The 72089-nt window shown below is 41.4% G+C and overlaps 2 protein-coding genes across 6 annotated transcripts in view; one reads left to right on the forward strand and one right to left on the reverse strand.

The window, feature by feature from the left end:
* The first annotated feature begins 12059 nt into the window (after positions 1–12059).
* Positions 12060–19435, forward strand: FASLG (Fas ligand). The gene is made up of 4 exons (XM_042462157.1): positions 12060–12395; positions 12600–12645; positions 16865–16918; positions 18893–19435. Exons 1-4 carry the CDS (start codon positions 12087–12089, stop codon positions 19285–19287), a joined length of 804 nt encoding a protein of 267 aa, XP_042318091.1. The 5' UTR covers positions 12060–12086; the 3' UTR covers positions 19288–19435.
* Positions 19436–68277: 48842 nt separating this feature from the next.
* The window catches only part of LOC121927996, a 28691-nt gene continuing 24879 nt past the window's right edge, over positions 68278–72089 (reverse strand). For all 5 annotated transcript variants that reach the window (XM_042462151.1, XM_042462154.1, XM_042462152.1 and 2 more), the window contains one exon: positions 68278–69008. In XM_042462151.1, the coding sequence (XP_042318085.1) occupies positions 68623–69008 (386 nt within the window). In that variant the 3' untranslated portion in view covers positions 68278–68622. The remainder of the gene's footprint in view (positions 69009–72089) is intronic.

The raw sequence follows: 72089 nt of genomic DNA on the forward strand, positions 1-72089 counted from the left end.
CATCTTCTGAGGCAATTTATTCCACTGTCAAACAGCTCTTACAGTAAAGAAGTTCTTCCTAATGTTTAGGTAGAATCTCTTGTAATTTGAATTCATTGGTTTGTGTACTAGTCTCTGGAGCAGTAGAAAATACCTTTGCTCCACCTTGAGCATGATATCCATTAAGATATTTAAAGATGGCTATTATATCACATCTCAGTCTTTCCTTCAAGCTAAACCTTCTGAGCTGCCTAAGTTAATCTTGATAAAGCTTGGTTTCAAGTGCTTTGATCATCTTGGTTGCCTTTCTCTGGAAACGTTCTAGTGTGTCAATATCTTTCTCGAAATGTGGTGCCCAGAGGTGGACACAGCATTCCAGGTGAACTCTCACCAAAGCAGAATATAGTGCCTCTAATATTTTCCTTGATTGGAACACTATACTCTTGTTGATGCAGCCTAGAACTGTATTAGCTTTTTTGGCCATTGTATCACACTAATCTCCCTTTTCACGTGTACTAGGAAAGTATCCTATATATCCTATATTTTATGCATTTTATGTATTGCCTTAACATCTATTGATGTTACTATTTATTTTGGTTCTTTCATGCAGCTCTCCAATCTATTAAAGGCATTTTAGATTTTGCCCCTCTAAGGTATTAGCTGCCCCTCCTAATGCCCTCCAGTTGAGTGATTGGAGGCTCTAAATGTAAATAGCAACTCTTCATCTTACAATAATCATTACTGGTGGGACTATGCTTATTATGGGAATGAAGCTTGATGCCACTATTACCTAACCCATAGGTATACAGCCTAGGTGTCAGGAACACACTTTGGCAATTGCCTCCACTGAGCATGCTGTTCAGCACATGAAACATACCTTACAGAAGAGACTTTTGATGATGTAACAAGAAACTATTCAGGCAGCCTGTTAAAGCAGTTTAACCTTCAGCCATTACTATTTCCAATCAGACAGTGGTCCCTGTTGCAACTTGGCTGCTGCAGCCTTCAATCTGATACCTCAACCTCCAACTCTGGGATGGATTTGGATTTGGACTCAGTCATCCTCCCAACAAGAAAGTCCCTTACAATTTCACTCAAAGATTTGGACCCTGCCTGTCCAATGGACAAAGTTAAAGCCTGCATTGACCTAATGATGCAAATGGCAAAGTCACTATATTTCTCCATCACTCAGCCACAGTCATAAATCAACGACCCGACCGGTATTCTGTTGTGTCCAGACTCACCATGCTAGTTGTGTTGCCTGTGTTACCATCCCTTGTTCAGGTAATTTGCAAATCCTAGTCAAGTCTCTCTCCAAATAAGATCAAAGCACTCTACAGGATGCAGGATTCTGATATGACTTTGCTTTGTCAAATTCAAAGTTGAATTTGATCATCATGGATGCAGCTCAGTCCTGAGCATCTCAAAGACTTCGTTCCACACTGGCTGACAAGGAGGGTAAAAGATTGGATTCAGTGGTTAGAAGGTTCTACTGTTCTGACACTCTCAGCTGCAAGATCTCGAATTACCTTGCGTGCATGGGCATCTACAACCAGCTGTTGTGGGAAAAGCTAACTGCCTTTCTCAACAAGTTGGGAGACGAAGATTGAAGGCCATCTTTGTTGCTCCAGTACAAGGCCCATAAATTAGCTGGGCAGTTCATGATCATGACCTCTTGCCACATCACAAACTGTGATGACAAAGCAATGGTGGGTGCTGTGGCCCTCCAAAGATATGCCTAGCTTTGGTCTTTAGGGCTTTCTCTGAGCAGGCACAATCAGTGGCTAAAGATTTGCAATTAAATAATGAAGGTCTCTTCAACATAGAAACAGTAACAAAATTAAAACATATGCAAAAGATGCAGTCCACCATTAGGACATACATGTTCAATCTGTTAATCTAGCCTAGCATGAAGTCCAGCCCTTTACTGGTTATGACATGGCCTTGAAGAGATTGTACAGGCCATCTCAGGCTCAACATCAACATGTCTTTCCACTGGCTTTCTCTGCTAGGTAAAAGCTGACCTGGATCCAAATTTAAGTCTGGAGACTAAGAATCATCAAGTAGAGACTTCTAAACATCTCCTTTGACTCCCTCCCAGACGTCAGCTCTGCTACCACCTTAATACCAAACACCACTGTACCTCCAATGCTTACTCCTCCATTTCACAACTGTCTTGAGAAATTCTGCCCTACTTGACATTATCAAAAGAAGCTATGCCATCAGTTCCAGAAGTATCCTCTCACAGGCATCGTTCGATTCACTCCTCCCTCCATCCCACTATTCTAGGAGGTGGGTCCCCTCTTGCAAAAAGGGACCATTGAACTCATCTCTCCTCCACAACACATTGAAACCAAGAAGGTCAAGGTTCTGCATCCTATGCTGGACCTCAAAGATGTCAATCACTACATCCATTCACCATGCTTCAGGATGGTGACTCTCTATTCTGCCCCTGCCCAAGAGAGTGATTGGTTTGCCACACTGGACTTGAATGATGTCTACTTCCATATTTCAATTTGGGTATCCCACCAGAGGTTTCTGTGCTTTATAGTAGGGGAAAGGCATAACAATTTTTTTTTTAAAGAAAAGGAGCAAAGGCACAACAATTTTAGGTTTTGCCCTACGGTCTCATTTGGTCTTCTATGTTGACAGGACTGCAGCTTTTTAGGCCTCAAAGATTCCATCTGCTGCTCATCAACAAAGAAGTGACTGCTTGTTTCCCATTGCGCATCGATCCAGCATGCAGACTGCCTTGAAAGGACCCTCCAACTGGAATTTGAGCCCATTTCATGCAGGCTGTTGCTGAATTTTCAGACTTCCTGGCTGGCGTGCCACTTGAGGACATTTGTCATGCAGCTATGGTTGCAGTCTATGACTTTCATAACTCACTACAGAGTAGACTCAAGGTCCTGGGCTGACACTACTTTTGGGAGAGCTGTACTTCATTCCATTTTATTTTGATTTTATCTTTGAAATTTGACTTCTGTACTGTATTTGATATTTCAGAGCACTTCCATTTCTTGAAACTGCTTCTATACCATTATTGCTTTATATGAGTGGAAGGCATTATGCTCAGTTTTCACACTGATGTCTTGGATTTTACTTAATGTTTGTAAATGTTTGGCTTTTTTGCAATGGCACTCTCACCTCTTTCTTGTATAGCTAGCTAATCTCTCACTTGTGTGAGACACAGAAATCACATAGATGGAGTACAGGTTGCACACATGTAACTAGTTTTTCAAGTGGTCATTCTCCTCTCATCATGTCCTGCTGGTCCTATGGATGGCTATATGTCAAGGAAAAAGCCACATGGGTTATACAGTAAGAGAAATAAAACTTGTATGTGAGAGTCAGAGTGACTCAGCAGAAGCCAATTGAGAACCACACAGGTGTGAATGGTAAAGCAATTAACAGGTCCTGAATGCCAAGGACAAGAAGTGCATAGTGAATAATTGGACACACCTGACAATTGTTAAGTGGTCAAGGCTGAGATGATGAAATCATTAATTGTGGGATGAACAAAGAGAACCAATGGGAATGATGTACACGCCTACTGGGTGGAAACAGACCACAGTAGGTGGTACCATGATATGGCTATAATAAGGACTATACATCCCAATGTATGTTGTAGTTGTGGATAGTAGAGTGGATTGGAGAGTGAGGAGTTGAGTATTTGGAGCTGTATATAGTAGAATAAAGTAGATCTTTTATATAAGACTACTGAGTTGTCTGGTGTCTTGGGTGAAGCTACAAGAACCAGCAGGACCCTGGTGAAGAAGGGTGAAGACTTCTGTGGAAGCAAGAGTGAGAAGGCTAGGAGAGTTTGTCGGGGTCTTCAGCCAGTTCTCTGCAACTCTTGCAAAGATACAACAACTGGCCAAAACTGGTCAGCGTGGTGCACAACCAGGTGGTGAGTTCCAGGCCAGGTGAAGAGCCACAACTCCCATCATCCCTGACACTATATTGGTGTACATTGAACTGGCAGTTTTGGCAGGAATGCCACTATACTGCTGGAGGCTGGTGGGGCTACTGCCAAAACACTTATGTAACACTCTAGAAGGTTCAGAAAGATTCATTGCATCTTTCACAATCCATTTGTGTAAGATAATCCATTTGTGTGGTTTCACAGATGTCCAATCAAAGAACTACAGTTACTGGTATGCAGTCTATGCCTCCCAGTAAATAGGATTTAATAGTACAAATCTATTTTTCATGTTATATTTAACTGCTGGTGCGATATTCTTCAGATCATATTTCAGCATGATAGTTAGTTTAGTGGTCTTCTTTAGCTTTATTCTAATTTTTGATATTAGTAGTTCATAGTCTGTGCTGCAGTCTGCACCTGGTCTCATTTTTGCCACAAGAATCAAGCTTCTCCATCTTCTGTTACCGGTTATGTAGTCTATCTGGTTTTTGTGTTGACTATCTGGTGATATGCATGTGTACTAGTCTTCTTTCAAGTGGTATGAAAAATAATTTGTAATGAATAGATTGTTGACCATGTAAAACTCTTGTCAATCACTCTCCTGCTTCATTTCTTGATCCTAATCCAAATTTTCCTACAATCTTTGACTCTCCTCTGCTTCCTATTTTTGCATTCTAATCACCTATGGTTAACAAGAAATCTTGTTTTGATGTGTTATCACGTCACATCACATCTTCCTGTACATCACAGAATCTCTCAATTTCTTCTTCCTCTTCCTCTGTGGTTGGTACATAAACTTGGATCATGGTAATATTGATGGATTTTATCTGATGTCTTATTGACATGATTCAATCTGATTTTGCTTTATATCTTTTGACTGATCTTGCTACATCTCTCCTCACTATTAATTCCACTCTATTTCCTCTTGTACTTTCATATAATGAGTATGGCACTGTGTAATTTCCAAATCAAAATGTCCCACTGTTGTCCGTTTTCTTGTCCCACTCCAAGTATTGCTGTGTTTATATGTCCCATTTCTTATTTTACTATGTCTTGCTTCTCTTAACTCATGCTTCTCGCATGCCATGTTTCTATTTTTTAGAATATATAAATTATACATTGTATAATATGTATAGTACAGCTTTGAATATTCTTTTCATTTTTGAGCACCTCTACTAGTAAAACAAAATAGTAAAACAAGAAATGGAACATACAAACATAGCAATACTTGGAGCATATCCCAAGGAGGGTGACCAAAATGGTGAAGGGTCTAGAAACCATGCCCTATGAGGAGAGACTTAGGCCGGTTACACACCGGCACTTTAGTGCGTGACGAGCACGCACTAGGATTACAAAAGGGCGGTGCTTCTGCACCGCCCTAACCCTAGTGCGTGCCCGTCACGCACTAAACAGCGGCGGCCCTTCCATATGGCCACCGCCGTGAGGACGTCACGGCTGCACCGCCTCTAGATGGGGCAGCGCGGACGTGATGTCCTTGCTCTGCCCCAGGGCGCTTAGTGCGCCCTAAACACGGAGCAGGAAGGAGCTCCATTTCAGAGCTCCTTCCTGGTTTAGTCCGCTGGGCGCAGCCTTCAGATGGCTGTGCCCAGCGGATTAAAAGAGAAAGGGGCCAAGCCCCAGGGACACCCCCAGGGACACCCCGGAGCCCGAAAAGCGGCGGATCGGGGCCTCAGCGGCTGCTGGTGTAGCCACTGAAGCCCCAATACTCCGGGAAAAGGGGCGGGTCCAGACTTCCCCAAATGGGCGGTCTATAACCCGCCCTAGGGAGCTGGGTATGTTTAGCCTGGAAAAGAGAAGATTAAGATGTGATATGATAGCCTTGTTTAAATATGTGAAGGGATGTCATATTGATGATGGATCAAACTTGTTTTCTGCTGCTCTAGAGAACAGGACCCAGAACAATGGATGCAAGCTATAGGAAAAGAGATTCCACCTCAACATTAAGTGGAACTTCCGACAGTGAGAGCTGTTTGACAGTGGAACACACTCCCTTGGAGAGTGGTGAAGTCTCCTTCCTTGGAGGTCTTTAAGCACAGTCTGGATGGCCATCTCTTGGGGGTGCTTTGATTGTAATTTCCTGAATGCAGGGGTTGGACTGGATGGCCTTTGTGGTCTCTTCCAACTTTATGATTCTATGATACAGCTTGACATCCATTTTAGTTCAGTCGTGTTGTGCCCTTAGGCCCATCTCTTTTTGTAATTGCCCTCTGTTCTGCCTTTTTATCACTTTGTTAATGTTCTGCTGGAACATTAATGTCATTTCCTTCACCAGAGAAATGGAAGGATGTAAGATTGAGGTAGCATGGAACAGGAACAGATATGCAGCTGTGAAGAGGACAGAAGGAGAGAAGGGAGAAACAAGGAGAAACATCAGAGGGGAAATGATGATTGAGGAAGAGATCAGGAATAGGGCTGTGCGCCCTGATTGCTGTTTACTAGCCCAAATGTTTCCTGAATGGCTTTTTGTTCTGATAAGAGAGGGAACGTTTTTCCAGTTTCAGTTATGCAGTGCAAATAAATTTTTGCAGTAAACAGAAGGCACAAAGCAAAATGCTATGGAATAATTTAATCAGTATGAATGCTCCAACTGTTCCACTCCTTTTGGAACTCTTGAAGCAGAGCAGAGCGGACCACAAATTGTTGTGGGCAGAAGAAGCTCACTGTTTCCAGATCAAGGGGCACCAGCCTGGTGTTGATGGCATGTTCACTGGTGGGCGTAGTTTTGTCTTTTGAAGAAGATATACTCTTGACTCATTAGGTTTGACAGACATTGTTTCTATCAGTGACAAGAGTGGTTTGAACGAGTAACTGCTTCTTGTCCTGCTTCTGCTTCAACAACAACAGTGTCTTTAAAAGCAAATGCTCATACCATTTCAAAACTCTTCTTGTTCAAAGGTGATAGATGAAAAAATTGGATGTATATCAAGAGAAATGTTTTTCTTTCCCTCTAACCACTTTAAACCCTTAAAGCTATTTGTCTGCTCATCTGTAGTTTTTGTGAATTATAAAATGGGAAAAGGGTAGGGGTGATCATATAGCAAACACACATTGCAATCTTGCACTCTCATTTATTCCAACTAGAAGGAGATAGGATACCAACCAGGTTCCCTGCACTAGCAAATCCTTGAGGAGAGGATTTACAATGACACTACAGCATGCTCCACTGTTATCCTGGCATAACCTAACACAATGGTTCAGTAGCCAAAAAATAAGCAGCACAGGTGGTGTATGGGGGCAGGGAGAGGGACTTCACTGGAACTGTACAGTCATTTTGCCCCTAAAAGAAGGATAACATTAAAAGGCCTAAAGGTGGGAGCCCTTAAAACTCAATAGGTTTAAACTACCACCACCCCATTTCAAGAGCCACCATGGCTTGAGTGTTGGCTGGCACTATGAGGGATTAAAGGTTCAAATCTTTTCTTAGTAATAATTAAAGGGGAGAGAAATGAAAGGGATGACATTATGGAGGTTTATTATGGACCTCCAAGCCAGACTGAGCACTTGGATGATTTCTTCCTGGAATGGAAAAACACACATTCAGAAAGGAAAGATGTAGTTGTAATGGGGAATTTCAACTGTCCTGATATTTGTTAGAAGTCAAATTCTGCCAACAATGTAAAGTCCAACAAACTCCTCACTTGCTTTGCAGACCATTTCATTGTCCGGAAGGTAGAAGAGGCAACGAGGGGATCTGCTTTTTTTTTAGATCTGATCCTAATCAACAGGGATCACCTGGTTAATGGGGTGGAAATGGTGGGATCCTTAGGTGGCAGTGATCATGTTCTCCTGGAATTTGTTATGCAGTGGAAAAGAGAAGCCAAATATACTCAGATTTCAGTAACTTAGGGAAATATTGAGTGATCTCATGGTCAGGAATAGTATATGAGAATCAGGTTCATGATAGAGGTTTCTTTAAAGCAAAATATTGAAGGCATAATTTCAAACAATTCCAGTGAGAGGATGAATGGGAGGTGTTTCAAGAAACCAGGAAGGATGTCTATGGAATTTTCAACTGAGCCAAGATTTAAAAGGGAAATATACAAGAAATGGAAAGGGGAAGGGGGCTCACTAAAGAGGATTTCAAACAAATAGACATAATGTGTAAGGGGAAAGACAGAAAGCTAAAGTGCAATATTTCAGTCTCAGGTCTATCAAGGTTAAAAACAACAGAAAGGGCTTTTTAGGTGCATAACAAAGGAAAGAACAAGAAAATGGTAGAGCAATTGTGGAGCGGATAGAGAAATGTTAACAGGGAACAGAAAAAAGGCAGAACTATTCAACATCTCCTTTGCCTCAAGTCTTCTCCCAAAAGGAAAACAGTGCTTGACATGGGGCAAATGGAGCAAATGATGCAAATTCATTGACCAGCCAAATCAAAAGAATGCTCACCAATGATTTTTTTTTCATCCTGGAGAGATGTGACTAGCGAGGTGCCACAAGGTTCTGTCCTGGGTTCAGTGTTATTCAACATATTTATCAATGACTTGGATGAAGGAATAGAAGGCATGCTTATCAAATTTGCAGGTGACACCACATTAGGAAGGGAACTTATACCTCAGAAGACAGGATCAGATTTGAAAATGACCTTAACAGATTAGAGACACAATGAATTTCAACAGGGAGATAATCTTAGAAAAATGAAATGCACATGGATGGGTGACACTTAGCTTGACAACAGTCCATGTGAAAGGGTTCTAGGACTCCTACTGGATCACAAGCTGAGCATGAGTCAATAGTGTGATGGAGAAGCTAGAAAAGCCATTGCAATCCTAGGATGAATCAATAAGAGTTCAGTGTTTAGATCAAGGGAAGTAATAGTGCCATTCTGTTCTGCTTTAGTCAGATCTCAACAGGAATCCAGTGTACAGTTCTTCAGAATTCAAGAGAGAGATTGGCAAGCTGGAAGCTCTCCAGAGAAGGACCAAAATGGTGAAAGGTCTGGAAACCATGCCCTATGAGGAATGATTTAGGGAGCTAGGTACTTTTAGCCTGGGAAAGAATCATAGAATCATAGAGTTGGAAGAGATCACAAGGGCAATCCAGTCCGACCCCTGCCATGCAGGAAATCTAAATCAAAGCATCCCTGACAGATGACGATCCAGCCTCTGTTTAAAGACCTCTAAGGAACGAGACTCAACTACACTCTGAGGGAATGTGTTCCACTGTCAAACAGCCCTTACTGTCAGGAAGTTCCTCCTAATGTTGAAGTGGAATCTCTTTTCCTGTAGCTTGCATCCATTGTTCCGGGTCCTAGTCTCTGCAGCAGCAGAAAACAAGCTAGCTTGTGTGAGATAGATATCTCTAGGATCACCCAAAGTCAGAAATTACTGAAGGCAAATAACAGCAACCACCTTTCATTTTCTTTTCTGCCTACACACCCCTAATAAAGCATATGTTTATGCCAGAAGCACAAAATTATAGAGATGGAAGGGACTGCAAAGGTTATGTAGAAAATCTATAGCTAAAGCACCCCAAGCAGATGACTGTCTAGTCCATTTTTTAAACTCTCCAGTAAAGGAAAGCCCACAGCTCCCCAAGGCAGTCTGTTCTGCTGTTGACAGTCATTATTGTCAGGGCCTCTGTGTGGCAAAACATGTATTTAGGAAGCTGCTGTATCTTGTCCAATGTTGTCTCCTCTGAGTAGCAGCAGCTCTTGAAGATCTCTGGTAGAGATGCCCCTTTTGCTTTGTCTGTTGGTGTAGGTTAAATGTGTGGAAGAAGAAGCAAGAAACATAATTCAACTTCATCCCTGACCAGTGTGTATAAGCCAGAGGGCCTGAAAGGGATACTGTGCGTGGGGTGGAATATAAATGAATAAAAATTAATCAAATAATAACAACTGTTCATGCTCCAAAGCATATGGATAGATGCATCTACATATGGTCAGAGATCCCAGTTGTGTGGCGTTCCCAAATAAATACACTGGTACTTTTGTGGTTGCCCTTTCAGATGTGTGGTGGGATGGGACCAGGGGCCACAATCCCACCCCCTCCATATATTTAGTCTATAGCTGTAAGGAACTTAGTACTTCAGCCAATTAGCTGATTTCTCTGGGAGGTGAAGAGGTCCCTCATTGCACTACCTCCTCCAGAAAATTCCTGGGGATACAACTAGCTGAATTTTTAAACTTCTGCCTTTTTGAAAGGCTATTTTGAGCCTTTTAGAAATGGCCTGGGACTTGGGATGTGAAATATGTTCAACAGACCTCTGGAATCTTTGCATGCTGGTGGCTTTTCATACTGAACATTGGTGAGGGGGTGCAGGGTGGTGTTAGGTGGGCAAAGTGCAGTCTGCCCAGGTTAGGTAAAGATCAAAATGGTCCCAAACTTGGTAAAGTTCCCCACTTAAAACATGCCAACAGAAAGCCAAGTTCCATATCAGAGAGAGTGCTGCTAGTTTATCTAGCTCAAATTCTTTTCACACAATGATGCTTAGATTACATCCTCCTTAGACATAGACAGCATTGAGGGAATCATTCAAAAGACTTAAGGAAAGTGGTGTGACAAACATTCTCATGAAAATTAATATAACACTGAAGTCATCCTCTCTGTCAGAACTCCCCTGCATTCATATATTCATTTGTCATTTATATATTCATTTGGGGGTTCTGTCAGAGGGATTATTAGTTTAGGGTTTGTTTAGATATTATTTGATTAAGTACATAATGGATTTGATATATATTGGTTAGTTAGAATGTACTAGAAGGTGATAGATAGATGGCTAGCTTCTGTGCTTGTTTATTAGGATTGGAATGTTACAATGTTAGGGAGTTACCCAGCCAGGCCGAGACGGCCCTTGTGTTGGGAGGTGTAACACCTTAAGAGTTAATGCTACTACCTATAGACTGTTATAGTAATATGTTCCTGATATTAATATATGTTGTTGTTATGCTTTATATGCTACCATGTATGTTGGGTTGTGGGATGATGGGATATATAACCATTCTTACATATACTCATAGGTTGTTAAGGTTTTATATTACTTAGTTTAGTAGAGAGGGATGTCTGGGCTTCAAGGCCACAGGTGCAAGGAGGAGATAACACTTGGTGAGAACTTAATTGTTTTGGGAACAGGCCGGGGAGGCCGGACGAGAGGACACTACGTCATCTGGGTGGAGATTCCTCACTGCGCGGGAAAGACTGATCCAATTAATTAACTTTATTGCTTAATGGGGATGGGTCTGCTCGTGGGACTATATAACCCATCTGTAACTATGTATCTTCATTCCTGACAAAGAAGTCACTTCTGTTGCCTATACCTTTACCTTTCAATAAAGCTGTTACTTTTAGGAAGCACAGCCTCTTGTTGTTTGGAGGTGGCAATTGGGAGCCTGACACTCTCCTCTCTCCCCATATCTTTTTCGCTTGTGCATCAGGTCTTATTTAAAGTGTGAGCTTCAGGGCAGGAATTATCATGTTAGCTTTGTTATCAAATGTTCTAGGAGACATTTTTACAGAAGGGTAGTATATAAATATTTTAAATAAGTAAATAAACAAATAGTGTACTTTAACAGGGGGAAGCATTTTAAAAACTGCATGAATTTCACTGCAGCCAGGGGCAGAGTCTTGTAACCAGAAATGAAACAAAGATAGATTGGAAAATACTAGGCTCACAAATCAGTATATGAAACATGGGATAGTGGCAAGATCAAAGTATTGGGGTACATTTTGAGACCATAATTTTTTTGGAGACATGCAAGATTTTTTTAAAAAAAAATGACTGTTCTGTTAATTAAGTGAAAAAGAAAGAGAAGCCAGAGAGAGTCACAACAAGAATCAACAACCAAAATCAGTTTTAGCTCTTCCTCAATATATTCATAACTTTATGTGCAAGTGCATGTGTTTATGTGCAAGTGTATGTTACGTGTTGTTTAAGGTGGAAACAGAAATAAAAATCATTAAAAAAAACTTTATAAAGGTTACCTCTGAATGTGGACAAGACACTTGGGTAGATTTTGCATTCTAGTCATGGGGCTCAGTTATCTTGCATCAGAGCAGTGGGTGGGAGCTCTGAGGTTTCCTTCTGTCAGCTCAAAGACTTTTCAGTGCAGTGGGTGCAGGTGCTGTGTGGGGATGCAGCACAGGAAGAGAGAAATTCTCTGACCCAGCATCAGAACTTGCCCAAGCAGGAGTGAATAGCCTCCAGAGACGTGTGGGTCTTTATGGGTCTTCCTGCCATGCAACAAAACCAGCACTGTATTTATCCCCAGGTCTTCTGGACAAGCAGCAGTGCAGTTTCTAGCACTGATTATGCCCCATCGGGATTGTCCCTCAATGGGATTGTGCCCCATCAAGACATTTGCCCCCCACCCCTTGTGCCAAAGAAGAAAAGGCATAAGCAGAACACCAGAGATGGGACATATCTCTGTTTCCTGATGGTGGCTTTAATGACCCTTCTGGCCCTCAGTGGAGTTGGGTTGGCAATGTTTCAGATCTCCCATCTGCAGCAGGAACTAGAAGCACTGAAAGAGGTAACTTATCATCTGTCTGCTTATTAAAGGCAAAGGAAACCAGAAAGGAGTGCCTGGAATGCTTCCTCAGCGGAGTGAGGGTGGGTATCCAGTGCACAGAAGCCTGCCTGGATTTGTACTACTTAAGAACAGGGTGGCTCATTTACAATAGCATGGGGTGAGTTTGTTTCCTCAAGTCTCAATGTCTGCCTTTTACCTTGACAGCTTTCCAGTTCTGGACAGATGACACAGTCTCCTGAAAAGCTCAAAGGTAAGGCTTTGTTCTGGGTTGGGAGGCAGGACAGCAATACAAAAATTAGGCATCCTCTTGTATCCTGGTGATGATGTGCCAGAGTTCCTCCTCATTTATTTGTACTTCATATTATTTTGCCTAGAGGACTAACTGTACATTTCCTGGGCCTATAGCTCTTGGTTCTGACCAAAGGAAACTTGCATCATTTTCACTATCTGGCTACTGCTCATTGTGTGAGAGAAAAATTATTAAGTGAAACTACCAGGTCTAAGTATCTGATAAATGCTACTTAGAGATTAACTTCTCTCTTTCTCTTCTCTTGGAACCCCCAAATCTTGTGCTTCTTGGGAAAATATGGAAATTTCTGTAAAGGTCTGCCTTATCTATTGCTCCCTGCTCCCTGAAGCAGGGAGTTGAGGGGTGAATAACCAGAATGTTGTTGTTTTGTTCCTAAAAGATAAGTCTGCCATGCTCTTACTGTATAGCATATAATTATCTTAAAAATACAGAAATGTAACTGTTTTAAAGCTTTTTCTGAATATTGAACTAGAGCAGTGGTTCCCAACCTGTGGGTCGGGACCCCTTTGGGGGTCGAATGACCCTTTCATGGGGGTTGCCTAAGACCATTGGAAAACACCTATTTAATTACAGTTATGAAGTAGCAACAAAAATAATTTCATGGGTTTGGGTCACCACAACATGATGCAAGCTACAGGAAAAGAGATTCCACCTCAACATTAGGAAGAACTTCCTGGCAGTAAGGGCTGTTCGACAGTGGAACACACTCCCTCGGAGTGTAGTGGAGTCTCCTCCTTTGGAGGTCTTTAAGCAAAGGCTGGATGGCCATCTGTCAGGTATGCTTTGATTGAGATTTCCTGCATGGCAGGGGGTTGGACTGGATGGCCCTTGTGGTCTCTTCCAACTCTACAATTCTATGATTCTATGAAAGGGCCACGGCATTAGGAAGGTTGGGAACCACTGAACTAGAGTAACAACCAATTTATTCACTAGTGGTCAGAGATCTGGACACAGGCAGACTAAGGAGTGATGCAGATGGGCCAAAAGGTTGCTCCAGCCCCAGCCATGGCGACCAGATGGCCCACTTCCGTAGTGGGCCACCACCACGGTCCCAAACGGGCCACCAGCAGGAGCGGCTTTTGCCACTCTTTTTTCCAGCGGCTTTGGATTACCTTAGCCATTCTCAGAGCACCTTCTGGTTGCATTGGGGACATGCATCGTCTGAATGCCATGCTCTCCAAAGTGGCTGGAAGCCACCGTATTTGGCGCATCTGTTTTGAGTCTAAGCCTACTAGTTTTCAGAGTCAGTTCAGTCCCAAAGAAAGAAAGACTTCCTATGCAAACCAGCTTAAAAAAAAGGCTGAATGGCCTCTTGCAAGGAATCCCCGCATTTTGTAAATCTGCCATTACTCTGACTGGATTTGAAAATAACAGAGTACAGGGAGGGTTCCCGTTTTGTGTATAAGGTTCTGGAATGAGGATAGAGATGACTGGCTCCATCAAATCTTTTATTCAATATATAGTTTTAGTATGGTGACTGTGTATGAGGATCTATGTTCACCTGTAAAACAGATAAATGTTGCTGGATGTGAACAGCAGGTTGAAGGCAAAGTAAACATTAAAAGGCAATTGCTCAAAATTTGAGGAATGTGTTCCTAGCTCATTCACAGATGGCTGTGGGAAAAACAGTGGTCAGAATCCTCATGGCGACATACATAGATGTAATTGCAATTTACCACCTGTGTATGTCTTTTCTCAGGGCTTATCCAGAAAGGAACAAAAAGTCCCAAGAAGTATTGAGACTTTCTAGTTCTTTTTTGTTTTGATTTTGCCTACATATTCATGGTTTTATATCCCAACTCTTTCTTGAAATATCCCATTTCCCCCACAGTGGCATTATTAGGGTTGGTGTCACCCGAATGTGGTAACTTGTGTTGTCACCCATAGACTGCCTGGCACACCCCCAACTAGTCCAGTGGTCCCACATGGATAGATCAGGGCACTGGGGAAAAGAGGCTGGCCTCTTTGCTGTTGACAGTGAGGTAGACCAGGACACCTGAAGGGACCATTGTCTCCCAGGCCATTCTGGTTTACCACCTTGTTTGCAACTCCTGAAGGGGTCCAGACAACATTCAGTGAAGGGAATGGCCTCCAGGAGTTTGACGTGGTGTGTTCACAGCATCCCAGCTGTCTTCACCACCATTTCCACGTGGGTGCACTTTCAGTCTCCAGGACTCTCCTAAAGAGGTATGGCAGTGCACACCGGAAGACAGTCCTTCTGCACAAGTGCACCAGGAGACACCTTCTCAGAGGTGACATCTGGTGTGGTCTGCATGGCCCACATCCCTTAGACCAAGTGGTTTCCTGTGCTCCTTCCCCCTTGCGTTCTTCCACCTCCCCCTTCCACTGATCACGTGTCACATCCAGACTCAGGCAACATTTTAAAAATTGAATTTCACCAATTTCCACTAAGCCCTCTTTATTATTCAGAATTTATGTTCAAAGTGTTAAAGAGCTTTAGCAATAGGGAGGGAAAATTTCCATCTACTTTAAAACTAGCAACAGTTAAACCGTTGCTCAAAAAACCCTCCCTGGACCCCCTGGTAAGGAATAACTATAGACCGGTCTCATTATTGCCATTCTTAGGTAAGGTGATCAAGAGAGCGGTTGCCTTCCAACTGCAAGCAGTTTTGGATGAAACTGATTATCTGGACCCATTTCAAACTGGCTTCAGAGCAGGATATGGAGTTGAGACTGCCATGGTCTCCTTAGTCGATGATCTCTGTCTGGGCATCGACAGGGGAAGTGTGACCTTGTTGGTGCTATTGGACATCTCAGCGGCTTTCGATACCATTGACCACGGTATCCTTCTGGAAAGCCTGAGGGAGTTGGGCATCGGGGGCACTGCGCTCCAGTGGTTCCGGTCCTACCTCTCGGGCAGATTCCAGATGGTGCAGTTGGGGGACACTTGCTCCTCTAAGAGGTAACTAACATCTGCGGTCCCTCAGGGAGCTATTTTGTCCCCCACTTTGTTCAACATTTACATGAAACTGTTAGGAGAGATCATCCAGAGACACGGGGCACGGTGTTATCAGTACACTGATGACACCCAAATATGTTTCTCTGTGTCTCCGACTGATGCAGTGTCTAAGGATGGCGTCTCTCCTCTGCATGCTTGCCTGGAGTCGGTAATGGGCTGGATGAGGGAAAACAAACTCAGTCTGAATACAGAGAAAATGGAAGTGCTTGTGATAGATTCCGCAGGCCCGGGGAAGGAAGTTTATCCACCTGTCCTGAAAGGGGTCACACTTCCCCTGAAGGCCGAAGTTCGCAGCTTAGGAGTACTTCTGGATTCGTCCCTGCAGTTGACATCTCAAGTAGATGCGACGGTCAGAAGTGCTTGCTATCAACTTCGGTTGATACGCCAGCTGCGACCCTACCTGGCCCAAAGGGACCTTGAAACAGTTGTACATGCTCTGGTAACCACTCGCTTAGATTTCTGTAATGCGCTCTACCCTTGTACCAAGCCCGTAAGCTTCAGTTAGTACAAAACATGGCAGCCAGATTGGTCACTGGTGCATCCAGGTTTGACCATATAACACCTATTTTGAAAGATCTCCACTGGCTGCCCATTCACTTCCGAGCGCAATACAAGGTGTTGGTTATCACCTATAAAGCCCTACATGGCTTGGGCCCGAGTTACTTGAGGGACCACATCTCCCCATATAATCCGCCCTGCACACTTAGAACATCCGGGAAGAACCTGTTGGAAATACCATCTTCCAGATATGTCTCTACTTCCCAAAGGGCTTTTTCCGTAGCAGCCCCACAGATCTGGAATAGTCTTCCCAAGGAGCTCCATCTTGTAACACCCCTGGAATCATTCAAAAAGAGACTTAAAAGCTTTCTCTTTTCCCAAGCCATCCCCTCTGCAGAATGAATAGTATTCCGATGCGATTGTTTCCCTGCCTTACCCTGTTGTATGTTGTCTATAGAGTTTGTAGAATTTTATATTGGAGTTAATTTATCCGGTTTTTATGAGATTGTGTAATGGTTTTTAATTAGTCTGTAACCCCACCTTGATCCAATGGGAGAGGCGGGGAAACACACATAAAATTTATTATTATTATTATTATTATTATTATTATTATAGTATACTATTTAAGCATTAGGATAATTTTCTTTTATTAACCTTTTTCCCTTCTCTACTGTAATACAGAGGTTCTGAATGGAACAGCAAAAATGAAATTCAAGAACAGAGCACACTTAACAGGTGGGCAGCAAAAAAAAAGGAGTTTTAAATAATCTTGCAGACAAAATAACTAGCTAGACTGATGTTCTTCTGGGAACCTATAAAATAGAAAACCTAGACATTCTGTGTTGATGACCAGTCTTCCCTGAACTTTTAAAAAGCGGTAGGAGAGGGCATGCTCTAGAAAACAGCAGGTGGGACATGCTTGATACTTCCACCATCTGCCACATCATCTCCACTGCTCCCACCCCACTGGGCTTTCCTCCCAAATGTGGCAAGAGATGTCTGGGGATTCTGACTGGGCAAAAGCAGTCAAGGAAGTAGTCAGTGGAGAAACAAGAGGTGGGTTCAGCATCACTATCTTCACTAAATTACTGTACTCCATTGCCTTTTAAGGCCTAAACTCAATTGCTAGTCCCAAGTAGAGCACAACCAATGACACTGACAAGAGTGCTGACCCAGTTGCCATTAGATCATTGAGTCAATTCTGTTTGAAACTGCCAGTTGGATTTAGGACTAGCACATTAAAATCAAATTAAAAGATATGAATTAAGCTGAAAATATGCCAATTAAAAGAGCCCCCCCCCCCCCAAAAAAAAATTAATCAGAAAGGCTTGAGTAATTCTGATTTCAACTGGAAATCTTTCTGGAATTAAGTTATTAAATTATTAATTAAATACAAAATTTAAGGAGCCAACATTTCCCAAGGCTTAGCAATATTGAGCAAAACTACTTTTGGAGGGTTGGATAGTTACAAAATTTAGGTCAAAGTAGTAAAAACAGCTTAGTATGGGGTGAGAGGGAGTCACTTGCATTCTAATGATCATTCTGTGTTCTGAACCAGACACCTAGGGGACTCGTATGTCTCATGAAAATTAAAATCTAAGGCAAGATGTTTGGCAAAGACCTTGGTTCTGCAATCCTGATTTACCATCAAATGTATAGTTTGGTCACTATGGGTACCAGGCAAGGCCTGGAAGAGATAGTTTTGCTGAGTGTGGCATCTCCTACTACTTCCATGCTGTAATGATGGAAAGCTGCAATCTCCCATTTATGTTGGATGCAGATCTGAAATAACTTGACATCACTTTTTGCTCACTGCATTCCCAAATTCTACTTCGCACCTTTGTAATAATTTCTTCTCCATAACCACCATAAAAAGTGAGAAGATGTGTGGGCTCTGGACACAGGGCACAAGCCATTTGTGGCTTGCAGAACCAAACCCTACTTCAGAAGTTATGGTGGAAACAGAGCACCTAATATAAAAACAACCAATTCTCTAAATGTGGCTTTTTAAATTGTCTGAGGCTCATTGTGATAGCAATGAATGATGCTGATTCATAAGCGGACACAACTTTGATACATTGCATTTGAGGCTAAGGCTGGTGCAAGTCTGTATGGCTGCCATGAAGTCTAGGCCAAGTATCGATCACAGGAGCTGAAGGGAGGAACAGACAGGGCTACCAGCTTGCTGTATAAGCAGAAAAGATAATGTGGAGGATGTCTTTAACAGGGAGAGAGGTAATTATTTTGCATGTCCTTTTGCATGTCCAAAAAGGACTAGCAGGAGCTCTGGTGGTTAAATGCCTGTACTGCAGCCATGCGCTCGCAAACCATAAGGTTGCGAGTTCAGTACCAGCAAAAGGGCTCAAGCTCAACTCAGGCTTGCATCCTCATGAGTTCGCTAAAATGAGTACCCAGATTGTTGGGGGCAGTTAGCTTACACTTGGTAAGCTGCTTAGAGAGTGCTTAAGTGCACTGATAAGCGGTATAGAAATGTACTTGCTATTGCTATTGCTTTCAAGGTCAAGATTCTCAGTTAACAGCCACTAGAAAAGTAAAAGCCAAAAACTGGTATCTGATTCAGCATCTTGTACGTTAGAAAGATCAGTAACCACGCCCACAACATTAGGACATCTTGCAACATAGTGGGAGTTTGGAAGAAATGTTTTCATTGCTGTCTTTTGTAGTCACAATGTTATTTTATCTTTCTAGGCAAAGCCAACCAGAAGTCTCTTCCACTGGAGTGGGAAAGTACCTATGGACATGCCTTTACCTCTGGAGTTCACTATGAAAACAGAGGCCTAGTGATTGATGAAGCTGGTGTCTATTTTGTGTACTCCAAAGTGTTCTTCCGGGGTCAGGCCTGCACCACCAAGCCTCTTGACCATGTTGTGTTTAAAAGAAATCCAGCTTATCCTGACATACAGGTGTTGATGGAAGACAGAAAGATGAACTACTGCATACCAATGCGCATGTGGGGCAAAAGTAGCTATCTAGGTGCCTTGTTCAACCTTTCCAGGCAGGACAGCTTGTATGTGAGTGTCTCTGAAGTCATGCTGGTCAGTTCTGAGGAGTCCAAAACCTTCTTTGGCTTATACATGCTTTAGAAAAAGCAGGACAACAAGCATTCATCAGACTATGTGGGCAATGTGAAGAATCTGAGTATTATGATGACCTTGAAATATTATGGACCACAAATGCTGCATCTGTGGCAGGCAGCCATTTTGATACTGAGATAGTTACACCAGGCCCCAATTCCCCATAAATTTAAAGATGAATACGGTCTTTTACTGATGAATTGCTTAGGGCCAAAGCACCTGACACCACAACCAAGTCCAGAAAACCTTCACCTCTGGACAGAGCAGTGATAGCTACTAGCACATTAAAATCAAATTGAAAGATATGAATTAGCTGAAAATGTGTCAATGAAAAGAGATAATCCCCCAAACCTTTTAAACAGGAGGGCTTGAGTAATTCTGAAATTTCAGCAGTAAATCTTTCTGGAATTAAGTTATTAAATTATTAATTAAATAAATAAAATTTAAAAACCAACATTTCCCAAAGCCTAGCTCTCTTGAGCAAAACTACTTTTGTTGGGGAATTATAAAATTTAGATCAAAGAAGTAAAAGCAGCTTGGAATAGGGTGGGAGGGAGTCTTATTTGCATCCTGATGATCATTGTGTGTTCTGAACCAGACACCACAGATTAAGACTGTACAGCTCTTAAACCAAAGAATTTTGCTAAGTTGTTTGTTGGAATCATTGAGCTAAAGAAAGTGGAAGGGCAAGAAAAAGAGAGGGGAGGGAGAAAGGGAAAGCAAGAGAAGCATCTGGGTATGTTTTGCCTGGAGAAGGGAAGGTTAAGAGGTGACATGACAGCCATGTTTAAATATTTGAAGGGATGGCATATTGAGAATGGAGCAAGCTTCTTTTCTGTTGCTTCAGAGACTAGTACACGGAGCAACAGATCCAAACTATAGACAAAGAGATCCCACCCAAACATTAGGAAGAATTTCCTGATAGCAAGAGCTGTTTGAAATATGCTGTCTCAGGGTGTGGTAATGTCCTTCTTTGGAGGTTTTTAAACAGAGGTTGGGCACCTAATCTGTCAGGAGTGCTTTGACTGTATTCCTGCATGGTAGGGAGTTGGACTGGATGGTCCTTGGGATCTCTTCCGACTCTAGGATTCTATGAGTCTATGATTATTGTAAAATGAAAATGACTTTCTCCATCCCTGCACAAAATTAGCTTTTTCTTAGATCCATGGTCACTGGGTGAGGTCTCTGTTCATACCTACTCATCTCTGAGTCCTAAGTTTTCATTTTTGAAATGTTGGAATGCTCCTGGGTTGTGTGGCAGGTGAGGGCATGAATGAACAGAAAATACTCTCTGTAACCAGTGGTGTCCCCATTTGGGGTATCATCCAATGTGGGAGGTGGGGCTTCTGGTAGTCGGACTTGCAGTTTCAAACAGAATTGACTCAATGCTCCAATGGGTGAAAGCTGCTTTCTGAGTCCCATACGGCAACTGCCATGTGGGACTCAAAAGATCTCAAGGGGTGGCAGCTGCCTTTCAAGTCCCGCATGGCAGTTGCAATGCTTTTTTGCACTAATGTTACTCATAAATCATAAGTTCCATATAGCACTGAGTGTAATGCTAATAGTTGTGACATAAACAACTAGCAAAATTAAAATTATATCTTCAAATTACAATATCATATGCACAACCTAAATGTATTTACATATGCATAGTGAAAATTTGGTTAAAATGTGATGTTTTTAAATAAAATTTTAAAAGAAAAAATTTAAAATTTCAAAAAGTTTATTTTTTAATTTAAAATTTTGTAATATGAATTTTTAAAAAATTATGGGACCTCTCCTTTCTCCTCCCACTGAGCTTCACCCCACTTCCACCATCATTTAACACATTGTAAGGGGAAGCAGATGAATGCCACAGCCCATTTCTAGGAATTTGAGAAGCCATAGTGTCACCACTCATTAGGGTGTCACCTGGTGTGGTCTGCACCCCCAGCCCTAGTCATGCCACTGGTAGCTCTTAACTTTCTGTCTCCTTCATCTGACAAGCATCTATAATTAAAACAAAACAAAACACCCCAATGCTTAAAACCTCTCTGCGCAGTATTTTACACACTGTCAATAGCCATGTCAGGGGAGAGAGAGTACAGTTTTTTTTCTGATACCAATACAGGACAGTCCTCTCTGCTGACTGGCAAGGGCAAGACTGGTTGGTACATGTGAGGCAGGCCTATATAAAGCCTGCTTCAAATTTAGCAAGCGGAGGGCCTTTACAGGAGAGGTTTAGTTCCCACAAGATCTGGGAAAGTTGGTGCCTTCTCTCAGTAAGTCAAAGAATACAGAATTTGGGGTGGGGCACCTGGGAACCCTAGGAGAGAGATGTAATCACCTTTTCCAGCCTTTTTCATAGGTCCAATAGTTCCTCCCTCAGCTCAAAGAAAAGATTTGGGGTTGGACTAACTATTCTGTCTCAAAACTCCATTCATGTCTTTTCCTAGCATGCTTTTTGCTGAAGACTGCTTGTTTAGCCACATCTGGGTCATGTCTTGGTGAGCACAAGTTGTTATGAAAGCAGGATGACTTAAACTGGAGTAAGCAGGGCTGTGAAGAGCAAGGAGCTAATTGCACATACTTTTGTCTCCATTCTGGGCACGGGTAGGGAATGTGCATGGCTGAGTGAAAATGGAGTTTATTGCATGCTAAACTGTCAGCAAAGTGTCCCCATGTCATCGTCAACTCTAACCCATCCCCAGGCCGGGCTGAGGTGCATGAATTTTGCTCAGCCTGAAAGCTTTCCGGCTGAGCAAAATTCACATGCCTTGCCTGGCTCGGGGACAGGTTAGGGTTGGCAAGGGCATGGCACCTTGCTGACAGTTTAGCATGTGATAAATTCAGTTTTCACTTGGCCACGTGTGTTCCCTGCCCATGGCCAGAAAGGAGACAAAAGCGTGTGTGATATGCTCCCAAGAGAAAGAATTTAGGGAGGCCTTTAGTGAAGACTGGAAGGGTGGGGTGGGAAGAAAAAGTAAGAAGACATTATTAAATAGATTCTGTGGCTGGCCACACCCACCATGACATCCTATACCATTTTCTCTGCATTCAAAATCCACATAAGTCCGAAATGAAAACCTCTACCATAATGCATCACATGCTGCTTGGAAAGAGAACAGAAAACACTGCTAAAGATTCAGCATGTATATATTCTGAAATGGAAGAAGAAAGTTAGGTCTGCTTTACCTAAAGGACACCTTTGTGAGGCCTACATATCAATGGAGAACTGCTGACATTATGGCCCATGAGGATCTGCTTGCTCCAATTTGGGGCAGCAAATCTTATGCTTGTTTTAAGGAAATGCATGTCATTTCTTTGAAAAGCAGCTGAGATGGGCCAGTTTGTGGCCACAACCTGACATTTGTCTTGCTGTGCTTTACCTAGGTGCGGAAAAGTATGCTTTGTTTTCTCAGAAACTGGGTTCAGGAGACTTTATCTTGTGTTACAGAACTTCTCCAGTATTTTTAAACACAGCAAAACCCTGAAGAACTATTTGTGTCCCATAGTTAATCTATATGGATTAGTAGATGGGAATTAAGGGGGGGATTTTCCTCTTCGCAAACGTCAAGAGTGAAGTTCATTCTCTTACTTTCTAGAACTGACTTCAAAGAACACAAGCTTTGGCCTAGACTAAATCCTTTGAATTTTTTTAAACGCATTTATTAACATCAAGCTGTTCTTGAACATGTGAGTTTTATAGCCCAACACTTCAATGACATGCAAACGTTGGAGGAGTTGTGGTCAACATCTATTAAGAACTAATCTCAGGACAACTAATTCACTAGGTTTCTTCTGGGGGGGAGATGGAATTACCACTCAAACTGAAGAATGCTAACTTGCTTTCTGATGTGGCATCTTTTGATGTGGCAAAATGACATGAGATAATTGTTAGTGTAAACAAGAATTGGACCACAAAGGTTTCATTCTAGCTGGCTGGCTTCAAATATCCCACTAGCAAAGGTTGCAAAGGGTGCTACTTTTGCAACAATTTCACCATCAGTTCACAGTCCCTTAAATTAATTGGGACATAAGAGAGAGATGATAACCAACAAAGTGTTGGTTGTTACCTTTAAATCCCTCCATGGTTTGGATCCTGTTAACCTACAGGATTGCCCTCTCCCATACAATCTGCCCTGTACACTGAGGTCCTCTGGGAAATATTTGCTCCAACCGGCCAGGACTAGACTGGCAATGGTTTCCCAGAGGACTTTTTCATCTACTGCTCCCAGACTGTAGATTGACCTGCTGGAGGAGATGTGATAGTTGAAAATAACGACTGTGTTTAAAACAGCATTAAAGACATATCTCTTCCAGCAGTCAATTTTAAATCATGACTTTTTAAATTGTATATGAACTCTTATACTGTACATGTACTTTATAGTCTTGTATTTTAACTATGGCCCAGTACATACCGCCAGGAGGCGGCATCCTGATGGTGATTCTAGGGTTAGGGACCGTGCCCCAATCACATGGTCCCTAATCCTAGCACGGTCACAGTGGCGGCATAATGGCGGCCTCCCATCCACATGGGGCCGCCATTGTGATGTAAGTGACACAAAGCATACAGACGTCACTTGCATTTCGCTTACGACACTGGTGCACCACAGTGGGCCAATGGTGCACTTGTGACATCCATGCGGCGTCCCAAGAAAAACCCATTTCCCCCCGGTTCTTTTTGGTCCAGAAGGACACAACATGGTTTGGCTGCTGTGGCATCCCTCCAGAGGAAAACTGGGTGTTTTTAATTGTGTTTTGTATTTCAATATATTGTACTCCTTAAGGAGAGGCAAGAAAGAAAGAAAAATTTTGATTATGTTGGTGGTTGTGGTGGAATAAAAATGGATGCACCAGCTCAGGCTGTTCAGTGTTTGCACGTACATACACTATACATCTATTGCTCTTTGTTTTAAAACAAACAACACGTCTTTCCAAGTAGAAAGTGAGCACAGCAAAGAACAGGACATATTAAAAGATCGGTTCCTAATACAAATGGATTTCTTGTGTTTGTTTTGGTGTTGTTGCTTTGTCATACTGCCGATGTAAACTAGACATGAAGACCAAACTAGGCATGACTTCATACATACACTTGATATCTGAGTAAATGCTTTTTTAAAAAGTAAATTGCTGGCATTGGGGGTAGTGGTGATCAAGATCATCTCCATGTCCTTAAGAAGGACATGGAGAGCACTGGGGGCATCTTCAGCCAGTGCTTATTACATGACATTTCTATCCTCCTTCTGCCCTACTTTCCATTTGTTACTGTAGTGCACCGTTTCATTGATGAATAAAACAGGCTTCCAATCTTTCTGCTATTCCAATATTGCCTTTTTGCGATAGGTCCCTTCTGATGCAATTCCACTTCTCAGGTAGTCATGTGATATGAGTAGATGTGATTCTGCTTACAAACGTGGCAGTGTGAAAAACAGATTGCATGACCACTTGACAGTGTGATTAAGAGGGATTTGAGGTAAGAATCCAGGCTCACACCACATCCAGGCATGCAGGTCTCTTCTTTTGTTCAAGTCCAAGAGAGGCAAGGATCAATCCAAGCAGTTGTTGCCACTGCTGCTTTTACTGACTGAGCCAAATCACCCACATGAGTGCAACAGTTTGTCTTGTAGAAGATGTGCTTCAAACCTGGAACAATGAAGTCATACCCTGTGCAGCACAATGGGAGCCTTGTGGTTTGTGATACACTTGACACCTATGAATAGAAAACTCTGCCAAATCAAACAAATCCTTTTATACTCAAAGAGTGAAGCAAAGAGCCCCTGCTTTTTCATGTATAGGTTGGGCATCTTAGTACAGAAATGGTCAGAAATAGAAATGAGCTGTTCTGAATACACTCACATCGGGCCCTAAACATGTGTTTTATGAAATCATTATTGCTAGTAATTGGAAGGAAAATAATACATGGTATTTAGATAACTGGAATAGTAAAGTCTGAAACTTAGCTCTAACTGAGAAGTTGACTGTTGACCTATCTGATTTGACCTGGTTTGGTTTCCTTTTGTTGAACATATGAACAATAAAGAGAACAACTAAGCACGTCATGGAAAGAGACAGAATTCCAACAAGGCTGGACTTTGAATTGGGCACACTGGACTCACCCCCTACTCAAGGCACTAAGAGAAACTCAGGGAGGTGGCCTGGATAATTTTGTTGCCTCCAAGTTGTTCATTGTACTGCATTTGGGGAGTGTTGGAATGGGGGTAGAGGGAGCAAGATGGATAGTAAATTGTTTTAAATGCTTTTTTAAAAAAGTCTTAAATTTTTTAAAAGTGGCTTGTTGTTGGTGGTGCCTTCAAGTTGTTTCTGACTTATGGCAACCCTGTCATGAGTTTTCTTGGCAAGATTTGTTCAGAGGAGGTTTGCTATTGCCCTTAGGCTGAGAAACTGTGACTTGCCCAAGATCACCCAGTGGGTTTCATGGCCAAGTAGGGAATCAAACTCTGGTCATAGTCCAGCACTCAAGCCACTACACCACACTTCGATAATAAAAGCATAGTTTCCAAGTCAAGGGAAGTAATATTCCCACTGTATTCAGCATTGGTCAGGCTTCATTTGGAATACTGCATTCAGTTCTAGGTGCCTCATTTTAAGAAGGGCATAAACAAGTTGGAGCAAGTTCAGAGAAGGACAATGAAGATGAGAAGAGGTATGGAGAACAAAACGTATGAAGAGAGGTTGAAGGAGCTTGTCGTGGGAAGGGTGGGTGACGTGATAGCAATAGCAAGCATATGTCTATACTGCTTATCAATGCACTTAAGCATTCCCTAAGTGGTTTACGATGTGTAAGTTAATTGCTATCAACAAGCTGGGTACTCATTTTAATGACCTACCGAAGGGTGTAAATGAAGGATGTAATTGCACTGTCTAAATACTTCAAGGACTGTCACAGGGAGGAGGGTGCAGGTCTGTTCTCTGCTGCCCCAAAGGGTAGGACCCGGTCTAATGGTTTTAAGTTACAGAAGAGTAGGTTTCAATTGAACATTCAAAGGAATGTTTTAAAAGTAAGAGTGGTGTGGGAATGGAACCAATGGGAGCCTAGGGAGATGGGTGAAGTCTCATTCTCTGGATATCTTCCAAGAGAGGCAGGACAGCTACCTGTGGAGGATGGTTTAGCTGGAGATCCTGCACTGAGCAAAAGGTTGGACTCAAGGGCCTGTGCAGCCCCTTCCAATTCTATGATTTTATTATTCTACGATGCTTGTCAAGTAGATTGACTATCTGAAGCAGCCTTATCTTGGGTCAAAGCCTCTCTAACGTCGTAATATTCATTTTAAGGAAGCATTTGAAATATCAGTGCTTCTTAAATAATGGCAGCATTATTTTACATGGTGGTGCTTTAGTAAAAGCATTTGCATGATGAAAAGCAGCAGTATTTCCTTTCTGACTTTTTCTGTAAACAGCATAACATTTGAAAAATGTCATTAACAGTACAGTCGCACATAACCACAAAACCACATCATAGCAAGTTACTTCCTTTGTCAGGAGTGAAAACCTACACATACCCTTGTAGAAATGCAGATACAGATAGGAGAAACATCTGACAAGATATCTGATTCAGATGGAAGTATCCTACTGCCTTGTTTACAGGTAGTCTTCCTTTTTGAATTTCTCTGAACTATTGCAAGCTTTTTCAGCTCTCCTGCTTCTACCTGCTTAGAGACATATGGCATAAACTGTACAAAGTGGAATTCTTCTCCATCCTAAGAAAGCTTTGGAGCATCAATGTCTGGCTTGACTGACCTCCTACCAGCTGCCACTATACTCAGTACCAATGGCCATTATCATATGTGGGATATGTGGCCCCATCCCAAAGGAAATGCCAAGCAGGGCCAATTTGAAAATAAGACAGAATACGTGATTAATTACCACACGTGAAGAGTGACACTGTGGTCATTCCAAATACAAAGCGGAGGGAGTGCAAAATAAATTATCACAAAAGTACATACCATGCGGATTCTCGAATTCGAATTGGGATCCTTGTGCATGCCCAGTGGGGCTCTGAACGCATTGTGAACTTTAATGCTTCTGAGGTGAAGAAGGGAGCTGCTTCCCAGGTTCCTGTGTCCTTTTTCGCATGAATGCAGGCTCCACATGAAATAAAGATGTGGGCATAGATATATATATGTGGGCGCAGGCACTTGGTCTACACACATTATAAGTGCACTTCATACATGTATATCTGCACATATAGATGGATGTACCTATGCATATCTATATCCATCTATTTGCACAGATGTGCCACCAGGAAAAGTGTCAGCAGGTATGCCACTATATGCTCCAAGCACATGTAGTTGTAAATAGAATGTGTGTGCTTCAGTTCCTCAAGCCGCATATGTGTGTGTGTATCTATATATCTATATCTATCTATCCATACATATACATATATACGACAATGTATATATGTACGCACACTTATATACATATATACATATATATATACACATTACTTCTCCCATGGGCGTGTATATGTATATACATATATATCTACACGTATATATACATATTTATATCTGTATGTATATGCATGTATATGTACAAGTATGTATATGCATATGTATACACGTGCATGTGTGCATGCATGCGTGTGAATATGCATACATCACTCTCTCTCTCTCTCTCTCTCTATATATATATATATATATATCGCAAACATGATGATATATATATCGCAAACATGACATGTATTGGCAAAATAAGACACCTCCCTCCCCATCAAATCATCTGGGCAACGCACCCAGTGAGATCAGAATATGACTACCCAAAAGAAACTCCCATTTGCAGATCTTGGGGGGGGGGGAGCAGGAGGCACAAACCATACACTGCTCTGTTCACGTTAAAACAAATACATATGCATTTTCCACTAGCTCTCCACCCATACCATTGGAAACATTTGCTTTTCCATCTCACCAGCACTAGAAGTGGAAGGACTACCGGAAGCAAAATAGAAGCAAGATTGCAACGAAGTTTCATAGGAATTTTAGCTTTCTAGGTTGGGGGTGGGGAGATACCAGGACCGAAACAAACATGCATTCCACACCAACACAACTTCAAACTGAATGTGATTCAGCCTGGGAGAAGGATTTGTGAATTCAGTAGTTCACTGAATTTAGCTATTCCAGGGTTCACTTTGGATCGGGCTCAGAATGACTCCGCAATGACAGCAATTGCATGTGATAATCTCTCACTCATTAACGTGAATACCAATGATTGACTCTGGGATGAGTTTGGAATAGACCGGAAGTTTTCGTTGTGTGATAACATCCTAGGTTATCAGTCCTTGCAACCCCTGTGGAAAGCAGGTTCTCTGGCAAATATCTGCCTGCTTGTCTATCTGATGGAAAATTTATCTTCAGCCACATTTGTATCAACAGAAGATTGCTCCACTCTCTCAAAATTCCCTGATCCTATCGCAGCTTCATTCATTGAATTGTACCATTGTTTGAAGAAAATCAATCTACTACAGCAAGAGCCTGAAGTTAAAAGAAAATCCATATACTTCAGCAATATATATATACTCTGTTATAAATGAGATATATTATATATTGCCAAATAAGTATAATTCTTCAGTGAAAGCAAAGCCTTCTTTTAAAATAAACTTCAGAAACAAATTTGTTCTCCCTAGTCTGTCACTGAGCGTAAATTTGTACAATGCATTGTTCTACCTTTCTTTCAAGGGGAAAAAAAGAAGTTTGACAGAAGAGATTTTTAAAAATGCTTCTTCCAGGCAAAGTTTAAAGATCCCACATAAATCCAACAGCTATTTCTTAAAGCACCGTGCAGGCTACCTCCACATACAGAATTTAATATCCAATATTTATAAAGCAAGGTATTCTCAGGTGAGGTTTTTATTCTGCAGTTGCTTTGCTTCATTCACAGAAAGTAATTGGAGATCAGAAGTCACATTCTGCCTACAATCTCCCATATTTTCCCACTTCTTTTTCTGTAATTCAGCTACAAAATTCTTTTGACTGGTAGGAACTTAGCATTTTGTATCCCTATTTAAGTGATAACCTAAGAGATAACCATTGGTTAATAACTTATAGCGGATAACCTAAACTTACCAAGAAAAACTTGTGAGAAAGAAGTTGGCAACATGAGCTTCATAGACCTCAGTCTACTTCATCAGATACATTTGGTCATGCATGAATCACATGAATCCCTTGGAAATGACTTGACAGTACACAACAACAACAACCTAACACAATAATTCTCCTATCATCCTATTAGATGACAACAGAATTAAAAGAATATTAACAGAAGGCAATGAGATTTCTGTTAATTTTGAAAAATAACCACTAAAAGCAGCAGACTGTCAAAATAAAAAATATCAGCAGCTATTTTGTACTATGCCAGTTATTTCATGGGGAACAGTTATGTTTCCTTTTGATTGTGTGGTCTCAGCACCTGTCACAACCTATGTTGTATATGCAGCATCATTTTTGGGCAGTTTGTGATCAGTCAATGCTGCTCTCTTTGTCTTTTTGATACTTTAGTGTGATCTGTGGAGATGTCTGAGAGTTTCTTCACTCATGCAATTTAGGATTATGATTTTGTCATCAGTCATCAATAAGCCATTCTGTAGGGAGATTACATATTTCATAAACCTGTAACATTGCAGCATGTAACTGACTTACTTATTTTACTGTTACAGCCTGCATGTGTGAATGTTGAGAAATTGTGCAGTTCAGGTTCTTGGCTTGTGTAGAATTTCACCTGCATCACTGCAGCTGCATTGACTGTGAATATGGGGTTGCTCCTATAGACGACCTACTGTGACACTCATCTACATTGGTGCCATCTGCTGGAATAAAATTTGGTAGAGCTGCTCTGGATAGTATCAGTAATGATCATTTGTTCACCTTGAGTGTGATAAAGACCAAATCATATTTCTGTAAATGGAGCAGCAGTGGCAGCAGTCGTAGTAGAAGCTGTATTTATATCCCAAATAAGAGCCCCAAATCAGGGCATATATACTGTAGCCTTATAGGCACTTGCCCAATGGTTGCAAGTGTTCAAAAAGCTTCTACCTTTGCATGCATACTGTAAATATACTGGTAGAACATTTTTAGTACTGAACACAATGGCTATAACATTTTCTTTGCTTTATTGTGTCAAGCTTATCACGTATGTGATGGAGAACCATTGTTTTGGAGAAAAATATAACCTTTAGACACATTTGCTTAGACAGTGCTTAGTTTCTTGAGGTCATCAGAGCGCAATACAGGTGCTTTGTATAGTGTTGCCTTTAGAAATTGTAGCCCCTTTGTCTTATTGCCAGAACCACCATGAATTATTGGGCAGCAGGAACCTCAGTAGGACTACAGCTTTGCTCATTTGGAATATATTGTGCAAGAAATGTGAATGTCCCCAGGATTCTCTATAGACCATTTTTGTCTTGTCTTGTGGTGTGTCATGTTGGCAATGGATTAAATTTTGCTTTCATCTGGCTACATTTTTTGATGAGTCTGTATAGCTGACTATATAGTAAGACTTTACTTACTATGAACTAACTCATATCTGGGTTGAATTTAATCTTTTTTGTTGTTGTTGGACTCTCTCAATGTTTTGCTCTTGTTGAGAGTGCGATGATCATGTGGACACTGGCAATATCATCGAATGAATGAATGAATTTATTACAGCACATGGCCAGCACCAAAATATGGCAAACATACAAAACATGTAACATCAGGTGTACTGCCATAGCACAAATATATCTACATTCTACGCCGAACGAAGATCTATATCTTCTATATATCCAAGTAGGAGGGGAGAATGCCTACAGTCCCATCCCCCATAGCATCACAAAATTCACACATTATTATAAGACATTGGCATAATCAAGTATTATAAAACATTGCCACAGTCAACAGTCAGATACCACATCCTCATTCCACAAAACCTTTTCAAGATTTAGGAAAAGAAAAAAAATTAAAACATTGGCATAGTTATACAGTTATCAACAAACTTTTCCAATGCCATATCTGTGACATTTTATATAAAATGGTATAAAGATAAAACGTGTAAAAACAGCAAGATGATGGCTCATTATGGTCAAACTCTAAAGCTTTCTTAATTCATCTGTATTAAAAAGTTTTTACGGCAGATAATTGCAGCTGTAAAGAATTTGGCAACTTTTATGGTTACCAGTTCCTTGCGGTCTGAAAGAAGATAATGTACATAAAATTGCTCTTTTCTGCCAGGTATGTGTTGTAAAAGAGGGAATATATATATGGCACAAGATTCTAGATAAAGGGGGCAACGAAAAAGAACATGTCCAATTGACTCAACTCCTCAGAGCCGCAGGGGCATAGTCTGGACTGATAAGGTATCTTTTTATATTTGCCTTCAACTACGGCTGATGGAATGATATTAAATCTTGCAAGCATAAATGCTCTTCTAAATTTGGGGATGTTAAGGTTATCAAAGTATTTGGCATGTATGGAAACTCTTTCAGTTCCCCCAATTATGGGATAGAGAATTGCTTTGCTTTTGTGGGTTTGTAGGTCAATATCTTTAATTCTCTGTGTGATAACAGTTTTTGCTTTATCATAACCCAACATAAGTACATGATCTCTTGATAACCCAATAGAAGAAAGTTTCAAAATTAAGGAATTTATCCAAGTTGATCTAAAAGGGTCTGTTAGTATTAATGGGGCCAAACCAAAATTGCTTAAAAAGCAATTTTAACCATACATTAAATTTGTGTATCCAAATACGAGCCTCAATTGATAACATTCCAGTTTCAAGATGGATAATAGCATTTGGTACACATTTCGGGATGCCCAGGATTGATCTTAAAACAATATCATCAAATATATTGTTCTCAGATATTTCACCTACAGGCTTTATTCCAGAAGGAAAGCTGAGGAATGTGTACCTTTACCAGGGTCTGTAGAAATTTCACAATGCAGATTATTCTTAATCTAATGTGGTGTGCTAGCATCAAAGAACACAGTCCAGAACACAGTCCAGAAAGCATTACAGTACCAAAAAGAGTCTTCAATTATTTCTTGATTAAAGGTAAATGTACACATCACAGAAACAATCGTCCACTTCATAGGCAAGCCAGAGCTTATGTAGACAGTCCTAAAAATAAAGTGAAAACAAATGTCTCAATAACAGTCGTAAACATCTTAGAATACAGTGCTACCTCGGGTTACGAAATTAATTCGTTCTGCCGCTCCGTTCGTAACCCGATACATTTCGCAACCCGAAAAGGCTTTCCGTTAGCGCTGGAAAGCCGCTAGCCGCGCTTTGCGTTTGAATTTCGCGCCGAAATAAATTTCGTAACCCGAAAAAAACATTGTATCCCGGAACAGTTTTTTCCAATCTAACTTTTTCATATCCCGGAAATTTCGTAACGCGATCAATTCGTATCCCGGGGTACCACTGTACTTTGAACAACATAGCTTAAAGAAAATAGCAATGCTCTTTATAAATGCAGAGAAAGTGTTTGATAAAGTGAGCTGAAATTTCATGCAGGAAGTAATTCAAAGAATGAACATGAGAGAAACATTTGGGAGATGGATAAGAATAAGGGAGATGGATAAATAAAGATCAAAGAGTACAAATTCTAATTAATGCGGAAAAATTGGAATTCATCAAAACAGAAAAAGGCACGAGACAGAGTTGCCCTCTATCCCCATTATTATAATAAATAAAAGCTTTATTTTTGCCCTGCCTCTCTGTCAGAAGACAGTCGGGGCAGCCTACAATTAAAAAGAAGATATACCATGTCCAATACCCCACTTGTTTCCTCCCTCCCCTAAAACATTATTAAACACATTAATTATTAAAAACATTACATTAAAATAATCAGAGATGGATGAGTGGGGGTGCTGAGTACTGAAAGTGATGGTGGATTCAGTTCAATTGATGGCCGAGTTTGCTATTCAGGAAAGGCCTGCCAGAAGAGATCCATCTTGACAGCTTTTTTAAAGCAGTCCAAGATGGTAATATGATGGATTTCCTCCGGCAGGTCGTTCCGTAATCTGGGAACGGCTGAAAAAATGCTCCTCTAGGTAGTAGCAGTCAACCTGGTCTTTATAGGTTGCAGTAAATTCTTCCAAAGGACCTGAGTGTGTGGGGTGCATTTCCAAGGCATGATCTTGGAAATTCTAACCAACAAAATAAGAGAGGAAGAGGAAATTAATTGTAACACAATTACAAATTTAGGCTGATTTGTCGACTGCAGGCAAATTTAATTGGGATGTATACTTCACATACTCTTGAATCTGTTATAGATTTTGTTTTTGTATCATGTAAACTCATATTAAAGTTGCCCTTACTATTCATATTTTCCTTCTGTGAAATCTCCTTTCTGTCCATAACCAGTTCCTATGTCTTATCCTATGCTGTCTGATTGATATGGTTCTTTCCATAGTGGGAGTGTCTAGGAATAGTGTAGGAATGGTCCTGACTAACCACATCCTATCTTCTTTTTCCTTCCCATTTCTTTTAACCTTGGCATAACATCACAGTGTCTTGCAAATATAGAGCAATGACATCTTTTTTGCCACCAGGTGGTGCACCATATTGCTAGATTCTTTGCAAGCATTAGTTATACAGTATGATTGATTCATTTATTTAATCATATAGTATTCGTAGACATTACATAGCATTAGAAGCTGTTTTGCTGCCACCTAGTCCAGAATAAAATTCAAAGTACTGCCTGATTGTAAGGAAAGGGGTAAATTGGGACTTCTTAATGTTAAATTGTATTTCAAGACCTGTTGTTTTGTATGATTGAAGGAATGGATAATGTTTAAAGATGTGAAACTCTTGGAACTTGAAGGCCATAATTTAAAATTTGGTTGCCATGGTTATCTTTTGTATGAAAAAGTTAAGGCCCATGCTGAATTTAAAAATCATTGTATTACAATTGCTGTCCTGTAAGTGTAAATATAAACAGAGTGGCTATCTATGATAGCTCTTTGGGTGTGAAAATAATAAGAGTGGACTTTGTTGCACATGAAACACAAATAAGCCAGAAGGTTATTAGTTTTATTAGGAAAAGGAAAAAGTACTAGGGATGTCAAGAATGCCTGTTGGCCTGTACAGAAAAGGATGTACATTATGTCATCAGAGCCTAAGAAAGTGAGAAGAATCATATGTAATCAACCCATGAAACTGTGTATTTGCCCTTGGTTCATTCCTTTTTTTAAAAATTTTTATTTATGAAAAATCACAACAGATATATACAAAACACATAATTACAATACTGACAAAGAAATTAACAAACAAACCATAAAATTAGTCTCCTGATTGAAAGGCTCAATTGGTTGTGCTAAATTAGTTGTTCAAATCATTAATACATTAGTAGTACAGTTAAATTTCTATTTGCTGACTATTATCTTATAGGTTGTCTTAATATGTATTTTCTTCAGATATATTTTTTAGCTCTGCAGGATACATCAATATAATTCTAACTAGTTTTCCATTTCTTCAAAAAATAAATTTATACATTTTTCTTTCACTCTTAATAAATTCTATTAATGGGATCCAGCTTTTTTTCCTAATATTCCAGTCTTGATCTCGAATTAAGCAGGTGAGTTTATCCATCTCCAAATAAATCATCAATTTTTGAAGCCAGTCTTCCCACGTCGGAAGAGTTTCCTTTTTCCAGTGCGTAGCGTGCTCTTTGTTCATTCCTGATAAGATCAAACCTAGCCATGTAGCATATGTCTTAGTTATGTCTACACTATAATTTAAAGATTAATTCCATTTTGAGAATCACAAGATCCATATTATAATTTAAAGTACCGTTTATCTTATATCACATTGTTTATACTATAGTTTAAAGTGACAATAAGTTACCAAAAATAAATCATCACCATAAGCCCAAATAATGGCAGGATTTTTTTGGGTAATATTATAATATAGAAACCCCCCAATTATTTTCACAATTTATTTAACATCATACATGTCACCAACCTCCATTGTTCACAGGCTCACTGACATACCTCTTATCTCTCTCCCAGATAATTAGCAATAACTACCTGGTTATCTATACTACATGTTGGTCATTACCTAGAACCATAGAATCATAGACACTTTGAACTGAAAAGCCATAATTTAACATTTTGATCTTCCAGTCCAATACCTATCAGGCATTGTCTCGCCCATATTTTACTAGCTTTTTTGCAATAATATAATGGGGAAACTTGTCAAAAATATTACTGATTTAAAGATATGGTACATCCACAGGGATGAATGCAAAAAGACAGTATTTCTAAACAAAAAGAAAGAAAAGTCCCACTGGGTAACAGATGAAACTCTTTAAACAATTATGGACAGATGAGAAATAAAAGGGTCAGCACCCTGAACACAACTGTTCAATGACATGTGCACAGGGACAAAGAGAACTACTATAATAATCACTGCAGAGAAAGAGCAGATGGCAACAAAAACAAACAAAGGTAGAAAGAGACCTCTTTCACAAGATTAGAAAATTTAAAGGGAAATTTGAACCAAGAGTGGGGATATTCTATGAGCATCAGAGGAACACACTGCATGATCATGCAGAAATAAAAAGATGATGGAAATAGAATACTAAAGAACTGAAGTGAAATGAAGGAAAAACACCAATATCTGATAGGAGATTTGTCAATACTACCTGTAATGAAGGCATTTAATCACTTGCAGTCTTTTTTTAAACATTACTTTGAGGCTGAATACTGATTTACTGCTCATCACAAAGCCTTTGCTATTTTGCAACTTTCAGTAAACTTGGAAGCAAATTACCAGCTACAGTTCCAGTGGCGTCACTGATGTGGGGGGTTCAGACTGCACCAGGTGACATCTCTAGTGGGGAGACACCATTGCTTCTAAAAACGTCCAAGGAATGGAGTGAAGTGCAGCTCAGTGGGCAGAAAATGGAGATGTTTAGAACCATAGAACCATACAATTGGAAGAGACCACAAGGGCCATCCAGTCCAACCCCTTGCCATGCAGGAAATCACAATCAAAGCATCCCCGACAGATGGCCATCCAACCTCTGCTTAAAGACCTTCAAGGAGGGAGACTCCACTACAGTCCTAGGGAGTGTGTTCCACTGTCGAACAGCCCTTGTTGTCAGGAAGTTCCCACTATGAGCAAGGCAATCGTCTCCTTTCTCCACCCACCACCTGCAAGCAGGCTCAGCAGTGGCAGCAGCCCTCACTGAGCTTGCTTAAAGGGCTAGTGGGCTCCGCATACACAGACTGGTGGAGCAGCCACACTGCTGGGCAAGCTCAGGGGCTGTTGCCACTGCTGCCTCTGATGCACTCTGAGACAGGAGGAGCCCATTACCTTTGTACCATTCCTCATCATAGGTGTGCTGGCTGGCAGGACTTGCAGTTCAGCACCATTTCCAGAGTTGCAAGGGCAGAAACCATGCAACCCCCCTCTGAACAAATCTTGCCAAGAAAAATTTCCATGATAGAATTGCCTTGGGCTTGCCGTAAGTTGGGAACAACTTGAAAGCACACAACAACAAACTAGTATATAGAGTGTTGAAGTGGATTTAAAACAATCCAGATCTACACTGCTGTTATTCGACACTGATTCTACACAGATCTATGCTGCTGCTGCTGTTCAGGCCTTTAGATTTAGTCCTTTCCTCTGGGGCATAGAAAACATATTATTGCCTTCTTCCATGGGATAACATTCAGGTGTTTGAAAACTGCTGTTATGTTTCTGAGATCCAGTGTGGTGCGGTAGTTTACCTGCTGGACTATGATTCTGTACTGAGGATACTGTTTAGTGTGGTACACAAAAGGTCGGGTATGACACCATGAGTTTAATGCACCAGATGACACCAGTCCTGGTGACGCCACTGCACAGATCTCAACCTGATCTTTCACTAAAATATAACACAAAAGCAGAACTTTCACTAAAATATAACACAATACTTTAGTCTGAGAACACTGATTTTTTTAATAATGGTAATTTATAATGATAATGCTCACAAGATGACAAGAAGAAGCCCTTGCCAGCCAGAATTTCAATGAGTAATAACTAGAGCACTGCTTGGGTTTCTAAAATAATCAGCAAAGGCCCTGACAGAAACCACACGACAGACCTTGATCTGATATAATAAGCATTGGGAGAATGGAATTTCCTACAATCACCTCCTTTCTTATAGAGTGAAAAAAAGACAGTTACATATATGAAATTAAGTGGGAGAGCACTCTAGATTGTCATAGTCATCATCATGATAAGTTATTGCTTAACCATAGGTCACAGAATTCAGAGACATAGCAGTGTTAGTCTGGAATATCTGGTCTAGAGTATGCAAAGGGATCTTGTTGCACCTTTGAAACTATGGCTGCATTCACACCGCAGAAATAATCTATTTTGACTGCTTTAAGTACTATAGCTCAATGCTGTGAAATTCTGGGAACTGTAGTTTGTTGTGGTACCAGAGATCTCTGACAAAGAAAGGTAAATGTATCACAAAACTACAAATCTAAGAATTCCATAACATTGAGTCATTACTGTTAAAGCAGTATCAACTAGGGAGATTATCGTACAGGAAATTCATTCTGGGACAGATGCAGTTGTAACCATCTGGAATTGATGATGATGATTATGATGATGATGATAATAATAATAATAATAAATTTTTATTTATATACCACTTTTCCAAAGATCAAAGCGGTGTACATAGAGTTTAAAACCAATTACAAAACACATCATAAAATAGATAAAACCAAGAGCACTAAATACAATATACAATCTAAAAACAATCATTCAATCAATCAATCAATCAATCAATCGGGTGAAGTAGAGAGTCAATGGGATCAGAGTACATGACTTCATTTTCCAGGGGGGAAGGCTTGACAGAAGAGGAAGGTTTTAAGCCTCTTTTTAATTGTTTTCAGGGGGGTGATAAAACAGAGCTTGTCAGGAAGACTATTCCAGATTTGTGGGGCCGCTACTGAGAAGGCCATCTGGGAAGTAATAACATATTTAGAAGGTGGAATTTCCAGGAAGTTCTTCCCGGTTGTTCTGAGTGTGCGGGACGGATTATATGGGGAGATGCGGTCCCTCAAGTAACTCGGGCTCAAGCCATGTAGGGCTTTACAAGTAATAACCAACACCTTGTATTGTGCTTGGAAGCAAATAGGCAGCCAGTGCAGATCTTTCAGAATAGGTGTTATATGGTCAAACCTGGACGCACCGGTGACCAATCTGTCCGCCATATTTTGTACTAATTGAAGCTTCCGGGCTTGGTACAAGGGTTGCCCCATGTAGAGCGCATTACAGAAATCCAAGCGAGAGGTTACCAGAGCATGTACCACCATTTCAAGGTCTCTTTGGCCCAGGTAGGGTCACAGTTGGCGTATTAACCGAAGTTGATAGCAAGCACTTCTGACTTGAGATGACAACTGCAGGGACGAGTCCAGAAGTACTCATCCTTCAGGGGAAGTGTGACCCCATTCAGGATCGGTGGACAAATTTCCTTCCCTGGGCCTGAGGAACCTATCACCAGTACTTCCGTTTTCTCTGGATTCAAACTGAGTTTGTTTCCCCTCATCCAGCCCATTACTGACTCCAGGCAGGCATTCAGAGGAGAGATGCCATCCTTAGTCATTGCATCAGTCGGGGGCACAGAGAAACATATTTGGGTGTCATCAGCATATTGATAACACCGCGCCCCATGTCTCCGGATGATCTCTCCCAGTGGTTTCATGCAAATGTTAAACAAAGTGGGGGACAAAATAGCTCCCTGAGGGACACCAGATGTCAGTTCCCTCTTAGAGGAGCAAGTGTTCCCCAGCTGCACCATCTGGAATCTGCCTGAGAGGTAGGACCGGAACCACTGGAGCGCAGTGCCCCCGATGCCCAACTCCCTCAGGCATTCCAGAAGGATACCGTGGCCAATGGTATCGAAAGCCACTGAGATGTGCAATAGCACCAACAAGGTCACACTTCCCCTGTTGATGCCCAGATGGAGATCATCGACTTAGGCGACCATGGCAGTCTCAACTCCATAACCCGTTCTGAAGCCTGTTTGAAATGGCTCCAGATAATCAGTTTCATCCAAGACAGCTTGGAGTTGGAAGGCAACTGCTCTCTCGATCACCTTACCTAAAAATGGCAATAGTGAGACCGGCCTATAGTTGTTTCTTAACCGGGGGGGGGGGGGTCCAGGGAGGGTTTTTTGAGCAACGGTCTGACTGTTGCTAATTTCAAACTAGATGGAAATTTTCCCTCCCTGAATGATGCATTAATTATACGACACAATAAAGATGTTACCGCATCACCACCCTGGGTGGTCAGCCAAGAAGGACAGGGTTCGAGAGAGCACATTGTCTTCCTAACACTTCCAAGAAGCTTGTTTGCTTCATCGGTATCTTATCACACAGCCGGGAACCTGGAAAGTAGGCAGGCCATATCCAGCCTCGGCTTTCCAGCTTTTCAAGAACAGGAAAATCCAGATGGTTACAACCCATGTCTATCCCGGTACAGATTTCCTGTGCGATAATCTTTCTGGATTATTTCTGCAGTGTGGAAGAAATTGCAGCATAAACTTTTGTAGTCAGGTCATAGTACACTGGGACCTTGTTATACGCTGGGGTTTGGTTCCAGGATCCCCTGTGGATAATAAAATCCCGTTAAATACAATGGCAGAGCAAAATGGCATCCCTTATATAAAATGGAAAATCAAGGTTTGCTATCAGAAATTCATACTTTTTTTGAATATTTTCAAGCCGTGGATGTTTAAATCCGTGAATAAAAGAAATCTGTGTATAAGGAGGGTTGACTGTAACAGTAGACACATAGTCTGGGAAACAAGGAATCACCTAATTCCTTCTATCTCATGTTGGCTGTTCTGCTCTATAACTGGGTGTCATTTCAGGCCTGGTGGTAAAAGATTCAGCAGGTGAAATACAGCAGAGGAACATTGTAATTCCTGATGGGAGTCCTGCATCCCTTTACAGCTAATGGTAGAAATGATCCTCTAAATAACTAATTCTAATCAGCCAGCAGTCTGATTCCCCTTTGCTGGCCAATCTGAATACCCCTGAGCTGATGTGTGCATACCCTCACCCTGAGCAAGGCCCACAGAAGATGGACTCCCAAGGATTAGATAGTGCAGAAGCAAATGAAGGAAACTGAAGTATAGAAGCATGACTCATCCCCACCATTATAAGGACTTGGCAAGCAGGTTAGTAACAGAGGAAAATTCACTCCCCTCATCCATTCTCAGCCTTCATGTGTTTTCGCAGCCTCAAGCAGTCAAACTTAATGAAAATGGGTATCTAACAAGGTTGCGGATACAAAGTAATCTTCCCTGGACAGCTGGATAGCTGTTAACATTTGGCCGTGATGCCAACAAGGACTCTGAATGCATCTGCCTCATGACCACTACAGTGGTTTTTTAAGCTCTTATCACTTGAACTTTAGCTTTCCCACCCACCATGATTTGTGCCAAGCCTCTTTTGGAAGTATGGGGAGAAAACCACTCCACTGGGCATTACTAAGACACCCAAAGTAATTTTGGGATCCTGACCTAAAAGTATTCGACTTTTATAAATGGAATAAACAATGAAAATGACTAAGCATCCTTAAATTAGTCGTGCATGCATCCATAGTGGTTTGTCCCAGTCATTCTGTGGCAAAATGAAGTGCAAAATTTGTTCCTGCTTGCCAATAAAAACCCTTCACCAGTCTTTTTATTATCAAAGTTGAGAATGAGAGGAAAGTCAAGAAAATTTTTTGCTCTTGCCTCCGTGTATCTGGGAGGCTAAAAAATAAAATAAATAAAAAGGGATGTCTTGTACCATAAACACAACACCTTTCACAGGTTCCCAAACAGCTGGATGCATATGCGCATTGTTGTTGTTAACTGCCCTCTAGTCAGCCTCGGCACACCGCATCTCTGTGAATGAGACATTTCTATTCCTCCCTATCCTCAGCTACTCTGCTTAGGTCCTGCAGACGCAGATCTGTGGCCTCCCTGGTTGAATCTATCCATCTGGCATGTGATCTTCCTCTCTTTCTGCTTCCCTCTACTTTTCCTAGCATTATAATATTTTACAATGAGTTGTGCCTTCACATGATGTGGCCAAAGCACAACAACTTCAAATTAGTCATAATCGCTTCCAGGGAGAGTTGAGGCTTTATCTGTCATAGGACCCATTTGTTTGTATTTTAGTTGTACACGGCAGCGTCAGCAATCGTTCCCAGCACCACATCCCAAATGTTTCTGTCCGCATTCTTCGCTGTCCAGTTCTCATATCCATACATTGTAGTGGGGAATACAATGGCTTGAACAAATCTGACTTTAGAGCTCAGTTTACACTTTTAGCATACATCTTTGCACTTTTGGATCTTGTCTAGTAGATCTTGCCTAGTTCTTTCATGGCTGCCCTTCCCATTCCTAGTCGTCTTATTTCTTGACTGCAAACTCCATTATGCTACACCTCAAGAAAGTGAAGACCTTATTAGAAATGCTCTAAATTCATATAGCTTTTATGATTATGATCCAATTTCATCATACTATATCATAATGCAGATTTCTATTTGCTAACAGAGCTTATTGGATGAAAACAACACATAACATGTTATGTTTAGCTTCAGCGGTCACAAACTTGGTGAACATAGCCTAAACCAAAACACTGTGATATCTATCTAGTCGGATAAACCTTGCTCTAGTCGGCCAGTGTAAAACTGATTTTTGATAATAAAAATTAGAAGATTTTTCATCTACTATAGTTTGATTTCCCCCCTTCTTTTTATAAAAGCACAAACACATTCTCATAAAAGTCAGCTATGCAGAATCTATTTCTCTTCAGGAGCCCAACTGATTTCTTAGGATATGGGTTTGGACTAATTCCAAATCTGGAGATTTAAATTGCTTCACATTGGAGCGTCACATTAAAAGTTGATCATAACTTTTAATTTCCAGGATTTTAAGGTCAGGTTCTTGTGTGTTTTAAGGAACTTTTAAGGAGTGTTGTTATCACTACTGATGTAAAATTTATTTATATACAATCTTTGTTCAGATTTTACTTTTGCCCTCCCCTCTCCCCACCACAACTGCCATTTTCAATTGCACACTATGATGAATCAACCAAGCAAGGATGATATTATTTATTGTTTTATTTATTAGATTTATATGCCACCTTCCCCCCCAAAATAGGACTTAGAGCAGCTTATAGTAATATTAAATAAAGGTACAATTTACATAAAACAAGGCAAAATATTGAAATAGAATTAAATTAAAAGTACAATATTAAAAAATTAAAAGAGCAGGTTTAACACACATCACTCATACAGTTAATAATAATATCATCAGACACTGGTAAAACGTTCTGCCAAAAACCACTGTTGCTTTCTTTCAGTTAATATATAATGGTTAATACTTACAGAGGTTTTTCAAAACTATCAAGCCAATTTGTGTGTAGGAGAACAAGATGCTATCAGCATAAAAGAAAACTGGCAGTTTCTTTTCCCACTGCTGGCAAGTGACAAAAAGTTCTTGCTTCTGAGTTCTTAAATGATGTCATTAACATAACCATGAAATAAAAAGAGAGCAAAAATATATGCTTTTATCATTCCTCTGGGAATGAGAATGTGGTCAGACAGTGCTGTGCAAGAGTCCCTTTCAGCTTTCGGAAATGTTTTATATATACATTTCCAGTAAACAAAAAAGTCTATGATCAATAAGTTTTGTTCTTTTGCAGTCTAGTCTAGAATATGTTTATATCAAATCTTGCTTTCAAATCCACAAATATAGTATAGAAAATGTGCTGCTTTTAAAACCTCTAAAATGTATTAATTACTCCAGGATAAGGCTATTTATAAATAATTCAACTCTAGAGTGTTTATAATAGTTACTTTGGTAACTAGTTGCTTTTTGTAGTACAGTCGGCCCTCCACAACCACAATTTTGATCATTCACGGGTTTGTAGCTGCTACTTGGTTAGTTTGATCTCTCCCCTTCCTCCTCCTTCTCTCAAGCTCTTATCCTTCCAAAAGAGCTAATCAGGTTTTAAACTGCTTTCCACCTCCTCACCTCATTCTTGTTCTTTCCAATCCACCACCTCTCAGTCTCTGGTCCTTTAAAGCTAGCCAGGTTTTATACAGCTTTCCAGACCATTGACATTCTGGCTGGCTCTTTTGGCAGGATTGGAGATTGAGAGGTGTTGAACTGGGATGAACAGGAGTGGGGTGAGAGATTGATAGGCTGGAAACCTGGCTGGCTCTTTTGGAAGGGCAAGAGATTGAGAAGTGGTGGATTGGAAAGAAGGCACCCGTGGGGAGAAGCGGCGAGGTGGCGGCGGCCCCGGCCCTTTCCCCTTCTCCTTGCGGGGGCCTTCAAAGGCACCTGCGGGGAGAAGCGGCGAGGTGGCGGCAGCCCTGGCCCTTTCCCCTTCTCCTCGCGGGTGCCTTCAAAGGCACTCGTGGGGAGAAGGGAAGAGGATGAGGTGGCCCTGACCATTTCTCCTTGCGGTGTCTGCCGGCACCCGCGGGGAAAAAGGGAGGAGGGGAATCCCAACCTGGCGACCCCCAAGAAAGGGTCGAGCGACCCCCAAAGGGGTCGCAACCCCCAGGTTGGGAACCCCTGGTCTAGAAAGATGTTGAAAACCTGGCTGGCTCTTTTGGAAGTATAGGAGATTTGTGAGTTGGTGGACTGGACAAGAGCGTGGTGGGGAGATCTATGGACTGCAAACTGCTTCAAAACCTATCTGGCTCTTTCAGATGGAAGAGAGATTGAGAGGTGGTGAATTGGGATGTAGGGTGAGGAAATCTATGGGCTGGAAAGGGGTTTAAAATCTGTCTGTGGCATGCTAGTGGCAAGATGGGACATGGAGTAAAGGAATGTCACTCTTGACAGGAATCTTTAGCATGCTTGATTGGAGACCTAGAAATATTCCTGTTTTTTCCACTTTTGCAGGGATCTTGCACTCCTAACCACCAGTGTTTCCTGGCTTTTTTGCATTTCTTCCAGGTGTGAAAGATCCATTAAAAAAACCAAAAACTTCCAGCAGATATTATGTATTCCTTTATATATTTCAGCCAATTTATCTGGGGTCATATACCATTTAACCATCATTTTATAGGGAAAAAAACTGAGATCATAAGAATTGGTCATTTTTTATCTGTTAGACCAGATGTCTTGCCCTTATCTTATTTGCATATTATAGTCCTTTTTTCCCCATCTAACTGATCATGTATTCCTTTACCTGCTCTTCTTCACTGGAAAATCTTATTAAACATTTTTTAAAAAACAACATGGAATAATGGGTATTTCTATTTGGTAAGATTCCTGCTGCTATCATCTTTTCTGGAAAAATCCCTGTCATCCAGATTACTTGTACTAGAAGTGACATCACAGAGACAGCACACGTCTTGATTCATCTTGCCACTGTTTCCAGTCCTCTCAGCAGGGAGTCACCTACCACTACCATATTTCTCCTCTGAGGATTTGCAGAGCCCATTTCATGTGCTGGATCTTCCATGGTCACCTGCATGATGTTTGAAGACTGACACTGCTGCTCTTTTTGCTTTTCCTCATCGTCCATGATAGGAGAGAGAGAGCTTTGAATATTATGCTCCAAACTCACAGGATGATCCTTGGTTCTTCTACTCTTTGGCCCCATTCCCACTGGCTTATAACGCGGATCAGGATGTGAATCATGGGTGCATCGTTCCCATTTGAGCACGCATTTGATCTGCATTGCTCCGATCGTTCCCATTGGAATTCGAATCTGACTCTCATGTGATCGAATTATCCTGAAAAAAACCGAATCAGTGGTTGATAAAGCGGTTTAATTTAACAGCGCATTTTTAGCAAGTTTTCCTGTGCCTCCCGAGTCTGATTCGAGGCAAATAAATGGGAACGAAAGGGTGTATGATTCGGAAACTTGGGGATGGGAGGAGCAGTGCTCAAGGGGCTAGCCTGGGGGTGTCACCCGCTTGTTCTCTTTCCTGCATTACCAGCGCCATTTTCTCCCGTTCGCATAGCCTTTCCCCCGGTGGAGTGGGAAGCAGGGTAAGGTGATCGTGCTACATTGAGCTCCAAACGCAGTAAACACATTATGCCCCCCTGCAACCTCCCCCCTGCTCCACATTCATAGACCGATGTGTGAGGAGACCCACTGAACACCATTTTTAACTATTCTTTTTTTCTTTTTTTGCCTCTGCCTGAGCGCCTGAGCAGCAGATCGGCTTTGGATTACATGACTGCTTGATCGCCCCCCAAACAGCCCAGGGAGCAATGGGGGAGGCAAAGGGATTTGGGGGGAATAGAGGCTCCTCTTCTCTCTTTCCCAGAGGGAGTCTGGGGAGACACAGAAGAGGCTGGACACCAAGGAATTGGGGGCAAAGAGAAGCTCCTCTTCTCTCTTTCCCAGAGGAACTAAGGGAAGACACAGAAGAGCCTGGGACCCAAAGGGATTTAGGGCAAATAGAGGCTCCCTTCTCCCTTTCCTGGAGGGAAAAACCGCCTAAGCAGATGATTGGCTGTGACGTCAAGCACTTAGGTGCTTGATTGACAGCTGCTTTAAAAAAGAAGAGGTTCCAGAAGGGCAATGGGAACGGGAAGCAAAATAACCTGCTTCAAATTACCACAGGGAAAATACCAATGGGAACGAAAAGAGGAGTAAAAAAAAACTGGGTCTGTTTGCACCTGTTTTTACTGGGAATGATGGGTCAGATTCGGAAAAAAAATCAGAGCCAGAATCGCAGCAAAATAAGCCGCTTTTTTTGCCCAGTGGGAATGGGGCCTTTGTGTCACATTCCTTCAGTCATCAATCTCCTATGTTTGGGAAGTGATCTCCTCCTCAGAGATATTCCCTTTGTTTTCCTTATTTAGGACAGTTTTATCTGCTCTGTCCAAGAAAATCTCATGCCCCCTAATATGCTGAAGAGTAGACATGCAGGCCTCCAGCTGCTGGACCTTCTCTTCCAACAGGGATACCAGCTGGCACTTGCTGCAGGTGTAACTACCCACATCTTCTGGCAGTAACACAAGACTGCAGCAGCTCCCTCACTGTCCATATTCAGTAGTCTTAAGTAGGTAATGAAACAGAATTCTGGGCCTCCTCCTCAGAAATGCCTCACTGAAGACAAATGTTTTTCAGTGTTCTTCCATGCCACAAAATTATAGCACTATGTTCCACTATAATTGCCACTGTTTCATCCTGTGTAATCCTGGGGTTTGTAGTTTGGTCAGAGACACCAGAGGAGTATCCTGGATGAGACTTCTAAATGCTCCCCCTAAACTGCAAATCCCAGGATCTCACAAAATGGAACCATAGCAGTTAAAGTAGTATCATAGTGCAATAACTATGCAGTGTGAAATGGACTCTAAGTTCCTAAACTAACTATAAATGCAGACAGTAATCTCAGGTGTAAAAAACAAACTTTATCCTATTAGCTCTGTTTTTAAATAGGTTCTATCCTCTGGCCATATCCAGGTACAAAAACTTTGCAATCACAAGCTGGAAAATCCTGCAATGTTGCTCCTGGCATTTTGATAGCATGAGCTTTGTTTCATTTTTATGTCTTACCAACACTTTTGTAGATTCGTTTTAGTGCTGTGCTGTGGCCAGTTTTACCCTGCTGAGTAATAACTATGCTCAGAAACAGTGTGTTGTTGCTGCAGTGAGTGTGTCATCTGTGCAATATGGTTCAGTTTGAAAATGCCAAGCGGGAGTTCCAGTCATTCTGAAAGTTAGACTTTCTCTTCCATAGAACAAGGTTATGATTGCTTGCTGTATCTGGTGGACTGTATTTAATAAGGCTGGGAGAGATTTAAATCTATTCTACTGGAATATTATATGATTTGTAAAGGCAGGAAGTTTTATTCATCAGAGAGGGCAACTTGAGTCAGATGGAAACCACCACCAATGTCAGCTCAAGTGTTTGGGCAAGAAAAAGACCCAGGCCCAGGCCTGCAGAATACAGATTTGCATAAAAATCACAAAGGCCACTTGGCAGATATGAATATTTAGAAATAATTATTAGAATTTATATTTCAAATAAGGAAAATGTTAATTCACCCATATCACCCCAGATTGAATTAACTGGCATCCCACACCAGATCAACCAAACCATCTATTTAGTGCAAGAGGAATCTTGGGGGTCTGCAGCTGGAGCTGGTCCCTCTGGATTCCTTTGGATATCTACATTCCTTCTTTCTCAAGACATCACTACAGTTCCCCAGATGCATGCCTCTTCTAAAGCTTAATTACTGACATAAATGTTCTGGTCTGGTATCTTTGGCCATTTATTCATATATATTGGGTGTCCTATATTCTGGGCCCATCTTACTATATATTCTCTTACTATTTCTTCGTCTATTTCCATGCTTAAAAATACAGTTGGCCCTTCCCATATATGAGGGATCTGTTCTGGACCCTGCTGCATAAGGGGAAAATTGCGTAAATTCAAGCCCCATTAGAAATAAGGGGCTCATGCACCTGGCGCGTGCCCCATTACTTCTTCTGGGGTGCAGGAGAAGTCTTTCTGGCCTGGCTTCCAGCATATGCTGGAAGGCGCATATGGCACACCCACGTGTGATGCAGGTGCACTGTAATTTGTACACTTTTGATATGGCATGATTACCTATGTCAAAAACTATTTCATCTAAATCTGTTTTCTCATTCACAATTTCTTCAAGTTTGATATCTGCAGATGCCAGCCACAGATGCCGGCGAAACATCAGGAATAAACTCTTCTAGAACATGGCCACATAGCTCGAAAAACCCACAAAAAAAAAAAAACAAAACTATGGATGCCAGCCATGAAAGCCTTCAACTTCACAAACCACTGGCAGTTTACCCCTTTATTGTTTAACTCTTCCTTTGGTTTAAGTCTCGGTTTCTTTTCTGTCCAGCCTAGAAGATCTTTGTAAGTTAGCTTTGCTTACTTTTTATCATTTCAAGACATGGATATGCCCACTGTGGTATCTTCATGTATATTTTATTTTTGTTATTTACACCAAATCTTCCACAGTCATTTCCTTATAAAATGTTCATTAAATTCTTTATTCATCTCCAATTTATTGTTCCAAAGGTATGTGTGCCATCCATATCTCAAAGCATGTCAACATTATCAATGATAAAGAATCTGTAATTCATTCTGGCATTTTTTAAAGCATTACTCTTGATGTTTATAAAAATTATTATTTTTTATGTGGGAATTTGGATCCATTTTTTTTTTGTTTTTTTATGGTTTCTGTTTAATAACAGTTACAAACAGAATGTCAGCATGGTGTAGTAGTTAGGGTGTTGTGTTAGGATTCAGGGAGACCAGGGTTCAAATCCCTGTTCAGCAATGAAACTCACAGGATGACCTCAAGCAAGTCACACTCTCTCAGCCATGGCAAACCTTCTCTTGAACAAATCTTGTCAAGAAAAATCCAAAGATAAGCTTGCCATAAATGGGAGTCAACTTGAAGTGACATAATTACAACTGCCCCTACAAACATTCCCCAGTAGCAAAAACCAATACTGTTTTTCCTGACCTTAAAACATTTTCTCTCTTACTAAAGTTTTTGTTGCTTTAGTTATTTTTTTTTTAAAAAACTGCTTTACAAACAAGTGGGAAATGGCCACCTTATATGACAGTTGTTCTACCACTGCACTGTGTTAAATACTATAAAACAGTTGTCCCTTCTATCACTAAGAGGTTATCCACATGGGCTAAGAGAAACGCCTCCCCCCATTTTGAAACTTACCTGTCCAGACAATACATGTGGCCAAAATAGGAGGAAAACATGCCCAAGACACAGTCCAGGGCTGGAGCAAAAACCAAACCAAACAAACAAATAAAAACACCACCCTGGTGAATTCGCCTCAACCCGGAAAGAGCAAACTATAGTATCAATGTGTGGACTGTCCACTGTTGCAGAAGCAGCCAGGAGCATGCACCTTCAGCTGGGCAAGCCACCAGTGCCATTGCTGACCATAATTGTTTTTGTTGCCCTCCCACAAATTGAACATAGAAGCACATGAGTGGGCAGCTGCACCATCAACCCATTGTACACCCCATGGAGCAAAATGACAACAAACACATCAGGTTACTAAGAATACAATGAATTTAATAATAACGTTAACAAATCTGCAGGCCTAACAGGGGATCATGGTGGGACAGCAGAGTATGGGGTATGCATGGTGGGGGAAGGATTCCATGATCTTGCTGTGCCAATGTGTCATTAGGTGCACTGATGCACCATGCAGGCAGTCAATCAATCATCTGATCTAGTAGCCAATTGTGTCGGGCATCCAATGGGCTGGCAGCTGGGCACGATGGGGAGGGCAATTGGCAGCTGCCAGCAGAGCATCTGTACATTCATGTGCATTGGTTTACTATAGAAAAGGGGGGGGGGGGGAATGGCACGGCACAGCTTGTAGGCACAAATGCTTTGTTATGATGGGTTCTGCCTTGCAGCAGGAGGGGTGTGGTGCAGATTGTGTTAGCTGTGAGGCCATAGTGGGAGCTGACAGTGCAGTCAGGGGTTTCCCTTGCGAATCAGGAAATCCTGGGGATAAGTTGGCTTTTCCCTTCAGTCTGCTCCTGGCCTGAGTGTGAATTTATATATAATCTGTAGTGATAAAACTAACACACTTCATAAGACCAAAGGATGAAAAACAAAGATGTTTATCACAAGGAGGTTTTTGCAGCTTTTTGCAGCTCAGATCCGACGTGACTGAGGGTCCAGCGATGTGAATTCACATTATAACGTGAATGTGTTATCAGACGAGATTCCTTTCTATGGGAGCTCCTTCTGTGGCACTTCCACAGTGAATCCAAAGTGATTCCTCATTTTGATGAATTCGGAAAAAAAGCGAATTCACAGAATTCACTTTCAAGCTTCCTTCGATTTCACTCCAAATTGGTCTGGTGTGGAATGCAACTTTGTTTCTGTTCTGGTACACCACCGCAAACCCCCCTGGGTTGCAAATTTCCCATGATGCAGCACTGCAATTTAACCCCTTTTCCTTTCGGTGGCCCATTCACTTTCAGGGCAACTCACTTTTTTTGGAATATATATGTGTGTATATGTGCATGAATGTGAATATACAGATATGTCTGTCTGTCTGTCTGTCTGTCTGTCTGTCTGTCTATCTATCTATCTATCTATCTATCTATCTATCTATCTATCTGTGTATTGAAATTGCTGAAATGGAAGGGAAAATAAAAAAGGGGGATGAAGAAGACACAGAAATATTCACGAGGCAAATATTAACACAATCACGCAATTTCGTAAAACAGGGAACAAGAACTTGCGCCCCTTTTCATCCCGGAAACATGTAAGGTCACAATGCATTCAGACCCCCATTGATCATGCATAAGGGTGCCGATTCGAATCACTGAATCCCACCAGTGTGGTAATACAGTTTGCACTCACTCCTCTTTACTTGAATCCGCATCATGTGACTTGCCTTGGATTCGATTCCTCCTCGATTTGGAAGGGCAACGGAAGGGCAACCAGGTGTGATAAAACATTCACATTATAACATGAATTCGCATAGCTGAACCAGGAGTCACCCCGGATCTGAGCTGCAAAAACCTCCGTGTGATAAACACAAGTGCCAGATTTAAAAACAAAAACAAAAACCAGTAATTATAGAAATCATTAAATTTTTGAAAAGACAATTTCAACTGATTTGAAACATACCTTCACTGCTTTAAATTATTGAATTTTCTTTCCTTTCTCTTTGTTCTTCGGATAGTTAGAATTTTGAATTAAAATGACAGAGCCATCTGCTTTATTTTTTTCCAAAATAACATAATACAGCACAGGGAAGTTATGTAAACATGTACTATAAATTTTACTGTAATATACATGAAATGTAATAGTACTCTATATCATAAAATGTTATGAGAATTACAGAAAAAATATATGAGAGCACTATAAAGAGCTGTAGTCAGGCCACTGGAGTCAATGCTGCTTCCCCAAAAAATCTCAGTATCCACAGATCGCAGATCATTCTGTGGTGTCAACTGAATTGACAGTGAAAACAAAGAAGTCCATACTATTTGGGTTTAATGTTGTTAAGACTCAAGCTGCTTTTTCATCAGATGATCTTGAATTATCCAAGTCAGAATTTTTAGTATCTGTTTCTTGAGTATAAGATGCCCTGACTAGCCAGCTGACAAGCATTAAGCAGAATCAAAGCACATGGTCCTGGAGAATGTAACAAGACAACTGAACCATCAGCTCACCTACAGGAAGTCAGGAAACATGGCGATGGGTTGCTGCTGTGTAATCCAGTATCCGTGTCAGCAATTAATCTGGCAGTTTGATGTTTTATTATATTTTAAAGATCCCCCAATATGTCCAACTCTTGTCAATATGTGAAAGTCCTGCATTAATTTCCAAGTGTAACTTCATTCCTTTTGTCAGGAAATAAGGCCTCCCCATGTTTACAAATGCCCATGTGTCATTGGGCCCTTTGAGACGGCTGAGGATATGTTCTGAGTTATCAACTAGTTGAACAGTGAAGAAATCCTTAGTAGGAACATCCTCCATACGGGCCACATAAACATAGACAAAATATATGCCATTTTCCAATATTTCCAGAGAGGAGTTGCTTGCATTCCTTACAAAGCCAGTGCACTTCTGCTTCCATGTCCAGCTGATGCCACCCTGGGAACTGACTGGTGCTTTCATGTATAAACCAAGGGGAAGGGCAAAAGCAAAACATAAAAAGTATGGATTATTATTAGTTATCTGTGGTGGTGGTGGTGGTGGTACAATCAGTGTTAATCATCATCATCTGCATCAAAATACTGTAATGATAAAAGGAGTCTTTTGTTTCAGGGTTCTTGTCATGCCATGTTCTTGCCAAGATACTCCACCCTGCACCCAATCTATTGCATAGATCCATGCTTTCCTTTCACTACTGATAATTAATGTTCTGCAGCTCAGTGAACTGTTTTTGGGAGGGGGTGTGCCCAATGTTTATTTTATTTTTATTATTATTATTATTATTATTATTATTATTATTATGCACATAGGGGGCACGCTGAGTTAACTGGAATCCTTCCTCATGGAGAGAAATTCTGCATATGTTCATTTGTAAGCACATAGGCCCAAGGACGTAGGCGGGGGGGGGGGGGGGGGGGGGGGGGGGCCCCCCCCCCCCCGCCCCGGGGGGGGTGGAGGCCCCTCCCCCCCCCCCCCCCCCCATTAAAACCCCGAGGAGGGAACAGGGGAAAGACAAAACAAAAGTTTGTTTTTTCTTTCCTCTGTTCGCGCGTAGTGGGGGGGGGGGGGAGGAGGGAGGAGGAAGGAGCTTGAACGCCAAGCTCAGAGAGAGAGGGAGGGAGGGAGGGAGGGAGAGAGAGAGGGAGTCCCTGTGACTCCTTTCGCTTTCGTTTCCTTCAGAGTCCGTCTTCCACTCCTCCTCCTCCTCCCCCTTCCCCTTCCTCCCTCAGGGAGAACTGAAGAAAAGAAGGAAAAGGTGACTTCTAACTTTTAGCTGGTATATCCATGTGCAATATAGTATAATAATAATAATAATCATAATAATATCCCTTACCCAAAATGCTGAGGATTAGATGTATTTTGGATTTTGGAGTTTTTCAGAGTTTGGTATATTTATATACAGTACAGTATTATGTCTAATGGGATATTATACTGGGAGATGGGATCCATGTATGTTTCATATGCATCTCACAGACATAGACTGAAGGTAATTTAATGCACAATATTTTTAAAATAATGTTGTGCTTCTGCATACTGAGCTTCAGCAAAACCCTGAGACCACTATGCCTTGTATAATTCAATAATTCAGTCATTGATCTAAACCTTCAGGATTTCCAAGTTTCCTTGAGCTGGGATCAGACCAGATGCTCTCAGGGTCAGTTTGGGGTTTTGGAAGTCCAGAGAAAGGAGACTCAGACTCTACTCTGGACATTTCTCCTGAGAATGGACTCATGTTTTCAAAAACAGTCATTTCTGGATTTTTGCAACAACAAAAAAGAGGTGGGTCTGTGATGCAAAAAGGCAAGAGGCTTCCTTCCAGCCTTGTTTCTTCTCTTTTTTAAAAGACAAATAGAATAAAATACAGTTAGCTGGCCCTTTTTCAGCATGTCAGTGGGGATGCTTTGATGGAGAGTTCCTGCATGGCAGAATGGGGTTGGACTGGATGGCCCTTCGTGGGGTCTCTTCTAACTATGTTTTTATGATTAATTAATTAATATATGGAATCAATCTAAGATGATGAATCGTGGCTGTGGAGTCCTATGGCCCTGCTCCAGGCAATGCTAGACTGCAGGCCCCATCATCCAGCAGCACCACAGACTGATGGGAACTGCAGTTTAATAAGGCTGCACAATGCAGAAATAATCCAGTTCAACACTGCTTTAATGCTATGGAAAATACTGCAATTTGTAGTATGTTGTGCCACCAGAGCTCTCTGACAAAGAAGGCTAAATGTCTCACAAAACTACAATACCCAGATATTGTTGTTGTTGTTATTTTCTTATATCCCGCCTTTCTCCCAATATACAGACTCAAGGTGGTGTTTTTCCATAGCATTAATCTATAGTATATCTTTCTACAATGCAGATGGACACCTGCATTACATAATTTGTTGAGGATGCTTTGACTGGGAGTTCCTGCATGGCAGAATGGGGTTGGACTGGATCAGGGCCATTCTTGGGGTCTCTTCCAACTCTATGGCCTGTTACAGACTGCCAAAATAAAGCTGCTTCGGGTCTCTTTGGAGGTATGTTATTTAAATGATGCATGCACCCTAAGAATCCAGAAGCTGCACCAAAGCTTCACTCCAGTGCTTAGGAATGGAGTGTGGCTTTGGCACGACCTCCGGACTCTTAGGACCCATGCGTCATTTAAATAGCACACCTCCAAAGAGACCCGAAGCAGCTTTATTTTGGCAGTCTGTAACAGGCCTATGATTCCATGATTCTATAGCACTCTGAGCCTACTGTGATTTTAATAGTTTTTAAATGTATAAAGGTATAAAGTCTTATAATGTAAGCCATGCACTGATGGACTATTGCACTATAATTTTTTATTGATTGATTTTATACCCTGCCTTTCTCCCAAAATAGGATTCTCTTAAAGGGGTTTGTTTAATATAAAAAGAAAGGAACGTATAATGGCTTGGAATTAAAAATTATGGTAGATAGATAGATAGATAGATAGATAGATAGATAGATAGATAGATAGATAGGTTTTGGAATTAAAAGGTGTGTGTGTGTGTATCTCAAAATTAAAAATCCCTCTTGGAAGTGGGAATGAAATGTGTGGATGCAGCCTGGGTTTGTAGCTCAGCTCAGATGTTGGAATACAGTGTCTCAAAGCATGAGCAGAGTGTCTCTGAGCATGAACAGAGTGGCTGCTGCTCATTGCTTGAGAAGCTGCACTTTGCTTTATCAAGCTGAATTTATCTGATGTAAACACCTTCAGAGGAAGGACTCAGTTTGCATCTGCACTGAAAAAATAATCCAGTTTGATGCCACTTTAACTGCCCTTGGCTCCATGTTGTGAAATGCTGGGATTTGTAGTTTGTTGTGGCACCTGACAGATGACTCAACTACAGTTCCCAAGATTCCATTGCACGAAGCCATAACGGAAGTTAAAGTGGTGCCATCAAGGTGTCGCGGGTAAACGCTCGACCCTCTTTTTGTGTCTTGGGGGGGGCTCTTAGCCTCTCAAAATGGTGGCACTTAGTCTTGACCCCCCCCCCCTTCCCAAAATCCTGGCTACGTCCTTGATAGGCCCCTTCATATAGCCAGACACGGAGTGCCTAAAACAAGTGCATCTGACAGGACAGTGGTAGAGAGGCTGCAGTGTACAACCCCTTGGCTGTTGAATGTATTCTTTCTATGCCTGGGTCTTCCATTGCCTCCTAGATTCCTAAGACCAGAGTAGGCTCCTGCATATGCACAGAATTAACCTTTCTCTCCTTGCTTTTTACATAGCCAGAGTGTGTGTTTTTTTAATTATCATCCCCAAGCAATCATAGCACAATGCACCCAGCAATGAGAGTTATGCCTGAAGGCTTCATTATATTCAGCCTCTCAAACTATCTCAACCCATTTACTATTACACTGATCTAGCCCCATAAATCTGTGGGGCAGTACAGACGGGCGGCCAGAAGCCATCCCTGCAAGCCTCGTGTCTGTGCTGCAGCATCCACTTGCTGTCCAAAAGGAGCAGCTCTAGGCAGCTCCTTTTTTGTGCTGTCATAAGGGCTGTGATGCAGCCCTATGATGCCTCTTCTGCCCAAAGGCGTTTGGGTGCTCGGGTGCCCTTAAGTCACGAGGCTGCACCACATGTAGATGGGGCTGCAGCCTTGTGATGTAATGCTGCCGATATTAGGGCTCGGCGTATATGGATGCTGCGCCGAATTGAGTCCTAATATCAGCGCAAATGGCCCGTCTGTACTGGGTCTATGTCTGTTAATTTATACAAGTGCAGATATATTCAGGTCTGCCTTTGTGTCAAAATATTTTCTAAAATTCCTGCTGGTTTCCTGCTCTGAGACAAAAATATTTTCTGTTGTAACCACTCCACATCTCAATGAAAGATGGAGGCCATTTTTCCTGTGGGCAAAACCACCTCTGAGTACTCCTTGTCTAAGAAAGCCCTATGAAATTGAGGGGGTCATCAGAAGTCAACAGGTGACTTGAAAACACATACAAACATACAGGCCATTAAACCATAGAAATAAAGCATCTATTGGGAACCATACAAAATTAAGAAAAGGGATGCCTCTGAAAATGTGGCATGAGATGGCTGGCAGCTCATTTATTGAAACCTTCAAAGGCATTAGCAGATATGGGAGGGTTAGCTGTCATTTTATTAAATTTGCACTTTCAGCGCTATCTAGCATTGGGAGGTACTCCTGTGCTGGGCAAGCTCCTGCACACAACTTTGAAAGTGTGGATTGGGCTGCATGATAAATGGCCGGTCCATACTTTCAAATTTATCCCATATAGCAGGACCCTACCTTCCTATATTATCTTGTTTAAATTCTAAGATCTTTGAGAGAGGCTTTTTTCTTGGTCCCACTACCTTCCCAGGCTCACTGGCTGAGAGTAAGGGAGAAGGGGCCTTCTCAGTGGCTTCTCCCAGACTTTGGAGTTCAACCCCTATGCAAGTTAGGATGGCTTCCTTCTTCCTCTCTTTCCGCCAACAGTAAATACTTTCCTAACCCACCAGGCTTTTATGAATTGACTGTGAGGGAATTTTAATGATGAATTGTTTCACTGCTGTGTGTGTGTGTGTGCTTGAAATGTCTTTTAATTAATTTTAAATTGTTTTCACTCTGTATATTGTTTTTAAAATAATACATACACATACATATTACTGATGTATTTGTTTTTAACCTCTACTAGTTTTAATAATTTGTAAGCTGCCTTGAGTTCCATTGATAGGGGGAAAGGCAGTATATAAATGAATACATTATTATTATTATTATTATTATTATTATTATTATTATTATTTTGATGAGAGTGGAGGAAAGCCAGGCTACTGACAATATTTGTAATGTAATCCCTGTAAGTCACTACAAATGCCCTTCTCTTTGTAGAGGTTGTGAAGGAGTCTGTCTGTGAATTTCAGACTGGCTCTGCCTTGTTAAATGCTGACTAAAATGAAGCAGTGGGTGTACTAGATCAAGACCATGATGGTATCCAGGATAGAAGTTTCTCTCTTTCCCACCAATATAGGCTAAAGAACAGTGGACTATTTTGCAGGGCTGATGTAAGCCTTGTTCAGCCATCGTACCATTCTGTCCTAACCCCACTATGGGTAATGCTTAGTCAGAAAGAGCATGACCTTCTGTTGTTACTCCTACTCAATTTGTGGGGGATGAATATTGCCGGTGTACCACCACTGCTCAGAGACAGCAGGTTGATGACCATAGATTCATAGGTTAGACTGGCCTTGCTGGATCTGTCTTCCAGTTGTAAGTTTTTCATCTCTGATCAATGTTTACTAATGGTTGGGAGAAACTATATTTTAGGTACTCAGTTACTATAACTTCCCAGGTATGTTGCTGTGGGCTTCTGATAAATTGGATAAGAATCTAACTTTTATAGGGATGTTTCAGCTGTCAAAAGAACTAGAAAATGCATAGGGCTACAGTACAGAGTATAGATGTATTCTTATCGCTTTAATGATTGACTCTACATTTTATATTTGTTTTCCACAAGATTGTACCCTAGTCTATATAACTTCAATGAATAACCGTCATCTCTAAATTGTTCTTTTAAACTGAAGATAACTGCATTTGAGAGTATCTTGATTAGAAAGTTAGAGAACTTCTGCTGCCTTGCTCACTTGCCACCCTCCACTGCTCCTGCTTCCTCCTCACCTCCCTCCCTGTGGAGAGGACCAAGGTGGCAATGAAACCACGAGTAGCATGCTCATCCCTCTGTCCTGCCCCCATTGGCTGCGGCTCCTTCCCACACCAAGTTCCCAGGGGCTGCACTTCCCCCCAGGAGAAGAAGCTGGTCGGCCTCCGAGTCTCAGCTCCTGCCCTGGTCCCCCAAAGCGGCCACAGGTAAGTCGGCCGCCTCCTTTTTGAATTGTGGTGCCCAGAACTGGACATAGTATTCCAGGTGAAGTCTGACCAAAGCAGAATAGAGTAGTACTATTACTTCCCTTGATCTAGACACTAGACTTCTACAGATGCAGCTTAGAATCACATTGGCTCTTTTTAGCTACTGCATCATACTGTTGATTCATGTTCAATTTGTGCTCTACAAGAACTCCTACATCCCTTTTACATGTACTGTTGTCAGGTCAAGTGTCCCTCATCTTATACCTGTGCATTTCAATTTTTTTTCCTGCCTGTGTAGTACCCTACATTTCTCCCTGTTTAAACTCATTTTGTTAGTTTTGGCCCAGCTTTCCAATCTATTAAAGTCATTTTGAATTTCCTTGAAGTCATTTTTTCAGAACTCTTTTCTTTTATTTATAGTTGTGATAACTCTTATATTAAGATAAATAATGGGCCAAAAAACATTTTCTGTATTCATACCACTGCTAACAGATTGGAATCTATGAATGTATCCCAGTTGATCTAATTCTCTTTCCAATTTTTTTAAAATTCTTTTGTTTCAACACAGCTATTTGCAAGTTAGATATCTCTCAAAGGTGCTCCTTGATTCCCACTTCCTTTCCCTTTTAATCTTTCAAAGAGGCACTGGATCATTTGGATCTTTTCAACTTTAAACTTTAAACCTTATTCCAACATTACATTACACTTCACACTTAATATTTTAGAAACTAAAAAAAAAAGGAAACACAAACTTGCAAAAAATGTATTTCTTGGAAATTCTAAACAGTAGATGCCACTATAGACGTGTTCAGTTATTACACTTAAACAGGGTATGAAAACAACCATTTCCGCCTGAGTGACAAACTTAGAAGTGTATTTCTACTCATTTTAATTTGGATGTCAGTAAAGAGCCAGAATGGTGCAGTAGTTTGAACACTGGACTAAGACTTTGGAGATGAGGGTTTTATTCCTCTCTCGAGCCTAAAAGTCCAGTGTGTGACCTTGGGGAAGTCACACTCACTCAGCCTCAAAGGATGGCAATAACAAACTACTTCTGAACAAACCCCATGATAGGTTTGCCTTAGGTCATCATAAGTCAATAATGATTTGAAGCACACAACAATAAATAAACAAATAAACTCTTCATACTTTTGGAGATTCTGTTTATCAGGCTTCCTGGTTTTCACAAAAGAGGAGATTCCTACTCACTTTCCTCAATGCAGGACTAATGGAGTGGGGCAGGGCCAGTGTATATGGGAGTATGTCCAGCACATGAGTTTCCTATTCAGACATAAAGGTGTATAAGACTGAGGAGACAGCCTCTCCATACATAATGTCTGTATCTAGCCCTTGTGATCTCTGTTTTGTGCTTTCTAGTTATTTCTAATTTGTGGCAACCCTAAGGCGACCCTATCACAAAGTTTTCTTACCAAGGCAGTGGAATTTGTCATTGCCTTCTTCTGAGACTGAGAGAGTGTGATGTGCCCAACATCACCTGGTGGGTTTCCATGGCTGAGCAGGGATTTGAACCCTAGTTGCCTAGAGTCCTCGGCCAACACCAAAACCACTACATCACCTCAGTGTTCTTAAGCACAGACTACAGAGGTGTTATAGTTTTGAAAAATTGTCCTCAATTTCCTTTAATTTCTTGGAAGAAATACAGTAAGAGATTTCAAAAATATTGCCAATATATCTGAAGCTAAATGAATGTTTAGTAGTAATTGCAATGATAGAATTAATTTTTATCACTTTTACTAGCCTGGAATTTATTTTATGAAGGCTGCTGTAGTTGTATTTTTAAATAAATATGGTCACAAACAGTCTTGTAACATGTTTGAATACAGTACTTACAAGATCCATCAAACCAACATGTCTTGGGTGTCTGTAGAGAAAAGAAAAAAATATTTCACTATACTGTAATTTTATAATCACTCAGGTGCTGTATTTGGATGTCCGGGAAACTGAGGGCTGGAACAGACTGGTCTGAAACGTTGGCTTCCGTGCAGCTTGGGGGCATAGTGTTTAGATGCTGCATGTCCCCAAGATGTCCAGAAGCTTCCTTGGCTCAGGGACATAGCCAAGGGGGGGTTCTTGGGGTCCAGTCCCCCCTTCCATTAGAAAAATGAATGGTGTGTGCTGCTGTGCCACCGTGCCCAAGCCCCATTATAATGGTGGCACTTAGTCTGGACCCCCCCTTCCTAAAATCCTGGCTACGTCCCTGCTTGGCTGAACAGACGTGGCCGGCTTCAAGCCACTCCAGGGATGCGGCAGTGAGATGCCACATGCCCCCAGAGTGTGCACAAGTCAGCTTAGGGCTGCATCGGGGTCCCCTAAGGATCTTTTCCACTCCTGTTTGGGCGAGCATCAGGGTGGATTAAGGCCATGGTATGTGTTTGCCACAGCTCTGGAGCGACCAGCTGTTAGTGGCAGCAGTGGAGGATAGGGCAGATCTACTCCTTCACTTTTCCTCTGGGCCCCCCTCAGGTCCTTTCTTGGCCTCCTTGGCCTGGTTATGCTCCTGCGTGGTGACAAGGGTGACGGATGTGCTCCATTGCCATCCCTTCCGGCCCTTTATTTATGTATTTGTTTATTTCATTCTTTCCCCACTTTCCAAAAAGTTCAGGACAGCCCATGTGGTTTTTGCTTCTCTATTTTATTTTCATGACATCCTTGCAAGTTAAACAAAAGCCCTTCTTATTCAGGTAGGCCTTTGGCAATTGATTCACTTGCTCCAGAAGGGGCTTTTATCTGGATAAATAATTTTTTACTGTAGTATTTTTAAACTGTATTCTTTGCTTTTTAAAATCAGTTTTACTATACAAGTCAGTTTATTGTAAGCTGCCTTGAATCTCTCGCATGGAAAAAATGTGGGATATAAATTACACACACAGAAACACACACAAGTTGAGGCTCCCTTATCTAAAATGCTTGGAACCAGAAGTGGTTTGGATATTGGATTTTATTTCTTTATTTTTTTAGATTTTGGGATATTTGCTTATACTTTTACATTTCCTGTTTATACATCTTTTGCAGACAGCACCCAAGTCTGAACATGAAATTAATTTATGTTTTGCACACACCTTATAAACATAGCCTGAAGGTAATTTTATGCATAATATTTTTAATAATTTTGTACATGAAACAAATCTCCCCATACACACACACACACACACACACACACACACACACACACACACACCCCAAAACTGTTTGGATGGGGATTTTAACTTGAGTACCACCCCCTACAGTCAGTTGTGACTAGACATTCGTATCAGGGGACTACCTTTACTTTTACCTTTTACCCCTAATAAGCTATCTAGTACTGCACACTGGTTGCTCTTTAACACCCCTCTGGACTACGTACTACTTCACATGCTAGAAATGTATAGCATTTCACAGTATTTTATAGCAATAGCAATGGCAAGTACCTTTCTATACTGCATATCAGTGAATGTTGGAGCTTTACATACCGCCCAAAAGGGTGGTCTGCCGGCGGCGGTGTTTGCTGTGTGAAGGAGCCGCAGCAGTCAAACCATGTGGCTCCTCCGAGCAGCAAAAAGAAGCCACAAAAAGCGGCTTCTTCTTGCAGTGCCATTATGACACCGCAAAGCGCCATTGGCGCACTTGCAGCATCATAATGGCGCTGAGACGTGCGGACGCTAAGCGTCCGCTACGTCAAGATGGCAGTGCCCATGTAGAATGGGCGCCGCCATTTTGTACGTGCTTGGCGCGTACTAGGGTTAGGGGCGTCTGGAAAGAACGCCCCTTCCTAACCCTAGTACGTGCCGAGCATGTACTTTTGGCGCGTGCGGAACGCGCCTAATACTCCCTAAGCAGTTTAAATGGGTTAGCCAATTGCCCCCCAAAAGCTGGGGACTCATTTTAGTGACCTATGAAAAGACCTTGGAGCCCTCCTTTAGGATCGAAATTACAATGTTGTGGCTGCAGTACTAGCACTTAAACACTGTGCCACCAAGGCTCCTTTTCCACAGAATTACCACACAAATATGCAACTGTCACAATGGATCATTAATAAAAACAATCCCATACAACAATGCAGCATCTGTCACAGGCAACAACTGTGTCATCAGGGTGGGAAGCCAGGTCCAGCTGGCTTCTCTTTTCCCTCAAGTCTTTTGCAAACTGGTCATTTATAAGACTGTTATGACCTTTGGCTTAGCCTGTTTCCTTATCTCTTTCCCCTTTTGTGTTACAGTTTTATGCTACATCTGAGGGCAGAGGCTGTCCTGTTTGGTTTGATCTTATGTAAGCTGTTCAGGTAGAAAGCAGGCTGAAATGGCTTTTAAGAAATCATTGTATCTCTTTATTGATTACTTGTCTTCTTACCTGCATGTAATGGAGAAGAAGGCAGGCTATCAAAAATGAGAGCAAAATCAGCACCACGATAGCGAAGCATGCTACAAGGCAGGGGGTGACCCAGCTCCTTCTTGAGTTGTTGGGATCATCATGAAGTGTGGCCCTCTCTCTGAAAGCCATTGCCTCCATATTACAGCAGCTCACCACAGGACAATGCTAAACCCCTTTCTTCAGTAGCCTGAAGCCTTGGCCATATAAAATATACTTATATGCCTAGAGATCACTTTATTTAAAAATGGGTGGAGTTCAGATTTCATCATGATCCATAAGAGAAGGCAGAAAGCCAGTAAAAGTGATGTAACAGAGGAACTTTCATTTGGTTTATAGCCCAGCAGCTGCTTTGAAATGAAACTCCCCGAGAGCAGAAACTTGGGCAGGGACAAAGGGAACTGTCACAAGAACCGCTTTTTTTTAATCAATGAAGCTTTCATTTTTAGAGTGTGCTGCACTCTAATATATAACATAAAAATAAAATATTCTGCATTGTCATAAAACAACTTATCCTACAACTGGAAGTGTATCCAGCCCTGCCTCTCAGAGAACCATTTCCCCCTTTCATAGTAATTGTCTCCAGTTCTGCCCACCTTTGTATGTAGTACTTCATGAGAAGTCTAATATAGATTGATAGGAATAACCGAATTTGCTAGAATCCTGCAATCAAAGTACTCATCTGTTAACTCAATTTGATATATGAAACTCGGTTCTTTCCATATCCAGTTTAAGGATTATCAGTTAATGGAGCAGCAATGGCAGCAGGAATCACAGTTGATAAGATCCTGTTCTGGACCCAGTATTCCTCTGGCCACTTGTCTCTCTCTTCGCCTCATCCTTTCTTTCTGCCACCATTGCTATGTGTTAATTTTGCTGTGTTCTTATCTTCCCCTTCATTCCTCCTCCCATCTTGAATTCCTCCTCCCATCTTTAATACCCATTAATTCCACAGGTCACTGCATTTCAGGTCTCATGATCACTGTCCCTAACACTCCATTCTCCCTTCCTTCGTAGCATACTTTCATAATTTACATACTGTAAAATGGTATAAATAACTGTGTGGCCTTATACAGTAGATGTTATTGGACTGCAACTCCAGTGAGTCCTGTCCAGTGAAGCAAAATGCCTAGAGTTGCAGTCAGCAACATTTGGCCACATGATCATCACTCCTGCTATAAAGTTTCTTCAGAGCCCTCATTCACACTTTTCCTGCTTCAGTTCCTTGTCTTCTCTTCCTTTTTTTAAAAAACCTCATCTGCCTCAAAGCCGTCCTTGAACTGAGGGCAAAAATAGAAGTAGGACTAAAGCAGAAATTGCAAGTTCTTCATCTAATCTGAGTGTCTGTAAAATAACAAGGCTTCACAATTTATATACATCAGTATCATCAATTGCAATCCTAAATCCTCACACTGAGAAATAAGTCCTAAAAGCATGTGGTTAGCTGTTTTAAAATATTTCTGACTGTTGGTTAGGATCAGATCCAAAATAGCTGATCTCCTTGTTGCCTCTTCCACCTTTTGGACAATGAAACTGTCTCCAAGGCAAGTGAAGAATTTGCTAGAACTTGAGGATTTGGCTGAGTTTCACTTCCTGCAAATATTAGGATAGTCAAAGTCACCCATCACTACTACATCTCTTCTTTCTGAGTGTGTGGTCATCTGTTCTTAAACATTAGGAAGAATTTATTGACTGTAGCAGCTGTTTGACAGTGGAAGGCACTTTCAGATGGTAGCGAATTCTCCTTCTTTGGACATTTCTAAATAGATGTGTCAAGAGTGATTTAGTTGTGTATTCATGCAAGGTAGGGGATGCACTCAGTCACTTGTTTTGTCTCTTCCAACTTTATGATTTTGTGATACTATCATCTGCTTGCCTCTACTTGTTCTCTGACTGTATATTTGCATTTAAAGCAATTAAAAATCTTAAGTCAACAGTAATTTCTGATCCAAGGTAAACCTTTGCTTTATAGAGTATTTCTACTTGAAAAAATCTTGTCCTAAAGGGCATATTCTTTGATCACTGACATTTCTAAGAGAAAGAAGAGGAAGAGAGAAAGGTTAGGTTTTTCTCAAGAGATTCACAAAACAAACAGATTCTCCTTTAAGATTCTGACTTTCAGAGAAATACAGATGCTGAGCTGCCCCCACTACATCCCACTCTCCAGTGTGAGCAGATGCAAGAGAGGACAGGGCTCTTCCAGTCTTAATGGTTGTCTAGACTAGGGCATTTCAGAAGGCAGTTTGTTAGGCAAACAACATCTGCTGAAATGTCCTCTTCTGAACAACTATGAAAGGTGGAGGAGAACCCTGTCCTATGTTAAATCTGACATACATTGAGAGCGAGGCATACCCTTATCTCTTTCTATGGTTTTTATTATGTGAGCTGGGCAAGGCAAGATGATAGTTGTCTGAAAGTGTATGGCAGCTGAAAAAGAAACATTATCTCAAAGGAAATCCCCAAGGGAAAGTGAGACTAAAGGTCACATCTTATCTAAAGGGACACAATAAACACAGAGATATTATCAAGATTAAGATGAGTCAGTATCCAGGCTCCTGCAGAGTTTCTGACCTGTGCTGTTGTTGTTGTTGTTGTTATTGTTGTTGTTGTTGTTGTTGTGTGCCTTCAAGTCTGACTTACGATCACCCTGAGGTATTGCTTATTTATTATTACCAAAAAATTTCATCAGTTCTCAGTCAGCTAAGGGCCCTTGAGGCATTATACAATTGAACAAAATTGAACAAAATATGATTTATAAAGAAGCCAAAGCTTTTTTGAAACATAACACAATTTAAAAAGCCAATTTTAATTCTCAAAATCAAAGACTCATACCAGTCAATTAATGTTTAAATTATTGGCTATTGTGCACTCACACGACTATATGCTACGTAATTAGTAAAGATTTTTGTTTACAGAAAACTACCATTTGGAGGGGGGGGGGAGAGAAGGGAGAAGGTTATGCCATGCTTGAGCCATTTGTATTTTGGAACTTGGATTTAGTTTAATGATCAACATTTACATGTGTTAGCTATAAGAAATTACACTGCAATGATTCAAAGTATGGTGATCAAGCACAAAAGAAAACAGGATTCTTGAAGGTTTACTAATTCTTCAGAAGAGAAAATGTCAACATGTGTAGCCAGTTTCAATGGCATCAATAAGGTTGATGTCACCTGATGTGGGGGTGGGGGGGGGGGGGACTGCTTGTCTTCTCCCATGGCCACCCACCTTTCGGCCAAGACCACTGTTGATGGGGCGGCACTATAGCCTCTGAAGCATCCATTCAGGATCTGGCATGGCTGAGCAGCCACACTGGACCCTGAAGGCACCACCACCCCAGCAACCTCTGCTGCTGAGGAAGGCAATGCTGCAGCCTCCAGAGGGCTCATTTAGGGTCTGGTGTGGCTGCTGGGTAAGTGGGAAAGGGAGGTGGTGCCCTTTCCTGCTTGCCCAGAGTTGCCCCAATCCCTGGGTTGTCACCCAGTGTAGTCACCATCCCCTGCACTCCTTAGTGACACCTCTGGAGAGTCCAGTGCTCTTGGGAACTAGTGGCTGACATTTTTATTCTGATCCCTCCCTCATATTAGTTGAAAATTGCTTGCCAAGTGGCCAGTTACTTGGAGTAGCCTCCTCAAACAGTGACTCTGATTTTTACCCACAGAAACTGCCTCATAAAGGACATGGCAACTTTGTGCCACAGAAGTCCTGGTATTTTGGAAAGTGTAAAGTCTGGATAAAACAAAGAACTAATTATTTTCTCTTGTGACAAATAACCTCTTTAATTCAGAAAAGAAGTCATGAAAACAACCTAGTTCTGTAGTAGGCAACTGTTGGGATGTAAATTCCATAGACTTCTTTATCACAGACAAGAATGAATAAATTTTACCAGTTGTCTCCCCATGGCAAGAAAGCCAGTTTGGTATTTTTTTTCCCCCTTGAAAAAGAGAACTTATTTGGTGAATTGCATAGAAAATGGCATTTTCTGTACAGAAGGCATGATTTTCTGCAGACAAGGCTTTTTTCTGCACAGAAAATAATATTTTCTCCACAGAAAACATACTTCTGCACAGAAGACGTTATTTTCTGCACATATTTTTTTTTCTGCATAAGGGAGAAAAGGTTTTCTTCCCAGGCAGTTTCCCAGGCAAAAAATTCTAGAAGAGGAGGAAAAAGTGAATTTGGAGTTAGGATCCTGCAAAGGGGAGAGACGAAAATAGACAAAGGAGACAGCATGAAGGAAGGCGATCTACAGTCTTGCTACGCATTTATCATCTGTCAAAATATTAGCTATAGGTCTCTAAGTAAAGAATATAGTAGCTGGCTAAAGAATATTGTAGCCATGAGTGGCTAAAGAAAAAAGTAGTAAATCTCAAAATTATGTTCCAAACTCATAAGCTCAAAAAATACTGGGTTCTTTTTACTCCAGAGGGAAGCCTCCAGAGGCTTGGTGGCTGCGGCTTCCCTCTAGAGGGAAATAGGCTGCCGGCAGACAACCTGTCTGGGGCCATCTGTACTTTGCCATAGTCTTACTCATAGTCATCTCACTCAGAAAAAAAAATGTTACTATGTACCTAGAAGTCTATTTTATACCTAGAAGTCCTTTTTATCATGGCTCATAGGCAGAGTATTCATTTCACAGAGATAATAGTAGATTCACTCCCAAAGACAACAGATGTCGATAGAAACAGAGTTTGGATAAACAGAAGTCTATGCATGAATGCATTTCCTCTCTCTTAACTTTCACAAATACCAGGAGTGTGAAAAGAAGCACTCAAGTTTAGGAATCTTGCTTCTGTGACATTTTTCTGATAAACTCCCACTCCACAACTACAGAAAAATATGTTTTTCCCCTCCCTAATATGTGCATGTATTGGGGTCCTCCCCCCCCCCAACTAAACAAGGCAAACATCAGCACAGAAAGGACAATTTCTCTTCATGAAAATCATAGCAAGAGAAAAGGTTAAAACCCACTTTCCTCCCTTTCCTGGACTTAGACAGAAGTCCTCATGGCTGCTCTTTGAAGGAAGTGCAATGACAAAGATTGTGCTTTCAAGTTTCATTTGAGAACGCACACGGTGGGATTTCCCCTTCATAGCTATCACCAATATTAGATAGCAAAGGATAATTTCCCAAGGCTCATTCGTTCATTTGCCAGCTCATTGTTTACATGACTTTACGTATTTTTATGCTTTGTTTTCCCTTTACTGTTTTACAGAGCTAGTGACCACTCCTTCTTTCTTTCCTTCAATGTAATATTAACTTTAACCATCATTCTCATAGTAGTTTTTTCATCCATAGCCATGGCTTAGGACTTAACAGAAAAGTTTCATATTTTCTCAGTAGCAGGATATTCCAGAAGCATATTTCCTTGATAAGGGTCAGACTTGCAAAATATTTAGGTGTCAATATGAAATGAGAATCTCAGTGAAACCCTTAGAATCTGACAAGGCTACAGTAGATACAATACATGAGACTTCTTAGGAAAGTGGAAAATATCCCAATTTCCCCTGCTGTATCCCTAACAATCATTCTATGGCGGGTTACAGACCGCCTATTTGGGGCGGGCTGCACCTGCCCCTTTCCCCGGTGTATCGGGGTCTCAGCTGTTAGAACGGCAGCCGCTGAGGCCCCGATCTGCCGCTTTTCAGGCTGCGGGGAAGCAGCAAAACGCCGCTTCCCCGCAGCCTGAAAAGGGGTGTCCTTGGGGCTTCAAGCCCCAAAGACACCCCGTGGCGGTGGGGAGAAGGAGAAAGGGGCCGCTTGGCCCCTTTCTCCCTTGCTTTGCTGGGCGCAGCCGTCTGAAGGCTGCGCCCAGCGACACAAAGCGGTGCCGCAAACCAGGAAGGAGCTCCGAAATGGAGCTCCTACCTGGTCTGCACTAAGGGTGCACTAGGTGCCCTGGTGCGGAGCGAGGACATCACGTCCGCGCCACCCCGTATAGAGGCGGCACGGCCGTGACATCCTCATGGCGGTGGCCGTCTGAAACGGCCGCCGTCATTTTTTATGCACAGAGCACGTATTAGGGTTAGGGAGGTGCGGAAGCTCTGCACGTACTTTAATGGCGGTGTGTAACCCGCCCTTATGTTTCTGTCACAGCATCTCTGAAAGATATTCAGAATTTTATTTATTACTTTAGCCAGTGAACAAGACCACTTTGGAGGAGAGACAGTATCATTTTATTTTCACCCATGCAGAGAGAGAGAGAGAAGGAAGGAAGGAAGGAAGGAAAGAAAGAAAGAAAGAAAGAAAGAGAGCTCTAATGGCTTATAAACTGGGAAATAGGCTTGGTTTGAGCAAAGAAAAAAGTAGCGCCATGCAACTGACATGAAACAAACTGCAGAATTTCAGGGTTCATTTCTCTGTTATTAGCTGATTTACACTAGTTAGCCCAGAGAATATTTCTTCTAATACACATCAAGTGTCTCAAATAAGTGTGTCATTGCATATCACTGCCCAAGTGCCTAAGTCCACTGTGAATTCATTATATTGCTTTCTACTTTTTGGAATAACAATATGAAGGAGGAGTTAACATGATGAGACTCAGTTTCAGGTCCTGTTGGGAGGTGTCAATATTTGCCTTGTCATTAGAATCATCATATTTTAAAAAGATCTCATCCTTAGAACGAAACTCGCGGACTGTAATTTCTTTTACTTTTGTCTTCTGGCCACTGCAATTAACGGTCAAGAAGTGCTCTGTGGGCTGATGGTAGACCTTGAGAATCTGTGAGTCCTTTTCCCCTTTCAGGCTAATACTTCCCTCCAGGAATAACACGTAGAAACCATCACAGTGGATTGGGATGGAGCATTTCAAATCATTGACATCCATTGTTCCATCCTTCCTTTTAATTCCAATGGCTTTCTTGTAGACAATTGAGCGATCTGGAATGCAAAAAATCCCAGAGAAAGCCATCAGTTTATAAGCCACAAAGACACAATCTTAGAAAAATAACAACAAATGAACAACTTGTGTTGTGGAGGTGAATTTATAAAAGAGATAGATGGTAAGTAAACCTATAAAAGAAGTGAAAGAACAAGAGAAAACGGTGGCAGCCTTTCTAGGAAGCTGATTATTCACAGAAGCTTTGCCATCAGAAATGACCAGCTGGGAACTTCACTTACAGTTTTCTATGGATTAGGAAAAAGAAGGGGTTAGTTGGTTGTCTATTTCATTAAAAGCCAGTATGATCATTCTCATAGTGCACATACATGAGCACTGTATGAACTTCCATGTGCATTAAGGAGGCTAACCATTCAAGTCAGCTCCTGAGAGACAACAGAGTGCATGTTTAATGTCCTTCAAAAGACATTCCTATAGTTTCTGTTTAGATAGGCAATGTTTGTGGAGGAGAAAAATATGGTGATTTCCCAGCAGCAGCTGCAGAAATATTTCTAACATCTACTTCTGGTCTCATGATCTAGTGTAGGATACCAGGACAGTGTTTACTCATAAGATCTGCCAGTACTAGGCATGAAAATCTTGCACCTGCTGGAGCATGCCAGCCCCTCTACACAACATGCGCTAGTTGGCTGGTTCATTATTTCCATTCATATCCAGACTTTAGGTTTTTTAATCCAGAATGGGTAATACAGTCCAAAACATTCAACAGTAAACTAACAATTACAGGAATGTACAGTTGGCCCTTCTTATACACAGACTTTTTATACACGGATTCAAGCATCCACGGTTTGAAAATGTTAAAAAAAAAAAGTATAAATTTCAAATATTGATTTTCCATTTTTTATAAGGGACACCATTTTGCTATGTCATTATATTTAATGGGACTTGAGCATCCATGGATTTTGTTATCTACGGGAGATCTTGGAACCAAAACCCAGCGTATAACTAGGGTCCACTGTATATGTATATATGGATAGATATAGATAAACAAATTACTCATTTCATTAATCCACAGCAGAGGTAACCCACTGTAAATTGCAGGGTAAACAAATAGGCATTAGCCTAGTGTCAAAATTATAGTAAAGTTGTTACCAGGTTTACCTCTTGGAGAAGAACATTCCAATGTTAGGATGCTACCATTCAGTGTGTTTCCCCCAGCAGCAGGACAAGAAAAAAGGTCTCAGCGGCAAATCAAAGGGCATGGTTCTACTCAGAGACCAGAAACAGTGCACTGATATAATAACATTAACTATGGGGCTGTACAGAGTGGCTTGAAGCACTGGCGTGAGGGTGGTGTGGGAACATGGCATTTGGATGACACACGCCCTCATGCCACCCCCATGCCAGCTTCACTCCACTCACCTGACCGCACGGTGGGTGGTGTCATAGTGCACAGTGTTTATATGATGCACGCCCAAAGGAGCGCTGAAAAGTTCCGCCAATGTGGCAAGGGCACCTTTCTGATGGTTCTTAAAGGATTGGCATTTTGCCGTTTCTTTTAGAGCCAGCAAAGTGCTAGATCAGGGCTGCGGCATGCGATTGCCACAGACCTGATCTGGTGCTGAAAGGGGCAGTGGGATGCCGCTCTATTGGGGCAGTCTGTAAAGCCTCTATGTTCCTTTAAAAATTACAGCAGGTTTTTTTTCCAATAAAAGGTAAAATAATTTTTATGGCATTTTTCCAGGGAATTATAAACAGTGGGATCATTGTCATTTGTTACATTCACTGTTTTCATTTCATCCATTTCAGTGCCTTACCTGTCATCCTCAACAAACTCTCTCATTTTGTGGTGGCTACTTGTGGTGGGGAGCCATGCAACATAGAACAGGAGGGAGGGAAGGACAACAGTGCAGCATGTGCATGAGGAATGAAGGCTGTAGAGCATTAGGGTTGGCATCACCTGGTGCAATAGCTCATGGTGTCATGCCTCCATTTACCTGCTCCCATACCACACCATAGAGAGTCCTAAGTAATGTTTTTTGTAGCCTTCTCTTTGGGCATGTGCACCATGCTCCAGCACAGAGTTCACCGGAGTTCATTACTAGAAAGCAAGAGGAACATGAGACTTGGCAATAAATAAGTGGGTTTTGGGTTGCAGTTTGGGCACTCGGTTTCTCAAGGGTTCGCCATCACTGGGATAGCAAAAAGGGCACCTCAGATGGCTAGCAACAAAACATCACTGCCAACATGAGAGGAAGGTGACTATCAAAGAAGTGAGACGAGTATAAGAAAGAGACTAAGCAGATGAGAAGAAAGAGGAGAAAGAAAGGTGCCAAGCAATAATGAACAGGATTTATAATGAGCTGGAACATTTGTAGGTAATATTATTGTTTGTCGGTATCTTGACAAGTGTACTTTTGGTCAATTTTTAAATTTTTTGTTAACAATTGCAGACAGGTATGCTCAACTTGGATTTAAAAAAGAAAATCATTATTTTTTCCCTAGGGGATAGAACTCTCTATATTATTAAATTGTGTTTTTGGTGGTACATATGCAAGATTACAGTTTTAATGTCATGTGCCTTCAAGTTGTTTCTGACTTATGGTGATCCGAAGGTCAACCCACCTATCAGGGGGCTTTATTGGCAAGATTTATTCAGAGGGGGGTTACCTTTGCCTTCCTCTGAGGCTGACAGTGTGACTTGCCCAAGGTCACCCAGTGAGTTTCCATGGTTAAGTGGGGATTCAGATCCTTGTCTCCAAATTTGTAGTCCAGTGCTCAAACCACTACATCATGCTGGCTCAGGATAGAGATGTGATTATTCACTATTTTTGTCCTGAAGAATGCAGTGATTAATTGTGATAATTCATTCATGTTGCAAGTTTGAAATGTATTCTATGTAAGTTTAAGACTTGAGACTATGTAAAATTCTGTTGCTCTTATGGACAGAAAACTGCATATTTCTATGTTAGAAACATATTGCCTCAAAGTTTGGTGGAGTCTCCTTTTTTGGAGGTTTTTCAACAGAGGCTGGATGGCCATCTGTCAGGGATGCTTTGATTCTGTGTTCCTCCATGGCAGAGGGTTGGACTGGATGGCCCTTCAGGTCTCTTCCATCTCTA

Source organism: Sceloporus undulatus, chromosome 4 (genome assembly GCF_019175285.1).
Source record: "Sceloporus undulatus isolate JIND9_A2432 ecotype Alabama chromosome 4, SceUnd_v1.1, whole genome shotgun sequence".
Taxonomy (NCBI): Eukaryota; Metazoa; Chordata; class Lepidosauria; order Squamata; family Phrynosomatidae; genus Sceloporus; species Sceloporus undulatus.

Excerpts from the sequence above, each read along its gene's own strand:
- FASLG (XM_042462157.1), top strand. The coding sequence starts at position 12,087 with ATGGGTCTTCCTGCCATGCAACAAAACCAGCACTGTATTTATCCCCAG. Across the intron at positions 12,396-12,599 it reads AACTAGAAGCACTGAAAGAG|CTTTCCAGTTCTGGACAGAT; the intron begins GTAACTTATCAT and ends TTACCTTGACAG. Across the intron at positions 16,919-18,892 it reads GAACAGAGCACACTTAACAG|GCAAAGCCAACCAGAAGTCT; the intron begins GTGGGCAGCAAA and ends TTATCTTTCTAG.